The following is a 72,089-nucleotide window of genomic DNA, read 5'->3' as shown; positions in this document are numbered from 1 at the left end:
GCTTCCAATAGCATATTTAGGGTTTCTGGCAAGGTGTGGGTGCTCTCTCTCATGAAACCAAGAGTCATTATTTTCTGTAGTGAGTTGATTCACCAGGGTCCCATTTGAATCAATGAGCGAAGCCCCCACACAGCCTTCCTACTGCCCTGGGAGGGAGGAAAGTGAGAAAGGAAGAAAGGAGGAAGGCCATACTTTTAAGCAGTTTATTCAATTGCAAAGAGGGTTCCTTGCTTGAGGTCTTGTCTGGCTTTTTTTGTTGATTTGGTTTCTTGCTTTTCCTTCCTCTTTATCTCCCAGAGCCCTTTTTCTTTTCTTCTTTTCTCTTTTTTTATATTATGTGCTGCTGAGAGTTGCTATTCTAAGTTAGCAACCCCTGCTGTGGGCTGCTACTCTAAGTTAGCAACCCACGAGGACCGGACGGGCTTCCATGGCTCGGCGGTGAGCCCCTAGGCCAGCGCGTAGGCCTAGGTTCTCCAGGCGTGGGGGACGCGCGGTAAAAACCACGGAGACAGCCTGTGAGAATGAGCTAGTCTACTTTATTGTGGAAACACACTTGATTATATAAGGTCGGGTCAAGGGAGGGGTAGGGATTGGGGCGGGTAAACTACGGGGCGGTAGTGGATAGGCGGAACTGTGCAGGCAGCTATGAAGTAGGCGGTGATTAATAAAGGGGGCAGATTATGAGTTGGCTAAGTGGACAGGACTGGCGGGAAGGATAGCAACGGCTGGAAAAGGGAGATAACAAAGGCAAGGAGGAGGGGTGAAGGGAGGCAGCAACAATTGCTCCTTTTGTTTTATAAAAAAAAGGGTGTGAGAGAGTAGAGGGATGGGCTGTGGAGGGTGAGAGAAAAAGGGGGCAGGATTGACTGGTGATGGGCAAATGACATATCATTTGGCCAGAATGTATGCATAGCCCTTAGGGTTGGTGCGTGCCGGTGCTAGACGAAATATCTAACATGATGTTGCGCACGCTTTTTTGGGGTGGATAGCGCTGAGGCTAGCTTAACTGCGAAGAATTCTCAGACGTATAGCAATAAAGGGGGGCGGAGGGTGCACCCAAGCCCTTTACGCCGAGGGAAGCGAACCCGTACCGACGGCTAAAGTCAGAGAGCTTCACAGCAAGCAGCTTCACAGGCGGGATGTACAGTGGGAAGGGGGGTGAGGACGTGGTCGAGATTGAGGAGTGGAATTAGAAGTAGCAAGACGTTGGTAATGGATTTGCACGAAAGAGCTGAATACTGCATGGGATACAGTCTTGGCTTGATCTTTGGCAATGCTGAGCACTCTCTTGATGCCCCAGGGGCCTACAGTGAGAATTAAAATGACGACAATGAGCAGACCTAGAAATGGAAGGAGGTAGGGGAGGAGGGCATGAAAAAGATTAGAAGAATAGTTTGCGTTTTCTCGTTCTTTGCGGCGCTTTTCTAGTCCCTCTTCGACCTTTTTCAGATTGTCTTCGACTAGGCCGGTGGAGTTGGCGTATATGCAGCATTCTTCTCCAAGAGCAGCGCAAAGACCTCCTTCTTTGAGAAGGAGGAGGTCGAGGCCACGACGGTTTTGCAGGACTACTTCGGAGAGAGAGTTAAGAGAGTCTTTTAGATATTTGACAGCTTCGCAAAGATAGGTCATGTCTTCATCTACGGCCTGTCTGAGAGAGGAGAGGGCAGAAGACTGTGTGGTGAGGGCAGCGATGCCGGTGCCTGCCCCTGCGAGACCCAGAAGGGAAGCAACAGTTAGGGCTGCAGTGATTGGTTCTCTTTTTAGTAGGTGGAGAGAGGTTTGTTTGCGCAGCAAACGGCGGAAAAAGTCAGTGTCAGAGTGGTAGAGGACTCGAGGGGCGAGAAAGATAAGCACACAAGTTTCATTATTAGCATCGAGGGTGGCAACGTTGAGGCAGGGGGTTAGTCCAGTGGAGGTACAAAGCCATTGAGAGGTGTTATGAGGAATTAAGAATCTGGTAGTAGTGTCGGGAGAGGAGTAATTAGAGCAAACACTAAGGGAGGGGTGAGGGCCCCGACGAGAGTGAACACAGTGTCCTGTGGAGGAAACAGACTGAAAGTTTAGGGGGACAGAAGAGGCGTTCCAATTGCATCCGGCGGGATTATGTTCGGAGGATTTGCTGAAGGAGAGGTTGGTGGCGACAGGTTCATAGAGAGGAAGGGAGGGGGAGAGGCAGAGCCAACAGCTTCGAGTGAGGTTGGGGTAAGATGTGTTTAGGGAGGTGTATGAGGCATTGATTAGTTTGAAGAGGGGACTGGAGTACTGAGTAGGGGGCAAGTGAGGCTTAGGAGCATGGGAGCTGAGGGAGGCAGTGGTAAGGGGGGTACCAGGTGAGGGAGTGGGTGAGGTGGAGCAGAGTGGAGGTAGAGAAGGAGGAGGAGGCAGTGCCTTAGGAAGGTTGAGAACTCGATTTGGGCCTATAGCAGAGGGACGTGTTGCAGTGGTTGCATGGCGCTTTTGTATGGTGAAGAGGCTGCAGTGGTGGTAGCCGTGTGCATATAGGCGAGCTCCCCACGTGCGGCCAGTCAACCACTGGTCATCATTGGGATTTTTGATCGAAAACGTGATGCTGGCGGCCAGGTTGGTTCGCAGGGGGGTGGTGCTTAAGAGAGAGAGATGAGAGTCTCGATTAGGAGGATTTCGCCAGCCGTAGGCTATAGTTTCACAGCCCCAGGAGGGGCAGAAGAAATTTGTTGGGTTTTGGCAGCCAATGGCGGAAGCTGGGCAGATATAGAAACCAGTGGCGGATAAGACTATAGTCTCTTCGCGAGTGGGGCCACGTTTTTCACAGTTGACAAAGGAGTGCCGGTTTGCTTTTTGATACTTGGGCTGGAAGCCGGCGAGCTGACAAAAGGGCAGGGTAAAGGAGGGGGCACCTGCAGTTACGTTGAAGGAGATGAGTTTGTCAAACTGAGTGAGAGTCCAGTTGAAAGGTCGGTGATTCTGATTGGCAGCGGCCAAGAGGGCGAAGAAGGCCAGGGTGCAGGGAATAGCAAGTGGATTATAAAGGGGGAGGCTGGGGTAAAGACATAACCAGCAGGAGCTTTGGGCAGAAGAGGCTAGAGACAACATGAGAATGAGGAGATGAATGAGGTGGGGGAGGGTGGCGGGGCAGGAGGCAGGGGTATGAACAGAGCGGGCTTGTCGGAGGAGTTGGAGAACTTGGCGTTCGATGGGGTCATCATCTTCAAGAGAAAGACGGCTTAGGCGGCGTGCAAAGAAGCGTTGTCGACGTCGTTCGCGGCGAGAGAGAGCTGGTGTGGTCCCCATGGGCGACGGTGTTGGAGTAGCAGGCTCAGATGAATGTACTTGGGGGCGCATAGTGGTCATGGGAGGAGGACCACAAGGGAGGTGAAGATGCCAATTAGAAGCAGCCAGGCGACAGCGAGGAGAAGGCGTTGGCGAAGGTTCCAATCTGTCGGGGCTGTGGCTGCGAGACAGACAGCTGAAAAGATTGTTAAGAAAATGAAAATTACAAGAAAGAAGCAGAGTAAGAGTGGGTGCGAGGGGAGCTTGAGGAGCATCTGCACTGAGAGTTCTTTTTTGATGAACTTTAAGGCACGTTTTGGTGAAGGTCAGGCACTTGTCAACGGCGGGTTGCGGAGGCAGCAAAGGCTTTTCTTGTGGAGTATGCAGAGTTGGGTCCTTTGAGAGATCTGTAATGACAAAAGAAGGAGAAGAGAGCCCTCATAGAGGAGGGGCAATCAGCAAAGAGCACTTGCTTAGGTATAGGCACTTTAGGGAGAGGCTGGCTGGTGCTGAATTTGAGCGAATGGGGTGACATCTGGGCCTCTGCTGTCAATGTTGTCTCTCACGGAGGGTATAGGGTGCTTATTATTAGGGGGAACTTTAGGGTCAGTGGCAGGCCTAATATAGCGTCCAGGGACCCAGAGTGGTTGTGGCTCAGAGTCTGGGAAGATACAAGCAAAACCTCTCCCCTGTGCTAGCAAGGGAGCCGGGTCCTGCCAAAGATTTGTGGCAGGGTCTTTCCAGTGAACAAGAGGGACTTGCGAGGGTTGCCACATGGGTCCCCAATGTTTGTGGGTTGGGGAAAGTCCCTTGTCATCGAAGGTCAGGAGATTGTGATGAATAAGGCAGGCAGTGATGACGTCAGCAGGGGTTTTATGGGGGGAGGAAGCTCTTTCTTTTTGAATGAGTAGCTTGAGCTGTTGGTGAGTGCGCTCAACAATTCCTTGCCCCTGTGGGTTATAGGGGATGCCGAAATGGTGTGTGATGCGGTACATTTGTACGAAGCTGGCAAAGGTGGCACTGCGATAGGCTGGTCCATTGTCGGTTTTGAGATCCCAGGGAATTCCCATGAATAGAATGGCTTGTCGGAGTGCTTTGATGCAATGTTTAGCGCTCTCTCCTGTGAGGGGCACGGCGTAGCACAGGTGCGAGAAAGTATCAACTGCAACATGAAGATACTTAAGGCGTCCAAAGGCGCTAACGTGTGTGACGTCAAGTTGCCAGCGGGAGTTAGGCCGTAGGCCGCGGGGATTAGCTCCGCAAGGCTGCAAGGGTCCAAGAGGCAGCAAAGGTGCACATGTTTGGCAGGAGCGCACAAGATGTTTACATGTTTCAATGGGGAGGTCTGGGAAGAGCTTTTGAATGGATCGCGCTGAGAAGTGGAACTGAGAGTGTAGGAGCTTAGCTTGGTTGACAAAGTCTCCCAGTCTTGTTTTGTCAGTGAGGTTTTCTTGAATGGCAACTGGGCATACATGGCGGCCGGATGCTAAAGCGTCGGCGAGGGCATTTCCTTGAGCTAGCGGTCCTGGCAGGCCAGAGTGACTTCTGATATGAGCAATGAACCAGGGTTGTTGCCTTTCTTCAAGCAGTCGCTGTACAAAAGCGAGTGCTTGGTCAATAGTTAAGTCACTGGGTAGGAAAGTAGCAAGCGGGAGGCTGCGACACACTTGTAAAGTGTACAAGCTGTCTGTGAAGATGTTAAGAGGCTGGTCTGGGTAGAGATTGAGGACTGCGGCGACAGCTAAAAGTTCACCTGTTTGGACAGAAAAGTCATTAGCAAACACTAACTGTCGTGGCTTAGGTTCTCTTGGCGTATATATGACAGCAGCGAATGCCTTTTTTGAAGCATCGGTGAAAGCAGTGATGGCAAAAGGAATTGGCTTTTTTGCGGGCAGCGGATGGAACGGGTTGGAAAATGCTAATTGAGATACCCCTTGTAATAGTGGATGACGCGGATAGTGATTGTCAAAGGAGCCACGAAAGAATTCTATTAGGCTTTGCATTTGGGCATTATTCATGATGAGAGAGGTAACTTCTTTTGCATCAAAGGGCCAAACGATGGTGTGTGGCGGGACGCCGTACGTTTGTATGGAGAGAAGTACTAAGTCAGTGGCTAATGTGATCCAAGCCCTTGTAAAAGGGCAGATTTTTGGGAGTTTACTTTTTGACGTGTGTAGAAAAAGAAGAGGACCATCTTGCCATAGGAGACCCGTTGGGGTGACTGGTGTTGGCAAAACTAAGGCAAGGATTGGGAGATCGGGAGAGAATCGCTCTAGGCGGCATTGCTGGAGTGCAGCATTTACTTGTTGGATGGCTTCTTTGGCAGCTGGGGTGATGGTGATGGGACGAGCAACTGCAGCGGATGGGCTGCACTTGGTTTGCAGGAGCTCGAAGAGAGGCTGCATTTGCGCTGTTGTGATAGGGAGCGCTGATCGAAGCCAATTGATTTGTCCGCAAAGCCGTTGGAGCTCAGTCAGCGTCATGTGATCAGAAACATGGATTTGCGGGCTGGTGGGCCGAATATATTGATGAAAATGAAAGCCTAAGAACTGGAAAGGTGGCTGGGGGTTGACTTTGTCAGGTTGCACTATTAATCCAAGACTTGAGAGGTTCGTCGTAACTGCAGAGAGTAGATCATTGAGAAGTGTGTTAGAACTTGCTGCTAAAAGAAGGTCATCCATATAGTGGATGATGTATGTGTGCTCTGGATGGCACTTAGAGCGTAGCGGCTCAATGGCATGATTGACATAGAGCTGACATATAGTTGGACTGTTCCGCATGCCTTGTGGTAGTACTCGCCATTGGAATCGAAGCGCTGCGCCCTGATTGTTGGTGCGTGGGACTGTAAACGCAAATCGTGGACAGTCTTGCGGGTGAAGAGGGATAGAGAAAAAGCAGTCTTTGATATCGATGGTGGCTGCATGAAAATGCTGAGGGACTGCAGTGGGATGCGGGCAACCAGGCTGAGGTGATCCCATTGGCTTAATATGTTTGTTAATTTCTCGAAGGTCATGAAGGAGGCGGAACTTGCTCGTGTTCTTTTTATTGATGATGAAGACTGGCGAATTGTAGGGACTGGTAGACAGCTCAATATGCCCTGCTTGTAGCTGTTCTTCGACGAGGGCAGAGAGAGCTTGCAGTTTATGAGTTGGCAAGGGCCACTGCTCGACCCAGATGGGCTCCTCTGTGTCCCATTCCAGAGGGATAGGGTCAGGTCTTGAGATGGGAGCAGTGGCCCCTATAAGGGGGGGGGTGGCGCAGCTATGAAGGCTTCTGTGGTGATTCGAGCTTTTAGCTGGCTGAGTACATCTCTTCCCCACAGGATGGTTTGGACTGAAGAAAGGACGAGTGGACGAATCTGGCCTTCGTGACCTTCTCGGTCGCTCCAATGCAGAGGCTGGGAGGTTTTCCAGGAGGTAGCAGCTCCCGTGGCGCCGATGACTTGAGGGCCGGTTTCGAGGGGCCAATGATTGAAGGCGGCGATTTCAAAGGGAATACAAGAGATTTCAGCACCAGAGTCTAAGAGCCCTTCAAGCCATTGTCCGTTTATTTTAAGCTCTAAGGAAGGTTTCTGGTGACGTTTGATAAGCATTGTCCACATTAAGGTTTTGGAGCTCTCTGGAGGGCCTCTTGGGGGAGGGGCTGAGGCCTGCCCCACTGGAAGTTTAAAGGCTGGGAGATACGTTGCGATGAGCGGCAATCGCGGGCCCAGTGATACCCCTTGCCACAGCGCGGGCATGGTGTGGGGGGGCCTCTTGGTCTGTGCAGTGCTACGGCAGGGTGGGGAGCTGCCTGTTGGGCACTCGCGGGTGAAATGACCGGGCTGACTGCATCGAAAGCAGGCAGAAGTGGAGGCAGATGACACAGCCATGGCGGAAGTGAAGGCAGCAGTAAGTGCTTTAGTCTGTGGGTCAATATCTCGACAAGCCAATACCCATTCATGTATTGGCTTATCATGGATAGGAAGAATAACGGCCCGGAAGGGTGCAAGGCACCCATCGAGAATGAGTTATTTTGCTAACACAAACTGAGCATCTTCGTTAGTAATTTTCCGCTGGCATGCTTCTAAAACGCGTGCGACAAATGCTGGAAAGGTTTCTTGCGAGTCTTGAAGCATTTGCGTAAATTTGGTGGACTGCTTGGTAGAAACTAAAGAGAACGATCGCTGGACAAGAGCTTTTACTCAGTGCCAAAACCCTGGATCTATGTTTATATAAGAACGAGGGTCAGCATAGTTGTTAATTCCTGTGTAGGCATCAGCTGGATCTTGGATACCCGCCTGGACATTTTCTACCACTTGCTTATCAACAGCTACTTGATAGTAAGCACGCCATTCAAGGAACTGGCCTGGTGGAAGGATGGAACGGGCTAGAGAAATCCAGTCATAAGGAAGAGCAAGTTGAACCCCTAACTCTTCTATTAATTGTTGGACATATGGGCTACCTATGCCGTCTTCTTTAACAGCTTTGCGAAGAGTTTTAACTTCTTCGGCTGTGAAGGGAAGCCAAGTCTGAGGGCGTTGCTGCGTGGGCAGCGGGTTGAGCGGGTATAGCTGGGGGGCGGGAGAATGTGCTTCGCTAGAGGCAGGTGGGGAGCTGCTGCCATACGGTGGTGGCGAGGGATGAACGGTAGCGGGAAACAGATGAGAGAATGATGGCTTAGCAGCGTCAAGGCGGCAACAAACTGGCGGCGGGATATTTTTGGGCGCTGGACAAGATGGCGGAGCGGCGACGTCACTTCTAGGCGCTTGCCAAGATGGCGGTGTAGTTACGTCATTTTTGGGCGCCGGCCAAGATGGCGGCGAAGTCATGTCATTTCCGGGAGCCGGCCAAGATGGCGGCGAAGTCACGTCATTTCCGGGGGCCGGCCAAGATGGCGGCGAAGTCACGTCATTTCCGGGGGCCGGCCAAGATGGCGGCGAAGTCACGTCATTTCCGGGGGCCGGCCAAGATGGCGGCGAAGTCACGTCATTTCCGGGGGCTGGCCAAGATGGCGGCGAAGTCACATCATTTCCGGGGGCAGGGCCGGAAGATGACGAGACAGGGAGGGGCGGGTAAAGGTGAGAGGAAGCGCCTTTGTTCCCGCCGGCGGGCTCGGACATAGGTGAAGAAGAAGCCAGAAGTGCGCCATTTTGGGCAGAGGTGGAAGAAGAAGGAGAAAGTATGCTATTTTGAGGAGCTACTGAAGCGGCTTCTGCGGGCCGTGGGGAGTGCGGGCGGGGAGGTTCGCGCTCGAGAGCGGCGGCGAGCTGGTCAGACAGAGAATTTGGGTCGCCAGGATCATCGGGCTCATAGTCATTGGGTTGCTTGACCGATTTGTCTCGGATGGCTTCTGACGGTGCACCGAGGAGACAGGCGCGTATGGCTACTAGCGCAGGCAGCAGGCCGTGCGGAAAAGACCGCTTTTCATGCTCTATGGCAGAGGTGACTCGATCTATGAGTCAAGAGTATGTGTCTGGGCTCCAGAGCTGGCAGGTGGTGAGCCACGGATTAAAAGGGAGTAGCAGGTCCCAATATTTTTGGAGCTGTTTTAGGGAAACGCGGACTCCATTGGTATCAAGCAGGGTGGCTAAAAGCCAAACCTGAGGGGTATGGTGTGAGGAGAGAGAGGTGCCCATAGTGGGAGAAGAAAAGACGGCGATGGGGTCCCTACCTGGAGAGCTGAAATGGTCGCCAGTAGACAGCAGCAGCAGCAGCAGAAAGGGGCCGGAGGGTGGTGGAAGGAAAGGATCCCGGACGAGCCCCCTGCTGAGAGTTGCTATTCTAAGTTAGCAACCCCTGCTGTGGGCTGCTACTCTAAGTTAGCAACCCACGAGGACCGGGCGGGCTTCCACGGCTCGGCGGTGAGCCCCTAGGCCAGCGCGTAGGCCTAGGTTCTCCAGGCGTGGGGGACGCGCGGTAAAAACCACGGAGACAGCCTGTGAGAATGAGCTAGTCTAATTTATTGTGGAAATACACTGGATTATATAAGGTCGGGTCAAGGGAGGGGTAGGGATTGGGGCGGGTAAACTACGGGGCGGTAGTGGATAGGCGGAACTGTGCAGGCAGCTATGAAGTAGGCGGTGATTAATAAAGGGGGCAGATTATGAGTTGGCTAAGTGGACGGGACTGGCGGGAAGGATAGCAACGGCTGGAAAAGGGAGATAACAAAGGCAAGGAGGAGGGGTGAAGGGAGGCAGCAACAATGTGCTGCAGGCAATGCTTCTTATTTGCTGTGCTTCCTCTCCCTCATTACTCCTTTTCTGTTTGTAATGATTTTGCTATGAATGCTATCCATTTTTCTTTACATCTTCCTATCATCCATCATCTATTGTTTCTCTTACATTCCACCTCTCTTCTGAATTTTTATTTCTAACACCTCTATTCTCTTTTCTATCTTTTATTCACTTTTTATATTATTGTCCTTTCTTTTCTCTTTCCCTCTTTCCTGACCACACTAATTTTTAAATTCATATAATATTCTTCCCCATAATTAGTTTAGTATGTCATTGTAGGTACTCCACTTTTTTACTGTTATAATTCTACACAGCTTACATGAGTTTAATAACCATTCTCCTAGGTCTCACATGGTTCTTCTGCTAACATTTACTATCAATTCTACTATTACACTTTTTCTTTTCTTAACCCTTTTGCTTCCCCTGACCCTAATATTTTCCTTCAAGGGAACTCAGACATTAATAAGGAAATAGAACAAGAAAAACAAAGTGTCAAAGAGAAGACTTAATACACACAAAAAACAACACCAAAATAAACCCCAAGACTAGATTGAGAAGCCAATCAGCTGAATAAACCCATCAAGGTAAAATGATGACCTGACAGCAACAAAAAATTACAAACCATACCAATAATCAGGAAAACATGACCCAATCCAATGAACAAACTAAAAACCAAGAAGAGGAGCAGAACATCAAACAACTAATCAAAGCCCTCAAAACATATATCACAGACCAATTAAATGAAATGAAAGAAAAGATTAAGAATATTAAGAAAACACTTAGATAGCATAAAGAAGATATTGTAAAAATACACAAAAAGAAAGCAGATATGATGGTGATGAATTGTATAATCCAAGAAATCAAAAATACACTCTCAGCAAATGACAGCAGATTTGAAGAGGCAGAAGAAAGAATTAGTGATGTGGAAGACAGTATATCTGAAAATTAACAGATAGCAGAATTGATCTATAAAAAGATGGAAAAAATCCAGCAGGGAATTAGAGACCTGAACGACAATGCAAAATGCACAGACATATGCATTATATGCATCCCAGGAGGAGAAGAGAAGGGAAAGGGGACAGAAGGGATGTTGGAAGAAATAATGGCTGAAAACTTCCCAAATCTAATGAAAAAGATGGAAGTACATGTCCAGGAATCACAACATGCCCCAAATAGCATAAATCCCAACAGACCTACCCCAAGACATATACTTGTTAAAATGTCCAATGCTCAAGACAAAGAGAAAATAATAAAAGCAGCAAGAGAAAAGAGTACTAGCCCATACAAAGGTGGTTCCATAAGATTAAGTGCTGGTTTCTCATCTGAAACCATGGAGGCAAGAATGCAGTGGTATGACATAGTCAAGAAAGAAAGAAAAACATTTCCAACCAAGAATACTCTATCCAGCAAAGCTAGCATTCAAAAGTGATGGAGATTTCAAAATATTCACAGATAAAAAGAACCTAAGAGTGTATGCCAACAAGAAACCTGCCTTCAAGAAATACTAAAGGAAGATCTGCAGGAGGAAAGAAGAAATAGGAGAGACAGAGTTGGAGGGGAGTGGAAGAAAAGCAAAAAGACCCAAAAAATCAAACAACATATGAAAAACAAAAATCCAAAGAAAATATAGGTATTACAAGTAATTTCTTGAAAGTAATAACACAGAATGCCAATAAATTAAACTTACTGTTAAGAGACACAGATTGGAAGAATGGAAAAGGAAATATGACCCATCTACATGCTCTCTACAGGAAATACATCTTAGACCCAGGGATTCAAGAAGATTGAAAGTGAATGACTGGAAAACAATCTTACAGGCAAACAATAACCTAAAAAGGGCAGGAGTAGCTATATTAATATTGGACAAAATCAATTTTAAATGCAAAGCTATTGAGAGATCAAGATGGACTCTACATATTAGTGAAAGGGATAATCTTTCAAGAAGAAGGAACAATCATAAACATTTATGCCTCTAACAAGGGCACCTCCAAATATGTGAGACAAACACTGGAAAATCTGAGTGAATTATAGTGGGGGACTTTAATACACCACTATCACCATTGGACAGAACATCTCAACAGAGAGTCAATAAATAAAGACTTTGAACAATATATTAGAGGAGCTGGACTTAATAGATATATACAGATTATTACACCCAAATACAGCAATACATACATTCTTCTCAAGCACACATGGATCATTCTCCAAGATAGACCAAATGCTAGGTGACAGAGAAAAACTCAGTGATTTCAGAAAGATTAAAATCATACAAAATAATTTCTCTGAATGCAGTAGAATGCAGCTGGAAATCTGCAAAGGTCAGAGATCCAGATTTGGCACCAGGATATGAGAATTAAACAATATTCTCTTAGAAAAACAGTGGGTCAAGGAGGAAAACTAAAAAAATCAATAACTACTTTGAAACTAATGAAAATGATAACACAACATGTCAAAACTTATGAGATGCAGCAAAAGCTGTACTGAGAGGGAAATTCATAGTCATAAATTCATACATCAAAAAAGAAGAAAGAGCTAAAATTGAAGAACAAGCTGCACCCTTGGTGAGGTTAGTAAAAAACAAAACTAAACTAACTGCAAAGGAAGAAGAAAAAATAACCAAGATCAGACCAATACTAAATAATATAAAAAACAAGAAAGCACTCAAAAAATAAACAAAACAAAGAGCTGGTTCTTTGAGAAAATGAATAAAATTGACAAACCCTTAACCAGACTAACAAAGAAAAAAAGAAAAAAGATGCAAATACACAAAATAAGAAATGAAAGAGGGGATATCACCACTGATCCCACAGAAATAAACGCTATCATAAGAGGATACATTAAAAAATGTATTCCATCCAGAAGGACAATTAGAGGAAATGGACAAATCCTAGAAGTGTATAAGCAGCATACATTGATGAAAGAAGAAATTGACCATTTCAACAAACCAATCAGAAGTAAAGAGATGGACTCAGACATTAAAAACCTCCCAACTAAGAAGAGTCCTGGGCCAGATATCTTCAGAGTTGAATTCAACCAAAGACTCAGGAAAAAACTAACACCAATCTTGCTTAAACTCTTCCAAAAAATCAAAATACAGTGAACATTGCGTAACTCATTCTATGATGCCAAATACCCTAATATTGAAGCCAAACAAAACCACCACAAGAAAGGAAAATTACAGACCAATCTCTCTAATGAACTAGATGCAAAAATCCTCAACAAATTACTTGCTAATCATATTCAACAACATATTAAATGAATTATACATCACATATAGTTTCATTCCTGGTATGCAAGGATGGTTTAACATAAGAAAATTAATTAATGTAATGCACCACATAAACAGATTAAAGGGAGAAATCATATGATCATATCTATAGATGTAGTAAAAGCATTTGACAAAATACAGCACCCTTTCTTGAAAAAACACTGCAAAAGGGAAGGATATGTGGCTCAATCAGTTGAGCTCCCATCTACCATATGGAAGGCCCTGGATTCACATCCTGGGGCTCCTTGTGAAGGCAGGCTAGCCCACAAACTGTGGAGAGCCACTAACCCCAGTGCTGTGGAGTGCCACTGGCCTGCAAGTGCTGTGGAGTGCCACCAGTCCACAATTGCCATGGAGTGCCACTGGCCCACATGCTATGTCAAGTGCTGCCAGCCAGTGGGTGCCATGGAGAACTGACTCAGCAAGATGATGCAACAAAAAGGGACACAGAAGAGTGTGCAGTGAATGGACACAGAGACCAGACAACAAGCAAGCCACAAAGGGGGGAGGGGATGGAAATAAAAATAAATACAGACACAGAAGAACACACAGCAAATGGACACAGAGAGTAACAGCAAGCAAAAAAGCCACAAGGGGTGTAAAAAATCACTGCAAAAGGGATAGGAATAGAGGGAAACTTTCTGAAAATATTAAAGGGTATATATGAAAAACCCACAGCTAACATCATTTAAAATGGTGCAATCATAAAATCTTTCCCTCTAAGATCAGGAATAAGACAAGAATACCCACTATCACCCCTTCTGTTTGACATTGTGTTAGAAGAACTTCCTTGAGCACTGAGCAAGGACCAGATATATAAGTGATTCAAATTCAACAGAAAGTCAAAATTTCACTATTTGCAAGCAACATGATCCTATACATAGAAAGCCCTGAAAAGTCTACAAGAAAGGTTCTAGAACTTATAAATTAGTTTAGTAAAATCACAGGTTATAAGATAAATGTCCAAAAATCTGTAACACTTCTGTACACCAATAATGAACAATCTGAGGAGGAAATCAAGAAACAAATACCATTTACTATAGTAAATAAAAAATCAAATATCTAAGAATAAATTTAAGTAAAAATGTAAAAGATTTTTACATAGAAAACTAAACAACACTGTTCAAGGAAATCATAGAAGACCTAAATAACTGGAAGAATATTTCCTGTTCATAAATAGAAAGACATTATATTATTAAGATGTCTATCCTACCAAAACTGATCTACAGATTCAATGCAATCCCAATAAAAATCAGCACAGAACTTTTTAATGAACTAGAAAAACAACTATGAAATTTATTTGGAAAGTAAAGAAGCCCCAAAGCCAAACACATATTAAAAAATAAAAATGAAATTGGAGGAATCACACCACCTGTCTTCAAAACATTCTACAAAGCTACAGTAGTGAAAACAGCATGGTACTGACACAAGGATAGGCACACTGATCAATGGAGCTGAACTGAGAGTTCTGATAGAGTTCCTAATATATACAGTCATCTCATATTTGACAAGGCCACCAAGCCACCTCAACTCAGAGAGAATGGCCTCTTCAACAAATTGTGCCTGGAGAATTGGATATCTATTTGCAAAAGAATGAAATAGGATTACCATCTCATACCTTGTAGCAGTTTAATATTATTGATGAATTCCAAAAATAAATATTGAATTATGCTTGTAATCTGATCTGTACCTGGGCATGATAGTATTATGATTAGGGCATTGAGTCCCCACTGCTTGGTGGGTGGGGACTCACAGATAATAGGCATGCAAAGAACAGAGTTGAGGTTTTCTGATGTTGGAGTTTTGATGTTGGAGTTTGATGCTGAAGACTTAAATTTGATGCTGAAGAGCCCCGGGAAGTAAGCACACTGAGGAAAGAGAAGCCAGCCCAGGAAGAAAGGAACCTTGAACCCAGAGAAAAGCAAGCCCAGGAATGTAGAAACCCAGGATGCTTGAACCCTCACAGATGTGAGCAGTCATCTTGCTCCAAATAGACTTTGGTGAGGGAAGTAACTCATGCTTTAGCTTATGCTTAATGGTCTGGTATCTGTAAGCTCCTACCCCAAATAAATACCCTTTATAAAAACCAACCAATTTCTGCAATTTTGCATCAGGACCCCTTTGGCTAACTAACACATTATACAAAAATCAAAATGGATCAAAGACCTAAATATAAGAGCCAAGACCATAAAGACCTAGGAAAAGAATGTAGGGAAGCAACTACCAGATCTTGTAATAGTAAATGGCTCCATGAACTACTTCCCACACAAAGCACAAGCAGCAAAAGAACAAATAGGTAAATGGGACTTTCTCAAAATTAAAACATTTTGCACCTCAAAGGAGCTTGTCAAGAAAGTGAAAGGACAGCCTACCTAGTGGGAGAAAACATCTGGTAACCATATATCTGATAAGAGACTAATATTCTTTATATATAAAGAGCTCCTGTATCTTGAAAAGAAAAAGAAAAACAACTCATTTTAAAAATGGGCAAGAAATTTGAACAGATGTTTCCCCAGGGAAGAAATACAAATGGCTAAAAAGCACATGAAAAAAATGCTCAAAATCACTAGCTATTAGGGAAATGCAAATCAAAACTACAATTAGATACCATCTTGCACCCATTAGACTGGCAGCTATTAAAAAAACAAAAGACTACAAGTGTTGGAGATGATGTGGAGGAATGGGAACTCTCATCCACTGCTGGTGGGAATGAAGAAGGATCCAGCCATTTTGGAGGACATTTTGGCAGTTTCTCAAAAAACTAGCAATGGATTTGCTATTACCCAGTAACTATACTGCTGGGTACACACCCAAAAAACTGAAGACAAGGACACAAACAGATATATGCACACCAATGTTCATAGCAGCATTATTCACTGTTACCAAAAGTTGGAATCTACCCAAATGCCCATCAACAGATGAATGGGTAAATAAAATGTGGTATATATATACAATGGAATACTGCTCAGCTATAAGAAAGAATACAGTACAAGCACATGAGATAAGATGGATGAATCTTGAGGACCTTATGGTGAGTGAAGCAAGCTAGGCACTGAAGAACAAATACTATATGATCTCTCTGGTATGAAATAAGCATATGAAGCAGTCTCAGAGAGCTAGAGACAGGATGATATGCTTACAGGAAGTTGGGGGGAAAGGAAAGTTCTGAGCTGACGTCTACATGGATGAAATCTATAAGCTGGAGTTAAGTATTTGTACAAAAAAGGGAAAGATGGGGGCATAGTGATACCTTTGGGTGTGGCTTTGGAGGCTTGAGGGGTGCTAGGGTTGGGAGGATGGTTCAGATGGCCCAAGGAATTGGGGGAAAGGCTGGGGGGAACTGTTGAACTAGCAAGATTGTCAGGTATGTGATTGAAACTATAATGTTGAGAAAATTCTTTAGAAATTGTAAGAAAGGATCACCTGTTTAAGTTGCTTAATGGGGACCATCTGGCACAAGAGCTGTCTTCTAGGAGTGTGTGAGTGCTCATCTTGTCACAGTGTTTGTAACTGGGTAGAGACACATACAATGAGTGGTGAGGTGTACATGCATCCCAGGGAGACCTGATGATCTCAGAGGGAATTGTGTCTTTCAGGGGATTTGGTGGCTCCCAGTGGCAAAGGCAGGTTAGTATGTCAAGCCCTCAGCATTTTTGCAAGTATCTGTGAATCTGGTCCTTTAAGTAGTGAAGATTGATTTTCACTGTGGGCCTTGAGGGGAGGGAGAGAGAGAAATAGCATAGATGTAATCAGGATAACTGGGGGACAATGGACGTGTTCCAGAAGATCTTGCAATGTCAGATATAGGACATGTTAAATTACACCAAATTTGTATAAAAGTCTACAGGCTAAATGCTAAGCCATAATGTAAAACATAAGGTAATGAAAAATTTAGAAAATTGTACAGTTTAAAATATGAACCACAATATAAACCAAAATGGAACCATATTTGATAGCTATGTTTCAAAATCTGCACATCAGCTACAGCAAATATAATATGAACATGTAAAAAGACTATTGCTGGGTAAGGGTGAAAGGGTATGATGATAGATATATGGGAGTTCCCTTTATTTTATATGTGACTATACTGTGATCTAAAACTTTTTGAAGACAAAACTAAAAATTAAAAAAAATAAAGAATGGATGTAGACAATGAGGAAGAAATGAAAGAAATTGCCTAGCCATTGTACATACAGGGCAACACCTATACCAGTGATGAAAGGCAAAACATCAAAAACAAATTATATGCTTTTCATTTCTAATACCCCAATTTATTTGTAATTTATTTTAGTTTTGCCTCATTAGTATGTATTCTATTTCTAATTTTTAAACCTATCACTACTATTTCATTTTCCTATTAATTGAATTTGGCAATATATTAGGCTTCATTTCTGAAGAAGTTTTGGACCACAGAGGGTTTCAACTATGGTAGGGAAGGAATGCTTGTGTGGGGTGTTATTGATGGAGGCATGTATATAGGGTACATAAAAATTGCTCTAATATATGTTGGGTATTTTCATAGTAGTTAGAGTTACAAATGACAACTGAGGTAATGCTGAGTTACTAGCTAGGGGAGCATTGTCACATTCCCCAATGGAACAGGAACAATTTCCCAAGTGCAATGGCAAACACCAGTAAAGGATGGCTCAGTGATGAAACCTTGATACTGATGACTATGCTTACAAGCCTATGTGCCTGAAATTTGAACTAGGCCTAGAGCTGCAGGATGCCTAAGAGTTACCTCCTGAGAGCCTCCATTGCTCAAATGTGGCCACTCTCTAAGCCGAACTCAACATGTAAATGCATTACCTTCCCAGGGATGAGCCTCCTTGTTCCTGAGGGATTACTGCCAATCACTAACTGGTTATGTGACTAGAAAGAGACCTTGTATAAAAGGGGGAAATTGTAAAAATATGTGACTTTATATGGCTAAGAGTCTTCGAAAAGGAGTTAGGAGATCATCGGAGGAGTCACACTTATGCACACCTTAGCAGGATCCCAGAGACTGCCAAAGAAGATAAAATCCCAGGTACTGCTGCTCCTGATGGCTATGGAGTCACACAGGTTCTATGATCATGGTGGTTGGCTCTGGAGTTCAGTGCCTTGTCAATGGGCCCTTCCTGGGAATTTGTGTTCCTGAGTGTGATGGAGTTGGACTCAGATGTGACTTTTCTGCACATGCCTCTTTTATCACTTTTACTTAACCTGTAGCTGGTGCTGGGGTTGGTGTATACCCAGGAGATCTCAATTTTTGGACTGACCATGTGCCAGCTGGGCCATGAGCCTCAGCAGAGTTGCAGCTCCTACCGTCTGGCTTGTTGAACTTGCACAGGTCGGTAACAGGGAGGTGAATATGGTCAACCACCACACCAAGGAACTGAGAGAGCTTATAATTCCAAGCAGGAGAATCACATCCATCAATCATGGATCTAAGCCTCCTCTTGATATAGATGTGGAGCAAACATCACCAACCCAGATGGAGGAATAAAATATGGATTAGAGTGAACTTACTCATATTTTACTATAGAACAATTATGACTAGTAATGGAAGAAACTAGCATTGATCTGGTGAAAGTGGCCAAGGGCAGGGAGAGGAGTGTAGAGGTGAGATGTGGGGGCATTTTTTTTTTTTAATTTTTTTATTTTTTATTGACTTTGTAATAATATTACATTAAAAATATATATGTGAGGTCCCATTCAACCCCACCCCCCCACTCCCCCTCTCCCCCCCCCCCAACAACACTCGTTCCCATCATCATGACACATCCATTGGATTTGGTAAGTACATCTTTGGGCACCTCTGCACCTCATATACATTGGTTCACATCATGGCCCATACTCTCCTCTATTCCATCAAGTGGGCCCTGTGAGGATTTACAATGTCCGGTGATTACCTCTGAAGCACCATCCAGGGCAGCTCCATGTCCCGAAGACGCCTCCACCTCTCATCTCTTCCTGCCTTTCCCCATACCCTTTGTCCATTATGTCCACTTTTCCCAATCCAATGCCACCTCTTCTATGTGGACATTGGATTGGTTGTGTCCATTGCACCTCTATGTCAAGAGGAGGCTCAGATTAGATGTGGGGGCATTTTTGAGACTTGCAGTTGTCTTAAATGATATTGCAGGGACAGATTGTGGACATTATATATCCTACAATAACCCATTGAATGTACTAGGGGAAAGTGTAAACTACAATGTAAACTACAGAAATGCAGTTCAGCTCCAAAATGTATTCACCAAATGCAATAAATGTGCCACAATGATGAGGGAGGTTGTTGATGTGGGAGGAATGGGGGGAAGGGTGCGGTATGTGGGAACCTCTTATATTTTTTTAATGTAACATTTTTTTGTGATTTATATATACAATTTAATTAAAAATATATATAAATTTAAAAAATAAGTAAATATTTGGCAAAGAGTAAACCTGAAATCTTTAATGAGAATATTTTATTCAACTTTAAAGAATAAACAATACGTGGTCTCTTTCCTGCTCTTTAGGAACTTAGTTTGGAAGAGGAGTCAGGACTTATATACAGACAACTTACATGCAAGAAATTTTGTGTAGACACAAAATACAAAATGCTATCAAGTGCTATCATGGGTGGTGCAAGAAATGAGTGTATTGGAAACTCAGTTTTTGTCCTCTCATCTCATTTAACCCACCTCCTTCCTTGGGGTTTGTATATGTTTGTTTAACCAACATCTGAACTGCCATAAAATGTGAAATATTAGCTTTCCTTGACTGCTTAATAGAGAAGCTTCATTCATTTGGAAATTCTATACATGTTTTCAAAAAGTTTATTTTTCCTTATGAAACAACAACAAAAAGCCTGCAGAAACTCATGGACATACACACTCGTATTACTACATCTTCTGTACTAACCTTTTTTTTTTTTTTTTGCAAATTCTACTCAAATTATTCATTTTTTAAAAGATATTACATTCAAAAAATATGAGGTCCCCATTCACCCCCACCACCCCACCCCACCATTCCTACAGTAACACTCTCCTCCATCATCATGTCACATCCATTGCGTCTGGTGAGTACATCTCCGGGCATCGCTGCACCCCATGTTCCGTGTTCCACACCATAGCCCACACTCTCCCATGTTCCATCCAGTGGGCCATGGGAGGACATACAACATCCGGCAATTGTCCCTGGATCACCACCCAGGACAATTCCAAGTCCTGAGAATGCCTCCACATCTCATCTCTTCCTCCCATTCCCCGCACCCAGCAGCCACCATGGCCAATTTTTCCACACCAATGCCACATTTTCTCGATTATTAACCACAATAGTTCATAAATAGGATATCATTAAGTCCACTCTAATCCTTACTGTATTTCTCCTTCCTGTGGACCTTGGCTTGGTTGTGTCCATTCCACATCTATGTCAAGAGGGGGTTTAGATTCCACATGGATATTGGATGTAATCCTCCTGCTTTCAGTTATAGGCACTCTGGGCTCCATGGTGTGGTGGTTGACATTCTTCAACTCCATGTTAGCTGAGTAGGGTAAGTCCAATAAATCAGAATGTAGGAGCTGAAGTCTGTTAAGGCTCAGGGCCTGGTTATCATATTGTCAGTCCAGAGATTCAAAACCCCTAGATATACCTAAGCCCCAGCACCAACTACAATTCCAGTAAAGTAGCATGAAAGGCTTGTGAAAAGAGATCCCATCTGAGTCCAGCTCCACCATGCAGAAACACCAGCTCCAAAGAAGGGCCAACTGACATGGCAGGGAACCCCATCTGCTATGACCATAGAACCCGTGGGTCTCTTTAGCCCTCAAAGGAACCAATACCTGGGGTTGTATCTACTTTATCTGTCTCTGAGACTCTGCTCAGGTGTGCATAAGGGCAATCCTTCTGACAACCTCCAGACTCTTTTTTAGAGATTCATAGCCATATGAACTCATTTGTCCTTTCCATTTCCCCCTTACTTTAGGTCAAACAGCATTTTAAACTCTTGTTATTATATGTAGACAGGGATATTCTGCTGGTCCACATTGAACCTTTAATTCAAGGTCATTTTCTAATTGCATCATCAGCTGGTACTTGGTAGTGATCCCTCCGTGCAAGGGAGGCTCATCCCCGGGTGTCATGTCCCACGCTGGGGAAGGCATTGCATTTACATGCTGAGTTTGGCTTTGAGACTGGCGACATTTGAGTAACACAGAGGCTGTCAGGAGGGACTCTTAGGCACAGTGCTGCTCTAGGCCTTGTTCTTATTTCAGGTGTATAGGCTCACAAGCATAGTCATTAGTCTCAGGGAGTCACTGTTGGACCCTCATTCCTTCCTGGTCCTTACCGTTGCACCTGGGGAACTGCCACTGCTCCCCTAGGGACCACGACAGAGCCCCCCACCCAGCCAGTAACCCAGTAGCCCCCAGCTGTTGTTTTTAATTGTTTCCACTATGAGTATATCCAAACATTTTAATGCACCCTGGACACATGCCCTGTATAACTCCCTGTCAACCATATATCACCTGTCTATAACATCCCATATCAGTATACCTCCACTGCCATTGTTGAACCACTCTGTGATCCAAAAGTTTCTGAAAAGTGAAGCCCAATATAATGTCAGGTTCCCTTACCAGTAAAATGGAATATAGCGATGAGTTTAAAAGTTAGATCTAGAATACATATTGATTTGGAAAAATTCTACATCCTATCATTTTCTTTTCTTTTTCCCTTTTTTTTTTCAGTGATAAGGAATTTATTAAATAAACAAAAGCTCATCCACACAATGTACTACTCAGTAATTATACAAAGAGAAGAGGGTGTTTATACACTCCATCATGGTGTCTACCTTATGTTGGCTTTTTTTCTTAGCAAGGGGAGGGAGGGAGACAGCAAGGAAGAATGCTTTCATAAAAAGAAAAAGGTTTAAAGGTAAATTAATATATTACTTAGAGTGCAAGAGAGCACAGTTTAAAAGGGCATGTTTGAAAGACAGACTTTTTATGTTTTTTTTTTGTTTTGTTTTGGTTTTTTTATTCATTTTTAAAAAAATATTACATTCAAAAAATATGAAGTCCCATTCAACCCCACCGCCCCTACCCCCCACTTCCCCCACAGCAACACTCTCTCCCATCATCATGACACATCCATTGCAATCGGTAAGTACATCTCTGGGAATCGCTGCACCTCATGGTCAATGGTCCACATCATAGCCCATACTCTCCCACGTTCCATCCAGTGGGCCCTTGGGGGATCTACATTGTCCCATAATTGTCCATGAAGCACCACCCAGGACAACTCCAAGTCCCAAAAACGCCTCCACATCTCATCTTTTCCTCCCATTCCCCACACCCAGCAGCCACCATGGCCACTTTTCCCACACCAATGCCACATTTTCTCTGTGGACCTTGGATTGGTTGTGTCCATTGCACATCTATGTCAAGAGGGGGCTTAGATTCCACGTGGATACTGCATGCAATCCTCCTGCTTTCAGTTGTCGGCACTCTAGGCTCCATGGTGTGGTGGGTGGCCTTCTTCAACTTCATGTTAGCTGAGTGGGGTAAGTCCAATAAACCAGAGTGTAGGAGTTGAAGTCTGTTGAGGTTCAGGGCCTGGCTATCATATTGTAAGTCCAGAGATTTAAATCCCCTAGATATATCTTAAACCTCAGCACCTACTACAATTCCAGTAAAGTAGCATGAAAGGCTTGTGAAAAGAGATCCCATCTGAGTCCAGTTCCATCACACAGAAACACCAGTTCCAAAGAAGGGCCAACTGACATGACAGTGAGCCCCATCTGCCATGACCATAGAACCCGTGGGTCTCTTTAACCCTCAAAAGAACCAATACCTGGGGTTGTATCTACTTTATCTGTCTCTGAGACTCTGCTCAGATGTGCATAAGGGCAATCCTTCTGACAACCTCCAGACTCTTTTTTAGAGACTCATAGCCATATAAACTCATTTGTCCTTTCCATTATCCCCTTACTTAAGGTCAAACAACATTTTAAACTCCTGCTATTATATGTAGACAGGGATATTCTGCTGGTCCGTGTTGAAACTTTAATTCAAGGTCATTTACTAGTTGCATCATCAGCTGGTATTTGGTAGTGATCCCTCGGTGCCAGGGAAGCTCATCCCCGGGTGTCATGTCCCACACTGGGGGGAATGCAGTGCATCTACATGCTGAGTTTGGCTTCGAGACTGGCCACATTTGAGTAACATGAAGGCTGTCAGGAGGAAACTCCCAGGCACAGTGCTGCTCTAGGCCTTGTCCTTATATCAGGCGTATAGGCTCACTAGCATATTCATTAGTATCAGGGGCTCACTGTTGGACCCTCATTCCTTCCTGGTTCTTACCGTTGCATCTGGGGGACTGCCGCTGCTCCCCTAGGGACCACGACAGAGCACCCCCGCCAGGAACCCAGTACCCCTCCCCAGCTGTTGTTTTTAATTGTTTCCACTATGAGTATATCCAAACATTACCATGCACCCTGGACATATGCCCTGTATAACTCCCCGTCAACCATATATCGCCTGTCAATAACATCCCATACCAGTATTCCTCTGCCGCCATTGTTGAACCACTCTGTGATCCAAAACTTTCTGAAAAGTGAAGTCCAATATAATGTCAGGTTCCCTTACCAGTAAAATGGAATATAGCGATGAGTTTAAAGGTTAGATCTAGAATACGTATGGATTTGGAAAAATTCTACATCCTATCTTTTTTTCTTTTTTCCTAACATTTGAGGTTCTCTTCACAAGAGTCTTAGGTCACAGTAATTCATATATACAATATACAGTACTTCCACACATCCACCATTAAACCTTTTCCCTTCCACAGCGATAATCTTTTAACTTATTCATATCATATTTACTGAAACTGATGTACAGACTCCAAGACAATAGCTTTCAAACAAGGTGACATCTGTGCTTACATTCTGGTCCATACTTTAGGATATACAGTTTTCTAAATTTTTTAGTTATCCTATGTTTTATATTATGGTTTACATTATTAGTCTGTTGTCCCCTACATGTTTTTGGTGTAATATTACATGTTTTATATCCATCCTTGTGTACTCTCATGAAACACCTCTCTTGCCCCCACATTTACCTTGGTTCCATCCATTCAACATCCATTTCCCCCTCCCCTTGGGGCCCACAGTGACAGCCAATCTCCATTTTCTGAGGAGCCACTTCCAGAGATACTTGCAACAGTGTTGAGGGCCTGACGTGCTCAACTGCCCTAATGCCCTGGGAGCCACCTTTTCTCTCGAGAGATACAGTTCCCTCTATTAGATGGCATTAGTCCTCCCGAGGATGTGGGTCCACCCCCACTCTCACTACATGGGCCTCTACCCAATGGTACAACCCACCCTGGCAAAATGAGCATTCAGACATTCCCCAGAAGTCCGTCCCGAGTCAGACCATCCCCTCCGAGCATCCTAAACAGGTAAATCTCCTAATTATATATATATTTTTCCCAAATTCTACTCATTTTATTCATTTTTTAAAAAGATATTACATTTAAAAAAATGAGGTCCCCATTCGCCCCCACTGCCCCCAACCCACCATTCCCCACCCCCCAATGTTGGATGTGGGTTTTTCATATATAATCTTTATCATGTTCAAAAAATTTCCTTTCATTCTGATCTTTTGGAGTGTTTTTATCAAGAAAGGGTGCTATATTTTGTCAAGTGCTTTTTCCGGATCTATAGATATAATCATGTGATTTTTTTCCTTCAATCTGTTTATATGGTGTATTACATTGATTGATTTTCTTATGTTGAACCATCCTTGCATACCTGGAATGAATCCCACTTGATTATGGTGTATAATTCATTTAATGTGTTGTTGAATACAATTAGCAAGTATTTTGTTGAGTATTTTTACGTCTAGGTTCATTAGAGAAATTGGTCTGTAATTTTTCTTTCTTGTAGTGTCTTTGTTTGGCTTTGGTACTAGGGTAATGTTGGCATCATAGAAGGAGTTAGGCAATGTTCCTTCTGTTTTGATTTTTTGGAAGAGTTTCAGCAGGATTGGTGTTAGTTCTTTCCGGAATGTTCTTTAGAATTCATCTGTGAAGCCGGCTGGCCCTGGGCTCTTCTTAGTTGGGAGGTTTTTAATGACTGATTCTATCTCTTTACTTGTGATTGGTTTGTTGAGATCATCAATTTCTTCTTTCGTCAATATAGGCTGCTTATGTGTTTCTAGGAATTTGTCCATTTCCTCTGAATTGTCATTTTTGTTGGAATATAGTTTTTCAAAGTATCCTCTTATGATAGTCTTTATTTCTGTGGGGTCAGTGGTAATATCTCCTTTCTCATTTCTTATTTTGTGTATTTGAATCTTCTCTCTTTTTTTCTTTGTTAGTCTCGCTAAAGGTTTGTCAATTTTATTGATCTCAAAAAACCAGTTCTTGGTCTTGTTTATCTTTTCAAGTGCTTTCTTATTTTCTATTTTATTTAGTTCTGCTCTTATCTTTGTTATTTCCTTCCTTCTTCTTCCTGTGGGATTACTTTGTTGTTTTTTTTCTAATTCCTCCAAATGTGCAGTTAGTTCTTCAATTTTTGCTCTTTCTTCTTTTTTGATGTATGCATTTATGGCTATAAATTTCCCTCTCATTACTGCTTTTGCTGCATCCCATAAATTTTGGTATGTTGTGTTACCATTATCATTAGTTTCAAGGTAGTCATTGATTTCTTTTGAGATTTCCTCTTTGACCCACTGTTTTTCTAAGAGTGTGCTGTTTAATTTCCAAATCTTGGTGTGAAATCTGGGCCTCTGTCCCTTGCACATTTCCAGCTTCACTCCACTGTGGTCAGAGATATTATTTTGTATGATTTCCATCTTTCTGAATTCATTAAGCCTTTCTTTGTGGCCTAGCATATGGTCTATCTTAGAGAATGATCCATGTGCACTTGAGGAAAATGTATATACTGCTGTGTTTGGGTGTAATGATCTGTATATTTCTATTAGATCCAACTCCTCTAATATACTCTTCAAATATTTCATTTCTTTAGTGATTTTCTTTTGAGATGTTCTGTCCAGAGTTGATAGTGGTATATTAAAACCCCCCACTATAATTGTAGATGCATCTATTCTTTCACTTAGTTTTTCCAGCATTTGCCTCACGTATTTAGAGGCACCCTTGTTAGGAGCATATATATTTATGGTTGTTCATTTTTCTTGACAGATTGTCCCTTTACTAATATGCAGTATCCTTCTTTGTCTCTCACAATTGTTTTGCATTTAAAGTCTATTTTGCCTGATATTAATATAGCTACTCCTGCCTTTTTTTGGTTATTGTTTGCCTGTAAGATTGTTTTCCAACCATTCACTTTCAGCCTCCATGAATCTCTGGGTCTAAGATATGTCCCATTTAGACAGCATATAGATGGGTCATATTTCCTTACTGAATGTCCCAGTCTGAATCTTTTGATAGGTGAGTCTAATCCGTTGACATTCAGTGTTATTACTTTCAAGGAATTATGTATGTTAGCCATATTTTGATTGAACTTGTGTTTGTCATATTTTGTTTGTTTGTTTTTCCCTTCTCTTTTTGTCTTTTTTGTTGCTCTTACACTCTCCTCCAACTCTGCCTGTCCTGTTTTTTCCTTTTTTCCTGCAGAACTCCCTTTAGAATTTCTTGAAGGGGAGGTTTCTTGTTGGCATACTCTTTCAGTTTCTGTTTATCTGTGACTATTTTGAACTCTCCATCATTTTTGAATGCTAGTTTAGCTGGATAGAGTATTCTTGGTTGGAAATTTTTTTCTTTTAGTACCTTGACTATATCATACCACTGCCCTCTTGCCTCCATGGTTTCAGATGAGAAATCAGCACTAATCTTATAGAGCTTCCCTTGTATGTGATGGTTTTCTTTTCTCTTGCTGCTTTTAGAATTTTCTCTTTGTCTTGAGTGTTGGATAATTTGACAAGTATATGTCTTGGGGTGGGCCTGTTGGGGTTTATGACGATAGAGGTGCGCTGTGCTTCTTGGATATGTACATCTATCTCTTTCAGTAGATTTGGGAAGTTTCCAGCCATTATTTCCTGCAACACTCCTTCTGACCCCTTTCCCTTCTCTTCTCCTTCTGGGATTCCTATAATACATATGTTTGAGCATTTTGCATTGTCATTCAGGTCCCTAAGTCCTAGCTGGATTTTTTCTATCTTTTTATGGATCAATTCTACTATCTGTTTGATTTCCAATGTACTGTCTTCCACATCACTAATTCTCTGCTCTGCCTCTTCTAGTCTGCTGATATTTGCTGCAAGTGTATTTTTGATTTCTTGAACTGTAGTGTTCATTCCCATCATATCTGTTATCTTTTTGTGTATGTCTGCAATTTCCCCTCCAAGTGTTATCTTCATGTTGTTAACCTCTTCCTTTGCTTCATTAAATTTGTCGGTGATATATGTTCTGAGATCTTTAATTGCTTGTGCGAAGTTCTGCTCCCCTTCCTGATTTTTAGTTTGTTGATTGGATTCAGCCATGTTTTCCTGATTACTGGTTTGGTTTGTAGATATTTGTTGCTGTCTGGTCATCATTTTTTCTTGACAGGTTTAATCAGTTCCTTAGCTTCTTTGTCTAGTCTTTGAGATTAATTAGCTGTTGTTTTTGCATAAGTGTTATATCTTCTCTTTGTCACTTTGTTCTTTTTATTCTAATTTCTTATTGCTGGTTGAGTTCACTTTAAAGGAAAGTATTAGGGCCAGGGAAAGGCAATTGTGTAAGCAAGGAAAAAGTGTAAAGTAGTGTTGGTGATAAATGTTAACAGAGCAATAATATGAGATCTGGGAGGATGGATATTAGATTCATGTAAGTTGTGTAGAGTTATAGCAGTAGGTAGAGTACCTATAATGAGGTAGTCGACTGAATATGGGAGGAATATGGTATGAACTAAAAAGCTAGTGTTTTTGTGAGAGAGGGAAAGAGAAAAGAAAGGCAATAGTTTCAAGAGTGGATAAAACAAAACAAAACAAAGGTATTAGAAATTAAGAGTTAGACAATTTGGGGATCAAAGAAAGGGAGGTGGAATATAGGAGAGACAGTAGATGATGGAGGATATCAAGATGTAGGGGAAAGGGGATAGTGTAGGTAGCCAAAATCAATTCACACAGAAACGAGGCAAAGGAGTATGAGGAAACCCAGCAAATGTGATGTGTTCCCTGCAGCACCTATTGTATAATTAAGATAAAATAAAATAAGAAGATAATGAGGAACAAGAGAGAAAAAAATAAAATAAAAAAAGAGAAGAAAGAAAGAAAGAAACAAGTAGGGAAAAGATAAAAAGATATAGAACAACCACAACAGCAAAAACAAAAAAAACCCCTAAATAACTGAAAAAAAATACTTTGGGGGATACACTGGGAGAAAACACTAGGAGATAATGCAATGTTAGCAATCAGGACAATAAAAAATAAAAAAAATTAAAAAAAAAGAAACAAAACAAAACAAAAAAGAAAAAATGCAAACATTGAGGGCTAGGACATTCAAGGACCTCAGATGGACCTCAGGGTGTGATGGATTCAGGGATGGAAAGTCTGTGATATTGAAGACTGAAGAGGTGTGAGTCTCTAGGGTGTGGGCCACAAGGGTTTAGGGGACTCAGACCAGGCAACTTCAAATCTGGTTAACATAGATCCTGGGAGCACCGCAGTGTAACACAGCCTTCAGGGATCCCTGCAGCTGGGTGCCAGCCCTATGGGAGAGGTTATATCCGCAAACTCTAACCTATGTGTCTGAACCCTTCAATTCACTCACTCACTCGGGTCCCTTCTGTGGCTGTATCACCAATTTGACTTCAGGACACCTCCCACCCTGTAAGCCCCCAGAACGGCCACCTGGGGGTGCCTCTACACGGCAGCCAATTTAATGACGCAGATCAGTAGCCAGGCCCGGGGGTGGGGCTCCAGCCGGAAATGGCCAGTAACAGAGTCCCAAACCGAAATTCCCGCACTTCACAAAATAGACCCCTAATCGGCTTCCAGACGTTTCCCACCCTGCCAGTTCCTGAAACAGTCTCCTGGTGATGTCTCTTTATTGTGAACAATTTAAGGCTGCTGCAGATCGGCAGCCAGCCTTGGGGGGGCAGGGCTCTAGCTGGAAGCGCTATTATTTGTGTCCGCAATCAAAACTTCCCTGCCTCGCAATAAAACTCCCTTTTGTCTCCCCAAATCAGTCTGCGAAGGCCTCCTGTCCTATTAGCCCCCGAATAGCCTGCTCAGGGCTTATGAATTCCCCAGTACCACAGAGCCTCCAGGAATTGCCGCCGCAGTGCCGGTGCCGTGGCTCTGCCCAACCCAGGAGGGAGCATCCCGCACGCAGCTCCCACCTCCATGTAATAGAGCCTCAATTTTATCTTATACACGAATTTTCTCTGTTACCTTCCCACCAAATCAATGTCCAGACACCTCCTGCCCTGCAAAATCCTGAAACAACCTGGTCCCGAAGAATTTCCAACGCTGCCCAGCCGCTTCTTTGCAGGAGAAATTATCAGGTATGCTCACTCAGCCACCATCTTGCCCCACCCCTGTACTAACCCTTAATTTACATTATATTTTCATGGTGCTTTGAAGAAAATGTAATACAGTTTCAAGTTTTAATTGAAATTTCATAAGAATTTTTATGAATTTCAAGAAGGTTTATTTCTGAAGTTTAAGTTCTTAAGATGGAAATTTGTTTTTCATTCCATTTCTTTGCATGTGAGTTTTACAGCATTTGTGAAAATATGTAGCTCTTCTATACATTTTAATCCATTTTGCTTTTCCTAGAAATTCTAGATCTTGTCCAGATATTCTATGCTACCAGAAATTGGCATGCTCAAAACAGAGGTTATCTTCCCCTCAACCCCCCAATATGGTCTTCTTCCCACTAAACCTGGGGACCATCTCTGGATCTCTCCTTTCCCAGTCTGCATCTCATCAACCATAGAGTATTAACTACTCTATCTCTTGAGCATCACTTTAAACCCCTTTCTTTTCAGTCCTCATTGCCTGGACCAGGGTTCAGGACCAAGATCAGTGTAATCCTCACCCACTACCCCACCCACTCCAGCATCCAGCCTCTCCCCTTTCCAAGTCAAACTTTACCTCACCATGTGTCCCAGTTATCATTTCTCAGCTCCAAATACACCCCTCTCTGCTTTGCCTCAAGATACTGGAACCCATCCAATAAACATCTTTCTGTGAGCCCAGGCAATGTTGGGCCTTGCCAATAGAGGGCACAGGAGAGACACTAAAAGAGGAAAGGGCTTCTCTTCCAGGTTCCAGTGCTTTCAGGGGGAGAGTATAAACTGCAATGTAAACTGTAATCCATGCGGTGCAGAGGTGCTCCATGTGTTCATCAAATGCAATGAATGTGTCACACTGATGAAAGAGGTCGCTGATGTGGAAGGAATGGGGGGTGGGGAATGGGATATATGGGAACTTCTTATATTTTTTAATGTAAAATTTTGTGTGATCTATGTATCTTTTTTTTAAAAAAGACAATAAAAATTTTTCTAAAAAATAAAAAACCAAAGTGCTGTGTGGTTGTCATGCCAATAGGAAGCTTCCTTACCAGTGATGCACCCCCTCCAAGGAGTTTTGATGATACCCTAGCTGGTGGCTTCCTGCCTACTTGTCTCTATGCCCTCTCCACACCCACCTCCATTCCCACCCCCACATCACCTCAGGGAATTTATCTGCCACCCACTGGACCACAATGGGGTCTCTCTCTAAGGAGGTATGAATCTCAGTCTTGGTGGGTGGGGAGAGGATGCCTCTTTCAAATTTGTTCCTTGGATGCTTTGATTCAGCCTGAGCAGTAACAGACCCCTCCAACTATTCCTGTTTCTTTAAGAGTTCCCTTTATCCTTCTTAGTAGGTAATAACCCTTTAACTAATAATTTTTATGTAGTATTACATCTTCCATGATCAAGTTACTAGTATGGTTTCTGTCTGCTGACTAAACTCTGCCTAACTCAACACTTTTGTTGTTTCTAAATATAAATCAGGTCACATCAACTCTTGTTAAAAATCGACAGTGACTTCTCATCATATATAGAATTAAATCTAAATAACTGTGTCCAAAATAAAAATCTAGTTATGAAGTAGAATCACATAATTTGGCTCTCTCCTTGGATCAGATGAACAAAATAAGGATTAAACTGCTTTTCATTGTGCTTGGTAGACATGGCATTTGACCTCACAATCCCAAGGTTGACTCAGACATACTCTACCCACTGCTGTTTACTGGGGTCACCTTCAACTAGAGCTGTTTAATCCATGAGAGGGAGGAACCTGCTTCACTGCCCACAAACCTTCATGGTATGTTTTAGTTCACCAAAGGGCTGTCAATGCAAAGTACCAGAAATAGGTTGGCTTTTATAATGGGAAATTTATTAGGGTAAGTCTCACAATTCCAAGGCCATGAAATATCCAAACCAAGGCACCATCAGAGAACCTTTCTCACAAAAGTCAGCTACTGGCAACCCTGGTCTCCTGCCATGTGGCAAAGCAAGATGGCAGCTGGCCTCTGCAGAGGTCCCTGCCTTTCCTTTCAGAATCTACTGTCTCCTGGAGCTCAGCTGTAAGCAACTAGCTTTAGGACTTGTCAATTTATGGGCTTCCTTTCTCAGTCTCAGCCGCTCGGCTTTCTTCCCATATTCAGCTGTGGGCTATCAGGCTTCAGCCTGGGTTCATCTCCGTAGCCTTGAGCTGCTCTGTGGGCCCAGCCTCTTAGGGGCTTCATCCTTAAACCTTAGCTGCTAGTGATCCTCTAGTCCTCTCTCACATGGCAGGGTCAAAAATGGTGGCTTTCCTTCTTTGTATGTGTGTCTCTCTCTTTCCATTTATATCAGACCTAGAAAGATGGCAAAGACCCAACCTGTGTCTTACCTCACTGATGCAGTCCAATCAAAATTGATACAATCAGGTGTTCTAATCAAGGTCCCCTCATGGAATCTAATGCAAGCAAAAGGTCTCACATTCCAGCAATGGCTATTCACTCAAAACCTAATCTTTCTTTTGGATTCACCAAATTCAAACTGTTGCATCGTACCCAGAAGCAAAGCAGTCTGAGCCATTACAACACTCAGTTCCTCTCATCATGTCAGCTCTCTCCAAAGGTGTTCAATCCCTCTTTGAGATTCATGGCATGTTTGAAACAAGCTGTTTTCCTTGCCTAAGTTTTCTCAGAAATGGTTAACTCTACCTGTTTCACTTCAGAAGGCATGCAATAGCATGGCAATGAATGTAGTTCCCAGCCTGCTGTATCTCTCTCCCTTTTCTGCAGACATCACCAGGAGCCCAATTCATCAAATCCTTGACAGCATATCTCAGAATTTCTGTCAAGGCAAAGGATCCAGATTAAAAATGAAACAACCATTTCACTTGCTTGACAAAGGGAGAATCAGTCTGCCAAATTTCCATCGCTAACACTGGAGAATAGAACTTTCAGAAATAGATAATAATTGTTTTCTGATCTAGGTCCACTTAGCCTGGAATACTTAGGGGCTTCTTATTATAGGGCAACAATTATTCCAGTTAATAGGTTATGGGTTGTATATTAAGTTGCCTGGTGAAGCTTTCATTCTGTGGTTCAGCACTTATTGAGATGCAGGACAAAAATATCTAAGTATTAGTTCCCCTCTCTCTTACTCTTATCCCAGAGTGATACCATTTCCTGCCATCTTTTCTTACATAGTAGCAGTCCTTTTATATCTTTAAGGCAATTACAGGCAAAGACAAAAGTGCCTAATGCACAACATTTCCAGAATTTGTCATTTCAGCATCTCATCTTGCCAAGCCATGACCACATTCAGATGTTGCCCAACTGAAAGGTGTTAAATAGAATAAACCTCGAGACAAGAGTACTTCCATGTTTTATTTTGGGAACTTCCAAAATGTAATGTATTCTTTTTCTTTGAAATATCAGGACTTCAGTGGTTTAAGAAATAAAGTTCTAGTCTACATTTGGCATGATGCCTTAGTGTCTAATAGTACTAATAAATAGCAACAGTAATATTGTCTTTTTTCTTTATTTAGCAAAGACTTCTGAAGTGCTTAATACATTATTAACTTGTTTAATTCCCATCAGAGCCCTCTGAGATCAGTTGAAGTAAGTACTATATCATCCCCATCTTATGGATAAGGAAACTGCGGGGCTAAGAGGTTAAGTAACATCTCTTGCTCTCTCTTGGCACAACCATTACTCCAAATGTTTCTAGCTTGATTATGATCTCCTTCCAGGAAGTTTGCATGTAAAAGGAAGAGAACTAACTCTCAGGGAAGACTTGCCTTTGCCAGGTGTTTCTAGCATGATTATGATCTCCTTCCAGGAAGTTTGCATGTAAAAGGAAGGGAACTAACTCCCAGGGAAGACTTGCCTTTGCCAGGTGTTTCTAGCTTGATTACGATCTCCTTCCAGGAAGTTTGCATGTAAAAGGAAGGGAACTAACTTCCAGGGAAGACTTGCCTTTGCCAGGCATCAGGATAGGGATCCCAGTGCTCCATGAGGAAAGGGACCTGTGCTCATTCACAGAATTTGTCTGAAGATTAAAGAAAAACTCAAGTCCTAAAGTCACATTTTGGGCACATTACCTGGAAGACATTTGGGGATGGCAGGGTCTTCTCTAGTGCTGCAAAGGGGCTACCTGCTCTAGTCATTCATCAGCTCCTTACTGAGGGCCTGCCACACGTGTGGGAGAGGTACAAGGCACACAGAGATCAAGACAGCTCCATGTTCAGCACTTTTACTCTCTTCCAGATATGGGTCCTGCCATGGGCAGTGTGCTAGCCCAGAGGTCAGCACTGTGAGTTGAGGGGTGTAGAAAGGACACAGAGCCCAGCCTCAGGGCATCCAGGAGACTTCCTGAGGTCTAAGGAGCTAGAGACAAATAATGCACAATGTTTTAGTGCACATAGTATCACATAGTGTTCATATGTCTTAGTATGCACAATGTCACATAGTACACATATGTCTTAGTGAACAGTGTTACATAGTGCACATATATCTTAGTGCAAATACCACATAGTGCACATATGTCTTAGTGGACATAGTGTCACATAGTGCACATATGCCTTAGTGCACAGTGTCACATAGGATACATATGATTTCATGAGCACAGTGCCACATAGTGCACATATGTCTTAGGGCACTTAGTCAACAGTGCACACATGTCTTAGAGCACAGTGTCACACACTGCACATATGACTTCATGAGCACAATGTCACATAGTGCACATACATCTTAGTGCACATTGTCAACAGTGCATATATGTCTTAGGGCACAATGTCACATAGTGCACATATGAGTTTATGTGCAGTGTCACATAGTGAACATATGTCTTTGTGCACACAGTCACATAGTGCACATATTTCTTCATGTGCACAGTGTCACATAGTGCACATGTCTTTGTGTACACAGTGTCACAGAGTGCACGTCTTAGAGCACAGTGTCACATAGTGCACACGTGACTTCATGAGCACAGTGTCACACAGTGCACACATGTCTTCGTGCACTCAGTGTCACATAGTGCAAACACGTCTTCGTGCACTCAGTGTCACATAGTGCACTCTGAGCACTGGCCATCCCCTCACCACCCTGCATGTTTGCTGCCTTTGCCCTGGGGCCATGCTTTCTCTTAGGCTAGATGTCTTTGGATGAAGGATGGTGACTTTGGAAGTCTAGTGTAACAGTTTAGAGAAACGTACCCCAGAAAAGCATGTTCTTAAACATAATCCATTTCTGTGGATGTGAACTCTTGTAAATAGGATAGGGCAAATTATGAAACAAAATTGGCAAATTCTGTTAATTGTTCATGTGTGGTATGTTCCTTCTCTTAATCATCAGATCCCTCTCACAGAGAAATGAGACCTTGACTATTTGGAACTCAATTCTTTCTCTCACTTAAGGACACAGAGTGGAAGAGAGTGGAACTTGGGAATTAAAACATTCGAATGCCAGCTTGTACAGACCTGTCCAAAATGTCTTTAAGATTTATCTATCTAAAATAAAGTATAGTCAGCAACCCAAATCAACATATTCAGTACCACTTTTCCCTAATGCAGGCGATTATATCCAGATGGGTATATTTAAGAAATATATATTCCGAATGTCATATACAATTTTATTAATATTATGGGAAGCAACCAAAAGATCTGTTTATTTTAGCTCCTGGTGTATTTATAAATAATTATAATAGTATATACTAACAGCTAGGCTGGCAGAGCAGATTAAAGTTTATGGTCAGAAATCACCTTGTGAGATGAAAAGTTAGCCTAGTTACTAGGAAAAGCGTATCCAATTACTGTGAAATAGGAGGAACATGGGGTGGGGGTGAATTTTCATGAACAGTTGTGAAAGACTATGTCCGTTTCAAGGCTGAACAGGCACCACTGATGATTTACACGTCTCTGATCAGCAAGCTGCCTTCCAACTTCAAGAGGGCTGATGCTTGGCCTTAGTGAGCAGGAGGCCAAAGAGAAAAGAAAGCCTTTGGAATGGTTAACAGGACAGCTATGGAAAGCGAGACTGTGAACAGTTGAGCCCAACAAAAGAAAGAGCAAGACATCAGTGTGGTCAATGTCAAAAAAGGGAAGAAGAAGGAAACAGTTGTAAGAACTGCCATTTATTGAGCATGTACTATGGGCCAAGCATTTCCTGGACATTATCCTATCTTCACCTAGTGAGCCAGGTGCAACCACCTTTATTTAGCAGAGGAGGGAACTGAGAACCTTGTCACCCAGATGGCAAGTAGCTGACTCAGAATTTGTTTTTGATTCCAAACGCAGCCTTTTAACTATTAATCTTTGGAAAGTGGGCCTAAAACTTATTAAACTATGGACAATATGAGGAAATTATTTTTTAAAATATGCTCCATTACATTGCAACGACAGACATAGGCCATTACATATCTGGCCATAACTACAAGATTGTGTGGGAGAGAGTGTGAACCAAAATGTAAACTATATTGGCGGCAGACTTGGCCCAGTGGTTAGGGCATCCATCTACCACATGGGAGGTCCACAGTTCAAACCTTGACCTCCCTTGACCCATGTGGAGCTGGCCCATGCACAGTGCTGATGCGCGCAAGGAGTGCCCTGCCATGCAGAGGTGTCCCCAGGTAGGAGAGCCCCACACGCAAGGAGTGCACCCCATAAGGAGAGCCGCCCAGCGTGAAAGAAAGTGCAGCCTGCCCAGGAATGGTGCCGCACACACGGAGAGCTGACACAACAAGATGATGCAACAAAAAGAAATACAGATTCCTGGGCTGCTGCCAACAACAGAAGCAGATAAAGAAGACGCAGCAAATAGACACAGAGAGCAGACAACTGGGGTGGGGTGGGGGAAGGGGAGAGAAATAAATAAATACATCTTTAAAAAAATAAAATAAAATAAAAAGTAAACTATAATCCATGCTTAGTGGCAATGCTCCGAAATGTGTTCATCAATTATAACAAAAGTACCATGCTAGTGAAGAATGTTGTTGATGTGGGAAAACATGGGAGAAGTTGGGAACAGGGCATATGGGAATCCCCTCTATTTTTATAATAATAATAATAATAATAATGTATCTAAGTATCTTTTGAAAAAAATATATATTAAAAAAGAGCTAGAGAAAATAAGTGTAGGATACTTTTAATGGTGATTATGTCATGGCTAGTGGGATTATTATAGAGTCCTTTTTTTTACTTCTCTGTAATTTTTAGGTTTACCATCATGAACATGTATTGCTTTGCAGTAAGAAAAATAAATTAAGCTATGGTAACATTTTTTTAAGTGTGGAGGAGGCTTAGAATCCCCAGCTCTCTGCTTATGCTTCCAATAAATATCTGTCTTCAATGAAAATGCCAAGCACTTGGCCAAGCTGCCAGTATAGATTTCTTCAAAGACAGCAAGGCCTGAAAGGATGGAGTCAACATCTAGAAGGAATGTCAATCCAAGACTTGGGGCAAAAGAGCAGCATCCCCAGAAGCAGAAAAATGATCCCTCTCAGATCTGCTTGTCTATTATCTCCCTCCTATAATTTCTTCTCCTGTGAGTTATTCCAGTACTGTACATTTATTTTTTAAACACACAACAGAGGAGTTACTCTCCAAGTTTCTATCAACTGAAATATTAACAGCTTCCAGCTGAGAAAATATCTTTTTGCTTTGCTTAAGCCTAATCATTATTTTCTCCCTCCTGCAGGAGTTTCATTATCATACAAAGGATCACAATACAAAAGACTAGGAAGATGCTTTTTTAGAAAGTTGCTTGTAGACTGCCAGTGAATAATTTGAGTGCAAATCTATTTAAAGATGCCACTAGTTTGAATTTCTTTCTAGAAAGAAAACTTTGCCCCCTCTGTTCTTTGAAAGCCTAACTATAAAGCTTAAGAAGCAAAAAAAGAGTAAAATGGCTTTGTTTGGAATTTTCATTTTATTTCTTGAAGTCTGTCTTTGAAAAGGGAAATTACAGAGGGGTGGAACAGTGTTCACAAAACTTTAAGTTGTCTAAAATGTAAAACTTGCCTCCCAACCTCCGCAGACAAGTGTTCTCTCTCAGGCATGAACAGCCTTCTAAACAGAAATAGAGCAACCAATTCTTCCCACAGCCCAGAATTCCTATAACATGAATTCAGCTCTAAGACTGTTTTCTCACATCAGTTTCGTGTACCACTTACAAGTCAGTAAGTGGTCAACTTGTCAGGCTACAATTTCAGATGAGTCAAGAACCCATTCCCTTTATAAGCCAATCTCTTTTACTTCAAAGCACAAAACTAAGCTGGGTGCACCAGCCCACATGGCTGTCATTACTCAGTGTTTTTCTCTTCTTGGGGCACCCATTTTTGTTCCTCCTAGGGACCCCACAGTCTTTTTCTCTCCTTGCCTTGTTTTACTTTTTTTTTTCCACTAAAAATGGTTCTAAGAAAATAATATGAAATTTAGCCTTTCAGAGTATAAATGATTAATATCCCAAATAGTGTTACACTCCCGGCACTGACTGTTGTGTGTTTGATCATTTCCCCACAAAGGCGACGTGAGCAGTCCCAACCTGGGCCCTGAGGGTGTGGACTCATTTGTACACAGGATATTCAAAGATCCTGTTTGGATGAGGCCAGATTGAATCACTACCTATAGGCCATTATCCACTGATTCTCTGTATAAGCTAGAGTAACCAGAGAAGCAGACAGCAGGAGAGAGATCACCATCTGATGTGGCAGAATTGGGAGAAAACAAGGCCTGCTTATGCCTTGATTTTGTACTTTGAGGCTCCCAAATGGGGAGACAGTGAATTCCTGTTGTTTAAGCCTCCCCTTTGGTGGTATTGTGTTATAGCAGTCCTAGCAAATGAAGACATCCCCTGCCCCCCCCTCCCCAGGAGGATCCGGCATACTAAATACTCAGTAAAAAGCTGTCATCTGAAAAAGAATGATATCATGGACTGGAGGTTTTCAGGAATCAGAAGGAAGATGACATAGGTTTAAGAGGGATTTTGTTCAAAAAAGAGAATTCTGAAGGCCAAAAGAGAGAAGCAGCATGTCACATGCAAAGGATCCTCAGTAAGATTAAGTGTCAATTTCTCATCAGAAAGCATGGAAGCAAGAAGGCAGGGGGAAAGACATATTCAGAGACGGAAGAAAAAAAATGGTAGTAATGGGAGCATAACATTGTAAATGTATTAAAAACATCGAATTATATATTTGAATGCTGTGGAAAGGGGAAAATTTAGGTTATATGTATGTTACCAGAATAAATTTTTTAAAAACATAGGACTACACAACACAAACAGTGAACCCTAAAATAAACCATGGACTGCAGTCAACCAATACAATTATAAAAATATCCTTTCATCACTTGTAACAATTGTAACACACTAAAGCAAGTTGGGAATAATAGGGTGTTACATGGGAACTCTGTATTTTATGCATGATTTTTCTGTAAACCTACAACTTCTCTACTAAAAAAAGAAAAACATCATCAACCAAGAAGGATTTCAAACTCCTGACCACAGCAAATAAGTGACTACCACAGGTCAATGCCACCGTCTTCCTAATGGAAGAGCAAGAAACCATTTAAGGTCCATGGTGGGAACCTGTAAAATGGTATAATAATATGGAGCTCATTTTGTTGCCATGAGAATTAAATGAGATAATGAATGGCAAGCCCCTGGCACAGAGTAAATAAACAATAAATGTCAGCCTTTTAGCCCCCTTCTTGCCCTTGCCTCATTCACCCATTCAATTAATATTCAATGAACTAGCTTTTTCCCAGATTTGAATCACTTCCCAGTGATGATACAATTCAGACCTTTAAGATATGCCTGGTCTCCTTCAAGCTGGTAGGATACAATTTAGCACCCCTTGGCATAATGTATTAATTGGTCCCTTAGTGACCTGGAAGTGTTAATGCTCTATTGTGTTTAATCTATCACTTCCTGACAAAATGAGTTTTACCACTTTTGACAGTAAGTTCCTTTGAATTGTAAATACACAAATCTCTCTCTCTCTCTCTTTCTCTCTTTCTCTCATACACACCCACACCCACACTGCAACTTCCCAAGTATAGTAAAATAACTTAGATACTAAGATTAAAATAGCTTATTAAGAGTTAACTGAGGGAAGCGGGTATGGCTCACACGTTTGGGCTCCTGTCTATATATAAGAGGCCCAGTGTTCAATTCCCAGGGCCTCCTAGTGAAGGTGAGGTGGCCCATGCAGGGAGCTGGCCCACATGGAGTGCTGGCCCGAGCAGGAGTGCTAGCCCATGTAGAGAGCTGGTGCAGCAAGATGACACAACAAAAAGAGACACAGAGGAGAGACAATACGAGACACAGCAGACCAAGGAACTGAGGTGGCACATGAGATTGAGCACCTCCCTTTCACTCCAGAAGGTCCCAGGATGAGTTCCTGGTGTCACCTAAAGAGAAGACAAGCAGGCACAGAAGAACATACAGTGAATGGACACTGAGAGCAGACAGTGAGTGCAAAAACAATGGGGGGTGGGGGAGAAATAAATAAATCTTTTTTAAAAAGTGTTCACTGAGTGTATTTTTTAACCACTAAAGCAACACATTGTCGAACACTTGAGAAGCACATAAATATAAATAAGATGCAGATTTTTCATAATCTGCAACCCCTGCAAAAATAGGTCTCAGAAAACAACTAACATTTTATTCTATTTCCTCCCAAACTTTTTGATTCATATATATTCTATATACTACCATATATAATTTATGTACCATGTTTTGCTTTTATAATCAATACTGTATCATGAGCATTTTCCAAGCCATTGAAATTCATTAAAATATTTTAGTGGCAACTTAATATTCCATTATATTGATGGACAATGTTTTCTGTAGCTGCTAATCTATTATAAGACATTTAGGTAATTTCCTTTTTGTTTCTATTATAAATGACATTGACATTGAGATATATCTCTTCATACATACATTTTTACTGTATTTAGTTATTTCCTTAAGACTAGACTTCTACATGTGGCATTTTCAAATAAAAAAGTACAAATGTGTTAAAAGCTCTTTTCCGTGATTGTCAAATTGCTTTTCATAGATCAGCAGTATTAGATAATTTTCTTTTCACCACATTCTGGTCAGTCCTGGGTTTTTATACTACACAAGCAAACTGTGTTAATCTGATAGATAAAACATCACATTTTATTTTGTTTTAATCTGCATCTGTACAATCACTAATAAGGTTAACCATGTATTTTTGCTTACTGTTCTTTTGTTCTATTTGTTGTATGAATTGTAGGTTTATGTTTTTGCCCATATTATTGAAAATATAGAGATTTTATTTTCAGTTATGCAAACTCAAGACATATTAACATTTCCCCAGCATTTAATTTTTAATTTCTGAAATATTTATTCCATAGAAAAGGGCCACAGACCTTTAGGAAGACTAAGATATTTTTCTTATGAAAAATATATTCCATCAAAATATCAATAATGTATAATCTCTCTGTTTGCTGTCACATATCTATAATGCTTTTGACACAGTTTTTAATTTTAAATACTAAAATCAATATTTTCCATTGCTGTTCAGTCCTTTGCTTATATGCTTAGATAACAATTTTCCATTTGTGATGAAGTAAATATTTACCTAAAGTTTCTTCCAGTTTTTTAAGGGATCTCATTTTTCATGGTTCACTCTCTAGTTCATCAATAATTACTCTGGTATATAGGCAGGAAAGTAAATGGATCTCTTTAGAAAACATATTTTTCAACACCTTTTATGAAAAAATATCCTTTCTTTTTGAATATTAATTTCCCATAAATTAGGATCGATTTCTGGATCTATACCTATTCATTTGCCTATATATTAGTTCATCTTGCTGTTTAAGTCCAGCAGGGCAGGACTTTCCACTCTTCCTCAAAAGTCTTATTTTTCAAAACTTTTGTACCTATTATCAACTTTATTCTTTCAGATAAACTCAAATTATCAAAAATTCCATTATATGCCAATTTGTACATTAGTTGCCTTCCCAATATTCCTTTCTTCCTGCTGGGAGAACCCCTGTTTTGTTTAGGGGAAAGAATGGGCTGACCCCCCAGTGATAAATTCATTTCTCACACTCCACTGCAACTGGACAGAACAAGTGATTCAGTTTTGGCCAGCGAGGCAGTGGTGATTTAAAATATGTCCATGAATTCTCTGATACTCCTCCTTCAAAAGGTAGAAGTGATGGTGTTAGTCTTGCAAGTCTAGTTCATTCAGTAGTGGTACTTCTGCCTCACTCTCTTGAATCACTTGCTGCTGGAATCAGTGGGCATGTTGTGAAGACACTCCAGCAGCCTGTGGAGAGGGCCATGTGGTTAGTTACGGAGACCATCTCTCAATGCTCATCTTGGCAGTTAGCTGTGTTGGATGTGACTCCTCCAATACCATTCAACCTTCAAATGTCTGCAGCCCCTGCTGAGAGTCTAGCCTCCACTTCCTGAGAGACCCTGAGCCACACTCACCTACTAAGCTTCTCTGGAACTCCTGATCAATATAAATTATGAAACAACAAATGTTTGTAGTAGGGGTGGTGGTGGTTGTTTTTTAATGTTTTATCTCATGCAGTTTTCTTGTTATTGTTTTAAGGCACTGATGGGAGAATAATTTGTTCTACAGCAATATATAACTAATACAGAAGCAGAAGACTTCTAAAGGCTCTTTCTTTTCCTGATAAATGGGAAAGATATTGCTCACCTCCTCTTCTCCTCTTTTGCTCCTTGAATGCAGATGTGATGCCTGAAGTACAGCAGCCATCTTGCAACCATGAGGCAACAGGCATGAGTACGAAAGCCAGTGCAGTAACAGTGATAGAACAGAATGATTGAAAGTCTGGATGCCGAAGACATTGCTAAGCAGTCAAAACAACACCTGCAACTGCTTAAATTTATATTGTATTTTCTATTGAAAATACTTTGTTTTAGTTACTCTTTGTCAGTGAATTTGTTATTGCCATTGAATGCACTCCTAACTGCCAGTTGGGAGCGGATTTTGCTACATGGTCAGCACAGAGCTAGACGCTTTGTATGTTCAATATGATTTCACAGTACTGAATTGCAAATTTTAACAGCTTTAATGTAATAAAAAGCACATGTAGCTTCCCTTCCAAAACTGAGTTTGTTGAAATAATGGAAGGTGAATTAATGAATGACAGCAGAATTTAGATTACCTCAGGGAAAAATGCTTCAGACTACTTAGCATATGAACAGACTCCCTTTTGCAGCACTTTTTTTGTGCTGATGTAGATTAAGCACTGCTCAAATTGCTGCAACCAGGTATTGATTACAGTTCTTCGAAATGCCCATGAAACACAAATCAGTGTGAAAAATGTTTTATTGTTATTCAAATTCTAATATCCCTTATTTTAAAGCTACTCTGCACATTTTTAAAAGAATAGTAAAGACTAGTTAGCCTTAAAACATTGTTCTTAGGTACATCACTGCTTCCCACTATTTCCCAGTGACACTGTCCATGTTTGTCTTTCTCAGGACATCACTTAATCTTCAAAACATTTAAATATATGTTCTTTATTTTTCATGTAACTTTTTATTCCTTTTTAAATCAGTTTCATTGAGATATATTCACAAACCATAAAATCCATCCAAAGTGTAAAATCAATGATTTTTTAAATTTCAGGGTTGTGATTATAATCACCATGATCAATCTTAGAACATTTTCATTACTCCAAAAAGAAAAACCTTCTACACTTTAGCAGTCAACTCTCAATCCCTCTATCCTTCCCCAGCCCTATATAACCACTAGAATAAGTCCATCTTTATAAATTTATTTATATTCACATTTTATATAAATGGAATCATACAATATATTTTTTCATCTAACTTTTAATGTAATGTTTTAAATTACAAAAGACTGCAATGTGATGTGATTATTTTAGGAGGTACTGGGGCTTGAACCCAGGACCTCACACATGGGAAGCAGGTGCTCAACCACTGAGCTATACCCACTTCTCTGTAATGTCATTTTAATGTACTGTTCCACGGTGTTTATTTTCAATAATAGGGGCTGGGAAGCAGATGTGGCTCAACCACTTGGGTGCCCACCCACCACATGGGAGGTCCCAAGTTTGGGTCCCAGTGCTTCCTAAAAGAAGACAATCTAGATGCCACCTCCCACCACAATGAGTTAGATGCTACCTCCCACTGCAAAGAGCTAGACTCCACTCCCTCCACAACGAGTAGAGGCCACAAGCAAACAGATACTGCCAGCCCATGGGGAGTGGATGTGGCTCAGACCATTAGGCAACCCCTTCTCATGTGAGAGGTCCTGGGTTTAGTTCCCTGCACCACGTGGAGAAGGAGAACTGACAATGAGCAAACAATGAGCAGACAATGAGAAGACAATGAGCAGACAGACAAGCAAAACATCTGGGGGAAGGAGCTGAGAAATAAAGAGAAATAAAGTAAATAAAACAAATCTTTAAAAAAATGGTTGCCATTGCCAAAGCTACCAGAATAGCTAAAATGTTTTAAAAAGACAGACATTCTCAAGTGATGGCAAGAATGTAAAGCAACCTCAACCCAAAGTGTCCATTGCCACCACCACCTTGCAAAGCTGTTTAGTTTTTACTGACACTGGACTTATACATACTCTTCACTATATCAGTTCCACTTCTAGGTATATGAAAATGAGTGTATAATGTCCACCACAAGATATGGACAAAAATATGCATAGCACAATTATTCATAATTGGCAAAAACTGTAAACAGTCCAAATGTTCACCCACAATTGAAAGGATAAGTGAAGTGTGGTTCATTCACCCAATGAAACATTAGAGCAATGGGGATGAATGAACCAATGTTGCAGCAACATTGTGACTATCACAACCATAATGTGGAAAACAGAACCAGACACAAAAGAATGCATACTGCATCATTCATTTATTTAAAGTAAATGTTTAAAAGTTGTTCTTTAGTGATAAAAGTCCAAGTTAGTGGTTCTCCATGTTGGGATAGGAATTGGATGGTGGCACAGGGTAAATTTCTATTCCAGTAATTCCAGTAATTTTCTATTTCTTGACCTGACTGAGGTTTGTGCAGGAATATCACATTTGCGAAAATTAAAAATTGTGCCACTTCTTCCCATGTGCTCCTGCAGTACAATTTTTTCAAGGATAGCATATTTGATCTTAATATGAAGCAGGGCTTGTGACTCAGCAATTTCTGCTTCAACAAAGGCAGAAAAAAAATTGGTAACTACAGTTATAAACCAATTTAAAAAATAAAGTGGTTGTGTCAGTTGGTCCACACAAGATGAAAGGCAGGGTATTATGTTTTTGAGTGGAGGTAAAGAGAGATTGTCAGCAGTCTCCCTTTGCTTACCCACCTTGGGCAGAACTGGACCTCAATGTGAGGGTGATAAACAAGAAAAGAAGACAGAGCAGTTGGCGGTAGTGTCACCTATTTGTGCCACCCTCCTCATTCTTTTGGAAGGTGAAGTTGAGAAAGGGGTAGTATGGCATGCTGGCAGATAGCCGAATTTGGGCTTTCTGCCAACCTTAATTCAAATAAAGTTGGTTTGGTTGCCCTGCTTCCCAATATTACTGCCCCTACATGTCACCACTTGAGGTGGTAGTGACTGCGTGAACATCAAGGTCAGCAGAGGTTTGGGATACCATCAAAATCCAAAAAGTCCTCTTCGTGCCCAGGAATCTCTCAGCTAAAAAGATGGAAGCTTCTATCCAGCTCTGCTCTGCCTCTCATATTAGCCTGTAGGCATAGTTTCCTTAAGACAGTACGAAGAATGTATTTTAAAGATGACTTCTCCCACCCTTGGACTTTTCCGTAGGACTGACCTGGAGGTAGGAGGTCTATGATGGTGAGGTTTGTATCTTAGAGGTTTAACCTGAAGACCAAATGACTCCCCAGAGTCCAGGAGTTCTGCCTCACACTGGCTTATTTTTTTCCTATAAAAGGGTACCCAGAATGTGATCACACACACAAAAATATTTTTACAATAAAAAATAATATTGAAGTCTAGAGAAATACACATAGACTGTGGTGGGCAAATGTTATGTGTTTAAAACAATTTTCACAATCTACATAGACGCACCATGTACCTTTATTTCTTTGTGTGCCCTGAATTTGGAGGCTTAAAATAGTTCTTTGTAGCACCGCCTTGGAATTTTGACAGATGCTTTAGGCTATTGGTAAACTTTAAAAGGATTTAACAAGAAACTGCATTGCACCATTTTCTTTTAATCTGTGTATATAGTTGTCTAGTTATGGCTCACTTTAAGCTATCCAAAAACTTGGAAGCATTTTAAATCTTATTTGTTCCTTGAGTAGAGTACTCACTAATGAGCTTATTTAGTCGATTGCTTCTGAAGTTAAATCTCATTTCCACATCTACTTTTTCTAATGACATATATATATATATATATATATATATATATTTTTTTTTTTTTTTTTGCTTGGATTTGTTGGGCAAAATATTGTATATCAGCTGTTGTACCTTGCCTAGGCTGTGATGTTTGCTTAAAAACCTGTTTTAGATGTCCAAGGCTCAAAACACCCTTAATTTGACTCTTTTTTATGGTTGTTTTTCCTCCAAGATACTGTCAAGGGCTAACAGCACACACCTCACCATCAGCTCTTCTCACCACCACAAGCTCCTGCCCAGGAAGAAGAAACTTATTCTTCTCACAAAAGGCTCAAGACTTGGAGCACATATTCATTAGGCCAGTCCTCGCCTTTTTCTGATTTGCCTCCCCTGAGAGGACATGCTTGAGACCCCTGAGCACTATGGATTCAAGGGACGGGGCCCACGCTGCTGCCTCTGGCAGGGAAGGGCCGTTGTCACACTCTCCCAGGAGCTCTCAGCTAAACCAGAGGAGCCCAAGTCACCTCCCCCTCTACCTGGCTCTCTTTCTCAGTTCTGCTTTCTGGTTACTCTTCTGAGCTACCTCCCAGAGTAATCCTACCTTCGTGTCTACTGAGAGATGAGGAGGGTTTGTTCATAGAGCAAGTAAGCCTCCTCAACAGCCCATTTCTCTCTTGGTCCTAAACACACAAACAACAGGAATAATATCCATACAGTCATAGCCTACTGGGAGTAGAATGGGGGAAGGGCAGCTGTACATTCATTTACAGTAGCATAACTCCACATTCATTTATTTATTCACCCTCCTGAGTGGTTTCAGAAATGATTTAAGGGGGCTGCATAAACCCCAACTCTCAGGACCAGTTAATATTTTTAGGGCATAATGATTTGGGAACAGGGGTAATTGGACCATCAAAATGCTCTCTCCTTGCAATGACCTTCATCTAAAGTGAAAATTTAAATTATTCAGGCTTTGAAGGGAGGTTTTGTGTGTGTGTGGATTTTAAAGTATGCTTGTCAGGTATGTGCCCATCACTAGTAACATCTTCAGAATATACTTGTCTCCCTGACATCAGTAAATCCATTCATTCCCAGCTGTAATTTATCTCTTGATAAATCATGCAATCAATTTGAAGTGTGAAAGTAATACCCTAAGGACATAAAATACCACTGAATCTGCTGTTCAGCTAATTTATTACTATTATTAGGGAACTGACAAGATGACTTTAAAAATCAAGTGCCCAGAGGTGCCAGATTTTGTTTGGGTCTCCGAAGCTGTAGTGGTATTCAGTCATGCCTGCTGACCCTGATACATTCCCCAGCCTCCTGCAGCTGCCAGTCCCTTTGAGGAATTCTAGCCAGAATGGAAGGGGTACCCACACCTGGCACAGACTCCTCCACAATGTTCAGACAGATAGGTAGCTCTGACAATCAAGCCTTGGGGTTTCTTCTCAAGGAAGTTGTTTGCCTTCTTAAAAGGACTGTCTCTCTTTGCAGTACTGACAGCCTTGCATTACAGATGCCAAGGCCCAGCCTAAAGAATGACATGGCCCAGTGACAAGAGCCCCAAACCAGGCAGCAGCCATGACTTGAAATCCTAACTCCTGTCTGTTGCTTCCTCTTCATAGAATATTTTCAAAGGCAAATTTATAGAGATGTAGCAGTGATCTTAACTTTTAAACCATGCTTGGTCATCCATTTCTCAGCTGTACTCAGATTTGTTTTCATTCTGGCCCTAAAAGAAATTTGGGATTCAGCCAAGTACTGGGCACAGAGATGGATGGTCAATAAAGATACCTTTGTAGGACTTTTCACACCTTAAAACCTAAGGTGTGAACAAATCCCATAACCAACCTCAACCTTGCAAAAATGAAAGGGAAGAAAGAGGGCATAAGAAAGAGAATCTAAGCTACAGCCAATGGCACAGTTACTAGTTTCAAGCAGTATGAAACACTGTTGACATTCTAGAATGAGCTTTGTTGTAAGGGGAAATCCCCAGTAAAAATTACCCATGAAGCTCATTTAGACACCTGTTGGTGGCACTTCAGGAATCCATGTGAGCCCCTGTTGTTACTTTTCCTTCTCTCTTTCCAGCCCCTTCTTCTCATTGCTTTTCAACAAGCCACTTCTTGGACCTCATCAGGACATTTGCACTTGTCATTCTCAGACTGGGATATTTGGCCCTGATCTTGACTCACCTCCCTTCCCCACTTCACACAGATCTGACGTCAAACATCAGACCCCAAGAGGGGCCTTCTCTGACCACCCTCTGTAATAACAGTTCTGTAATAGAGTTCCCACACCCCATGCCCATCCTTACTCTGCTTTTCCTCACAGCACTTAACACTGCTGACATCATTGGTTTGTCTTCCACTAGAATGTAAACTCCATGAGCACAACAGATCCTGGTCAACCTGGGTCACCATAATACCCAAGGTGTAAAACTGTTCCTGGCATATAGTGGGAGGAAAGAAAGCTGATGCATAACGAAGTCTTCTCCCATCACATGGGGACAACGTGTCTCCCTGCCACCCAGAGCATATGCGCCAGCTCTGGGAAACCACCCACCCAGCCTCACTGAGGCCCTCATCATCTCCCACTGGTCTTCTACAGTAGCCTCCTAAATGGTCTCCCTGCCTTGAGTCTATATTCTAATTTTTAAAAAAAATCTAACCCACATACTGCTTTTTTGTTTGTTTTTGTTTGCTTGGGTTTTTTTCTTTAGAGCTTTATTGAGATATAACTGACATACAATAATCTGCCCAGATTTCAAATGAACAATTTGAAGGGCTTCAGCATATGCACATACCCATGAAACCATCACAGCAATCAAGATAACAAATACTTACATTGCCCCCAAAAGTTTCCTTGTGCCCCTTTGTAGTCTCTTCCTTCCCTCTCTACCCTACTTCCTCCCAACTCCCTGACACCAGATGAGTTTGCATTTTCTAGAATTTTCTGTAAATGGAATCTTAGAATAAGTGCTTTTCTTTGGCCTGGAGTCTTTCACTCAGCATTTCGATGTTTTGCAAGTATCAGTGGTTCTCTCCTTTTTATTTACAAATGGCATTACATTGAATGGAGAGATCACTATTTGTTTATCCATTCAGCTGTTAATGGACATCTGGGTGTCTCCAGTTGTGGGCAATTATGAATAAAGTGCTGAGAGTATGCCTGTTCACATCTTTGGATAGACATGCTTTCATTTTTCCTGGGTAAATTCCTAAGAAAGGAATATTGGATGGTATGGTAAGTATATGTTTAACTTCTTAAGGAACTGTCAAACTCTTTTCCAAAGTGTTTGTCCCACTTTACACTCCCACCAGCTGGGTATGAGAATTCCAGGTGCTCCACATTCTATACATATAGAATGATATGGAAAAATATTTTTCAAGAGGCTGTGGGGGTAGGATTTTCAGATGATTTTTCTTTATCCTGTATACATTCTAGAATTGTTCAAAATTTTAGAGTAGTATCAGTTTCCTAGGGTGGCAGTAACAAAGTACCACTGATGTGGGCTATGGGTGGCAGGCTCTTTGTCTCTTCAGAGATAATCTAAACTATCTGTGACTTGTGGGTGTGGGATGATGAAAGGCTGCAGTCCTGCCCTTGGGGAGCAGGAAACAGTTTAACAATGCAAGGTCTATAAACTTTAAGTATTCAGGGGAAATGCAAACCAAATATGCTAAAGGCTTATCTAGAATGTCTGGAGTCCATGCTAAAAGCTTACCTAAGATGTGGAAGATATATATGCTAATTGAAGCCTATTGAGAACTAAAACAAAGCGACCATTTGGCCTTTCCTCGCGGTATAAAAGACATTTGAAAATCTTGTTCAGGGCTCAGGATTCAAACTGAAAGCTCCCGAGTCTGGCCGGCCGTCAATAAACCATTTTTCCTTCTCAAAATCATTCCTGAGTCCTGGCCTCTCTATACTCAAATAATTGAACTTCTCTCAAATTCTACAACATTTTTGGCGACCCAGATGGGACAACAAATGAAGGCCAGAGACGGTAGCATTTTGCTGCCCTTTCCAAATCCCCGAGGAAGCCGGGACGACTCAGGTGAACCCCAAGTCTGGGCGCCCCTGGATTAAATTTAATCCAGAAAAGATGTGGGCTCCACCAGAATCTTCCCGACAAAAATGGAGGGCAATGGAAGGTCTGAAGAGAAAGATTCTGGGAACGAAAAAGAACTCCGAACATGGAAGAAGGCAGTCTCAGCCAGTCTCAGTCAACTTCTATATTCTGCTGTACTCTGCTGTGTAGCAAAAGTGAGGCTTGCTTGCTGATGGTGAGTCACCTATTGAACAAGTCAAAATTGCTAGAAATTGTACAATGAAAACCAAGGTGTAAAAATCTTTATTCTGTAGTTCTGATCACTCCCACAGGTGAAAACTAAGAGTATTTCCAAATTAGTGTTCTAATCCTGAGTGAAGCCAGTTGCCCAAGGAGTGCCAGTTCACCAGGAGCATCTGACAGAGTGAATGAGTGTCAATCATTGAACAGCTTGGAATGTGTCTTCAGACAAAGCTAAGTGTCTGTTACAATTTCTCTCTAAAGATGGATAACTTAAAATAGAATATATATGCTGTTCCCACCAGCTTTTAAGGAGTGCCATCTTTATAGGCACCTAACCTTGTCTACCTCTGTAATCCACTGTGTCCTCTTTTAAAAATGGGTATTCCAAATTTTTAATTAAGTTTGTTTCTTTCAGAATGAACATCTTATTAACCATATGAAGACTTCATCCAACTTCGTACAGAATGCCAGATCCATCTTCCTCCAGTTAGAATAAATTAAGAGTTTTACACCTTATTAGGCAATGACTACAGCCCATGGCCAGCAGGAAGCAGTTGCAGAAAAGAGATCCATCTCCCTTCAGCACCCCTTTTAAATTAAAGGTGTAAACTCTTCAAGGGTAAAATAAAATTAATAGATGGATCTGGAACCTGACTGGAAATCCATGTGAGCGCCGGTGGCCGCAGGATAACTGCAGGAGGCTCCCGCCCCAGGATTCTGCTGTCCAGAATGAAATCTTCTAAACTCTTAAAAACAGTCCTGGATGCTACACTAAAGATTGATAAATGATCAATCAAAACAACAAACAGCCATCCACCTCATAGCTCCAACAATAATTATGCCAAAGCTTAGCAAGTTAAACTTTGGCAAAGGGGGGAAATGATGTGGGCTATGGGTGGCAGGCTCTTTGTCTCTTCAGAGATAATCTAAACTATCTGTGACTTGTGAGTGTGGGATGATGAAAGGCTGCAGTCCTGCCCTTGGGGAGCAGGAAACAGTTTAACAATGCAAGGTCTATAAACTTTAAGTATTCAGGGGAAATGCAAACCAAATATGCTAAAGGCTTATCTAGAATGTCTGGAGTCCATGCTAAAAGCTTACCTAAGATGTGGAAGATATATATGCTAATTGAAGCCTATTGAGAACTGAAACAAAGCGACCATTTGGCCTTTCCTCGCGGTATAAAAGACATTTGAAAATCTTGTTCAGGGCTCGGGATTCAAACTGAAAGCTCCCGAGTCCAGCCGGCCATTAATAAACCATTTTTCCTTCTCAAAATCATTCCTGAGTCCTGGCCTCTCTATACTCAAATAATTGAACTTCTCTCAAATTCTACAACACCACAAAGTGTGTGGCTTAAAACAATAGAAATTTATTGTCTCATGGTTCTAGAGGTTGGAAGTTAAAACCAAGGTGTTGGGATAGCTGTATTCCTTCTGATGTCTCAGGGAAGAATTTGTCCCATGCTCTTCTAGTGGTTTCCTACGGTCCTAGCACCCTTTAACCTTCCTGGGCTCATGGCAATATCACTCCAGTCTCTGCCTGCACATTCACACAGCCTTCCCTTGCATCCATATGTCTGGGTCCAAATTTCTCTTCCTATAAGAATACCAGTCATATAAGATTAAGGCCCATCCCACTGTAGTATGGCTCCATCCAAAACTAATTCAATTTGCAATAACCCTATTTTGAAATATGGTCACGTTCACATGTATCAGGGATTCGAACTTCAACATGTTTTTTGGGGGGGAACACAATTCAACCCATAACACCATGTTTTCATTTTATAGCTACCATAAAATAGAAAAGTTTTTAATTTTGAAAAAAAAAATTATAAATAATAAAGAAAAGTAGGTGGGCTCCCCTGCTCTGCTTATTCAGCCCCTGCACCTGAGCTTGGCAAGAGGCAAGTCTTCTCACCTTACTGATGAGGCCACTGGAAAGCAGGGCAGCCCTGAGCCAGCCCCACAGATAAGTACCCTGTCCAGGTGTCCTCCCAAAATGAGTTCTGCAGTCAGGCTTCTTAGAGGCCTACATTTCTCACTATTTGTGATTCCTTTTGATGTTTCAATTAAGCAGCTGTTAAAATGCACAGGTTAAAAATAATAAATAAGAGGCTGTTATTGGTGAAGGACTTTGTAACTCTAGTTAATTCCCCTGCAAAAGGCTGGAGTGTTAAATAATGATACGGAAAGAGAAAACAGGAAAAGGGGGCAGGAATGGGTAGTGAAGGAGAGGGGTGGGGAATCCAGCATGAAAAAAAAACAAACAACTCAGTCTTTGGGCAGAAAGTAGAGAAAGGGCAGGAAACAGACAGAGTGGCAGGGGAGACAAACATCACCTATTTTGTGTGCTAAGGCAGTCCTACAGTGGGACACAAAAAGCTGGGAAGTGCTTCTCACCCTAACAACAAAATAAAACAAGGAAGCAAACACACACACAAAGAGCTTGGTTCTCTGTCAATGTACAATGTGACAGTTTGAAGTTCTTTTACGAATCCCAAAAAGAGAAAGATTATGTTTTTGAACTAATCCATTCCTGTGGGTGTGAGACCCTTTTGGTTGGATTACCTCAGCAGGTGTGACTTGGGCTGAGACTCTGTCCTTTTACTGGGGCTGACATAAATAGATACACATAAGGAAAGGGAGCCGCCCTATTATATTGATACTGCCATGGGAGAGAGAGGACTGCAGGAAAACAGAAGCCCCAAGAGGCTCAAGAAGCTTGAGCTGTATACCTGCTAGCTCATAGCTGAAATAAGGAAGAAAGCAGAGCAGCTGAGTCTGATAGAGGAGACCCAGAAAGAGACAAGCCCTATGCCTGGTTGCCCAGAGCTGAGCTCTGGGAGACTCTGGAGGGAAGGCAGCAATCAGCGGCAATCTTTGCCACTTGGCAGGATGCTAGGATCACCAGCAGGTGGCTTTGGTGAGAAAGCATCTCTAACAGTGCCTTGATTTGGACATATCATTGCCTTGGAGCTCTAAACTTTTACTTCATTAAAATCCTCTTTATAAAAGTCTTTAGAAAACTAAGACACACAGTTTACTTCTTTTTGGCCACATCTGAATACATCAATGATGACTGCCAGCTGCAATTCCTCACATGTCAAAAAAATGCTTTCATCCTCTACACTTCCTGCTGATGCAGACTATATTTTCCAAAAAGGCCTCACTAAATACATTCCATTCCACATGCTAACAAGCTGTCATGGACAAGCCTCCAACCAGAGATGGGGCCTGTGTTCTGCTCTTGAGCACCGGTGGACTTTGAGACTCCCCTGACTGATAGAATTGGAGAAAGGACATTAACCTATTAGGTACCAAGGCTTGGAATAAAGGTCAAAAGAGCTTTTGCCTGTCTCTCTCTCTCTGGATGCGTGCTCTGGGAATCTGGCTGCTATGATATGAGGAGGCCCAGGACATGTGTGAAGGCCATGTGTGAGTCTTCCAGCTGACTGCCCCAGCAAAGTCCACCACTCCCACCTCCACCAGGCCACAGCAACCTCCAGATACTGCATTTATAGATGTTAGGATCGGTCCGACTCCCAGTCTTTGATCATTGTCTAATGCCCCGAGAAGGTGAAGAAGAGGCGAGGTTGTCCTCACAGTGCGCTATCTGAATTCCTGAATAAGAGATAATTAATGAGAATCATTGCTTTGAACAAAAACTAACAGGTGCATCACCTTATCCCATACTACTAATCTTTGGTTAGGTTGTTAAAAGGGAAAATGTCAATTAATTTTTGTTTAAAGTAATTTTTCAAGAATCATTTTTATGACAATGGCTTGAAGGAACTGTTTTCAGAGTCTAAAAATTCTAGCATTGGCTATCAAAACACAAGCTTCTGGAGAACTCAGAGGCATAATATTTATGACTTGAATAAGGATTTGGAATAAGGGAGGATGTAAAAGTGAGTTTTTCCTTCAAAGATAAGATAAAGCCCATTGTTTCTCTCAAAAGAAGAGTCTGAGGAATGAATTGAAAGTGGCTGGAAACCTGGACAAGGGTTTTCATTACAGGAACTGCAGTGCAGACCAGAAGGCTAAATGCTTATTTCAGCAGATGCCAATGAGGTCTATGATAGGGGTTAAGGACAGGGAAAGTCAGACATCTCTGCAGATAATGCTGGCACCTACAGGTGATAATCTAAAATGAGATGGGTCTCTTTGATTATCACAATCCATGATTCCCAACCCCACTGCTCAGGTGTAACTTTATATCAACCCTAGGGGAGAAGGAACAGTGCTAAGACCCTGTGTTGTGGATTGAAATCTGTCCCCAGAAAATATATGTTCAAGTCATAATCTTTAGTCCTGTGAATGAGAATTTATTTGTAAATAGGATCTTCAAAGAGGTTTTCTGCTAAAATAAGTCAAACTGGATTAGAGTGGGCTCTAATCAGCATGACTGGTATCTTTATAAGGAGGGGAAATTTGAATACAGAGGGAGAGAATGAGGGAGGAGAGAGAAAGGGGGAGAGAGAGAGAGATACAGAGCAAGGAAGGGAGGAAAGGAAGGAGGGAGGGAAAGAGAGAGAGAGCCATGTAATAGAGGCAGAGGTTGAGTTACACCACCAAAACCAAAGAATGACATGGCTTGGCAGCCATCCCCCAGAAGCCAAGGGAGAGGCACAGAACAGATTTTCCCATTTAAGGAGGACACTGCCAACACTTTGATCTGGACTTCTAGTCTCCAGAATTGTGAGCCAATAAATTGCTACTGTTTAAGCCAACTGGTCTATGGTACTTTGCAACAGCATCTCAGGCAATCTAACACAGCTTTCTGTACTGGAGAGAAGGATGCTGCTATAACAAATACCTAAAAATATGGAGGTATCTTGGGAATTGAGTAATAGGTACAGTCTGGAAGAATTTTGAGGAGATTAATAATAAGTCAAGTTTGCCTTGAAGAGACTATTAATAATAAGTCTAGTTTACTTTGAAGAGACTTTTAGTAGAAATAGGGGCATTGAATCGTGTGCCTCTGATGAGGCCTTAGAGAAAAATGATGAATGTCTTATTGGAAATTGAAAGAAAGGCTTCCTTGCTATAAAGTGGCAGGGAACTTAGCAGAATTGTATTCAGATATCAGATGGGAGGCAGAATTGTTAAACAATGAAATTGGATATTTAGCTGAGGAGATTTCCAAGCAAAGTATGGAAGGCACAGTTTCTTTTTGATGCTTACAGTGTAATGTAAAGTGAAAGAGATAAATTGCAGTCTGAATTATTAAGTTAAAAGGAACCAGTACTTGATGGTTTGGAAAATTCTCAGCCTATATGGATAACATGCTCTGAAACAGGGGCAAGGGTGTAGTTGGTCTTTTCCAAAGACTTGGTGCATATGACCCATAGAACCAATAAACCATCTGCAGCAGTTTGATATAGTTATGAATTCCCAAAAGAGCTATTAGATTATGTTTTTAAACTGGTCTGTACCTGGATATGATTAAATTATGATTAGGACTTTGATTGGGCCACATCAATAGGAATTTGAGTCCCCACCACTTTGTGAATGGGTACTTACAGATAAAAGGCATGGCAAAGGACAGAGTTGGAGTTTTCATGCTGGAGTCTTGAGCTGGAGCCACAAGAAATAAGCACACAGAGGAGCTTGGTTGTGAAGAAAGAGAAGCAAGCCCTGGGAAGAGAGGAACCCTGAGCCTGGAACAAAAAAAGCCCCAGTAAAAGAGGAACTCAAGAAGCCTGAACTCCTAGCAGGTGTTGGCAGCCATCTTACTCCAACACGTGGAAAAAGACTTTCATGAGGGAAGTAACGTATGCTTTATGGCCTGGTAACTGTTAGCTTCTACCCCCAACAAATACCCTCTATAAAAGCAAACAGGTTTCTGATATTTTGCATCAGCACCCCTTTGGCTGACTAATAGAGAATTTGGTACCAAGGAGTGGGGAAGTGCTTTTGCAATTACCAAAATACTGGAATGGATTTATAAATGGGTAAGGGGTATTTTTTTTTTTTGGAGGAATTGTGAAATGCTTGATGGAAAAGACCTAGACTGCTTTGAAGAGACTGTTGATAGCAATATGGGTGATGAAGAGGCTTTTTAAAAACTTTTTTCTATTGAAATGTATCATTCATACATAAACATACATAAACAATAAATGTATAATAGTTGTGAATTTAAAAAACAAACATATAACATCAAACAAACATATATAACATCTCACCCTACCACCAATAACTTGCATTATTTTTAAACCTTGTTAACTAATGATTGAGGACATTTTCAAAATATTACTACTAAACAAAGTATTTTTCCCCTAACCAATCCAATTATTATTATCTTTATATCATTTATATAAAAACATATGTAAACAATTAAGTGTATAGTAAAAGTTGTGAACTTACAAAGCAAACATGCATTAACATCATACAAGGATCCCATACATCAATCCTCCACCAACACCTTGTATTGTCACGAGATGTTTGTTGCAAACTATGAAAGAACACTGTCAAAATCTTACTACTAATCATAGTTCTTCTCTTACATTTGGTCTGTTTTTCCCCCAACCCACCCTATTATCAATTTTTTAATATATTTTTTATGACAGAAGTTGTAAACTTATAAAATAATCATACACATATGCAGAATTCCCAAACAACACCCCTCCATCAACACACCACAATGTGATGTTTCATTTGCTACAGATAAAATAATATCATCTGATTATTGCCATGTCCATAGCATACATTTGGCTCACTTTTTCCATATTGTCTCAATATCAAAATAGTACATCTTTTGCATAGATGCAAGAATATTATATTATTACTACTAACCACAGTCCATAGGTCACTCCAGCTGTATATTTCCCATGCTTCTCCACATTCCCAACACCCTGCAGTAGTGATATACGTTTGTTGTAGCTCATAAAGGACACTCTTGCAACCTTTTGGTTTACTCTGCTATCCAGTTCCTAGATTATTCTTAACCATTCTGTCAATTGGCATTTATATAAGTAGACTACCATTTTCAGTCACATGCCCATTTATAAACTAGCTGTTACTCACTGTGTGTTACCATCCACTCTATACATTTCCACAATTTAACAGTAAAGCCAATTAAAACTTATACATACATTAAACATCAGTAGTCCACTCAGTCCTCTTATCTCCTTTAAGAATCCACCACCTACCACCAGGTCTTGAAGATATTTTCCTACAATTTCTTCTAGAAGTTTTATGGTTCTTGTTTTTGTTTTCAGTTTTTTGATCAATTTTGAGTTAATTTTTGGATAAGGTGTGAGATAGAGGTCCTCTTTCCTTCTTTCGGCTATGGATGTCCAATTCTTTCAGCACCATTTGTTGAATAGATTGTTCTACCCGAGCTATGTGAGTTTGACAGGCTAGTCAAAAATCACTTGACCATACCTGTGAGGGTCTGTTTCTGAACTATAAATTTGGTTCCATTGGTCTATTGTGTCTGTCTTTAGGCCAGTACCATGCTGTTTTTACCACTATATGTAGGTATTATGATTTAAAGTCTGGAGATAAGGGTTCACTTTTCCTTTTTATGATGTTTCTGGCTATTCAGGACTCCTTACCCTTCCAAATAAATTTAATGATTGTGTTTTCAATTTTTTCTTTAATGCTGGTGGAATTTTTATTGGGATTGCATTAAATCCATACATCAATATGAGTAGAACAGACATCTTAATGATATTTAGTCTTCTAATCCATGAGCATGGAATGTTCTTTAAGTTATTTAGGGCTTTTTAAATTTGTTTTAACACTGAGTTTCAGTTTTCTGAATACAAGTGCTTTACACCGTTGGTTAAGTTTATTCCTATTTGAGTTTTATCTGTCATATTTTATTTTCACCACTCTTTTGACACATTTTGTTACTTTTATTGATATAATCTTTATTTCAAGACTCTCTTCAAGGCCTCTCTCTCTTGCCTTTTCTTTTCAGGCTCTAGCACACCCTTTAGTATTTCCTGAAATTCTGGTCTCTTGCTTAGAAATTCTCTCAGTTTCTGCTTATCTGTGAATATTCTAATTTCGCCCTCATTTTTGAAAGACAGTCTTGCTGGATATAAGATTCTTGGCTGGAAGTTTTTCTTTTGTGGTATCTTAAATATATCAGACCACGGTCTTCTTGTCTCCATGGTTTTTGGTGAGAAATCAGCACTTAATCTTATTGGATAGCCCTTATATGTTATGTATTGCTTTTCTCTTGCTGCTGTCAGAATTCTCTCTTTGTCTTTGGCCTTTGACATTCCGATGAGTATGTATGTTGGGGTTGGTCTATTTGGATTTTTTCGGTTGGTAGTACATTGTGCTTCTTGGACAGGGATATCTATGTCCTTCAATAGGGTTGGGAAATTTTCTACCATTATTTCTTTAAATAGTCCTTCTGCCCCTTTTCCCTTCTCGTCTCATTCTGGGACACCCATGACACATGTTTGCATGCCTCCTGCTGTCATTTAGTTCCCTGAGACCTTGTTCCATTTTTTCCATTCTTTTCTTCATTTCTTCTTTTGTATGTTCACTTTCAGAGGTCATTTCTTCAAGCTCACCAATCCTTTCTTCTGCCTCCTCAAATCTGCTATTATATGATTCTAATGTTTTTTTTAAATTTCATTGATTGCACCTTTCATTCCCAAAAGATCTGCTATTTTTCTATGAATGCTTCGAAATTCTTCTTTGTGCTCATCCAATGTCTTCTCAATATCCTTAATCTCTTTAGCCATATCATTGAATTTATTAAGGAAATTTGTTTGAACATCTATAATTAGTTGTCTCAACTCCTTTATGTCATCTAGAGGCTTATCTTATTCCTTTAACTGAGCCATAGCTTCCTGTTTCTTGGTGTGGATTGTAATTTTTTGTTGGTGTCTTCACATCTGGCTTACTAGAGTATTTATTCTGGGTGCAGTTTTTCTCTTTAGTTTAGGGCTTCCTATCTTTTCTCCCTTGCTGGTTGCACAGAAGGAGCTATGCATGTAGTTGGTGCTGTAAGGTTTGGAGGCTCAAGCTGCCCTCATTGCACTAGGGACCAATGATGTTTCTTCCAACTTTCTCCTTTGCCAGGGGTTGGGACAAAGTCACAGCTATGTGGAATAATCCACATGCAGGCCTAGACTGTAGTTGTCCACCCAGAGAGACAGATGAAGCTCCACATCCCTTTCTCCCCTGCGTGGGGTGAGGATGGAGCTGCACGTGTGGACAGCAATCTATGCAGTGTGGGTCCAAGATGACTGCAGTTGCCCTGGTAGACTTCTGATTTTCAGTCAATACCAGCCAGAGTTCTCTGCAGTTATCTCTATAGGCTGGTGCAGGGCTACTCACCCTCCTCCCTACCAGAGGCAGGGTGAAGCCTAGGCTAGGGCTGCAAGCTGATTTGCATGAAAGAAACTGGTTCCCGCAGACACTGAGAGTTTCAGTCAGCCTGGCTTCCCCTCAGGCTGGGGGCGGAGTCAGAGTCGTGGCTACTGGCCTCTTTCTGACTCCGGCTGGCTCTCACCCCAGCTGTTTCCAGGGATATCTCTTAGCCTGCCAAGTCTCCCAATCTGTAGCCAAAATCGGCAGCCAACCGTCTCCTCCTCCCCTGTTCCTGGGAAATGGATCTTCCAGTTCCCATCACAGAACAGCTCCTGGGGCAGCCCGTACAGGTAATTTCCTGGAGAGGTTGGCACGGGTCCCTGCAGCTTCCTCCCTGCTGGGGCCTAGGCCAGACCTGCAATCTGATCTGGATGGGAAGAAGCCAGTTCCCACCAGCCCTGGGATTTTCAGTCTGCCCTGCTTCTCCTCATGCCAGGTGCGGAGTTAAGATGGCAGCTCCCAGCCTCTTTCTAACCTGGACAGGCTCAAACCTTAACTGTTCTCAGGATCATATTGTAGCCCACTGAATTTCCTCATCATAGTTGAAATTGGTGCCCAACTGTCTCTTCCTCCCCTGTTTTGGGGAAGTGGAGCTTTCAATTCCAGCCACAGAACATCTCCCGAGGCAGCTTGTACCTCCAGTGGAGGATGGGCACCAGCCTCTGGGGTGTGGAGCCCTCTGCTTACAAGTCTTCTCTGCAGATGGGTATCTCCTCCTTCCACTCCTTCAAGTATGTTGCATGATGCTCTTCTGGCCTCCCAGAGCTCCCAGACAGGTGCTTCAGTTAGCTCCAGAGAGCTCTGGGTGTTTGCTAACTGCTTGTAGCAGGAGTTGACTCTAGGTGCTCCTTACTCTGCCACCATCTTGCTGGTCCTGATAGACTTTTTATGATGCCTTAGAGGTAAATGATGAAACTATTATTGGAAACTGGAGGAAAGGTGATTTGTGTTTTAAAGTTGAAGAGAACTTAGCAAGATTAGCTCCTGGTGTTTCACGGAAGAAAGATTTTGAAATGGTGAGCCTAGGCATTTAGCTGAAGAAATTTCCAAATTAAACCTGGAGAATATAGCTTGGCTTCTCCTTGCAGATTATAGCAAAATGCTAATGAGAGAAATACACTGAGGACTGAATTGTAGGGCACAAAAGAAACAGAAACTGATCCTGAAATTCCAAGTTCCCAAATGATAGTATCTCATTTGAGGGCTTATCTAAACTTGGAACTTGTAAATCAGAATTGAAGATGCAGTTATCTTGGAAAGACTTAACGAAAGTCTTACTGACTAATGACTTGGACACCTGCTTCCTGCATGCTAAAACAAGGTTTTTGAGAGAGGTATATGAGCAAAACCACTGTCAGCTTTGGCTTAAAGGGACATGGAAAGGAGAGATTGAAGGAGAAACAGCTTTAAGAGGAAATCCATGGAAGTCGAGATCTGGAATTAAGACATCACCTTGGGTCAAGAGAGGAACCCCACCCATGTCTACAGAGAGGGTGAGTTTGCACCAGCAGTTGAAGAAGGTGGATGTTCCCACCCAATGTTCAGGGAGAGTTTTGCCACCCCAGGGTACAGAGAGGATGGAGCACATTCCTCAAGGATTAGGGTGGTTAAGGTCAGGACCCCATAAATCTGAGAGGGGTGTGCTTGTCTGCCATGGATTAGGGAATGCCAAATGGTCAACTTGTTCCTCTGAGAGAGTTAAGCCTGTATGTCAAAGGTTAGGGAGGATGTTACCTTCACCTCACTGTACTAGGGGAGTTAAGTCTCTAAACAAAAGATTGGGTAAAGTGTGGCAATCAACCCAATGCTCTTCGAGGGTGAGGTCTAAAGTTGGGTAGAAAAGGTGGGTTCCCATAAAGCCCCAAAGAGAAGAAAACATCATCTTAAGAATGACTCTCAGATTTTGAAATCAAGTGGAGGATTCCCTGCTGGTTTACTGAATTGTTCTAGACCCATGACTCAAGTTTCCCTCCTTATTGTAATGAAAATGTTAATCCTTTATCTGTCCATTTGTGTATTGGAAGCAGATGAATTGTTTTGTAAGTTTCAGAGGTCTATAGCAGATGGGACTTTGCCCCAAGACAAACTGTATTTTTTTAATTGAATTGATTGTGATATGATTTAGTACTTGCACTATTACTGATTTAAGGGTTTTTTAAAATATTGTAATATCTTTTTGGAATTCATAGAGTGGAGTGTAGCAGTTTGAAACAGTTATGAATTCTAAAGAATTATTGGATTATATTTGTAAACTGATCTATACCTGGGCATGATTAAATTATGATTAATGGTTTGATTGGGCCATGTCAGTACGGTGTTGAGTCCCCAATTCTTGGTGGGTGGGGACGCACATATAAAAGGCATGGCAAAGGACAGAGTTGGAGTTTTGATGCTGGGGTTTTGACCTGGAGCCATGGGGAGTAAGTTCACAGAAAAGGGTTGTGAGGAAGGAGAAGCAAGCCCTGGAAAGAAAGGAAACTTGAGCCTGGAATGAAGCAAGCCCCAGAAAGAGAGGAACCCAGGAAGCCTGAACTCTTGGCATATGTCACCAGCCATCTCGCCCCAACACATGGCAATAGTTTTTGATGAAGAAGGAACTTGTGCTTTATGGCCTGTTAACTATAAGCTTTTATCCCAAATAAATACCCTTGATAAAAGCCAGCAGATTTCCGGTATTTTGCATCAGCACCCCTTTGGCTGACTAATATATCATCTCAGAAGAAGCCAGCAGTAGAGATGTACTTATCCAGGAAAGAATCTGTGCAGGGCCCTCTTGTCTGGTGGCTTTGGCCTCTATAAATTGTACATAAGATCAGCAAGGTTTTTTTCTTTTTTAACATTTTATATCAGCAGAACAGTACCAGCCTGAGCTGTAAGAGACAGAGATGGGATGAAATGAAGGAAGAAGGCCTCCAAGGGTGAACCAGGGATGCAGGGGTCTGGGCTGAAGGGAAATCCTTGGGCCAAGAGGACAGGTGCACCCTGGTGTTTGATGGGTGGGGCTGCTGCTCTAGCAGGCCCAGAGGACAAAATATTAACCCATAGATTATTTTAAAATCTTGAAATCTAACGGAATTTTCCCTGCTGGGTTTCAAACTTGCTTGGAACCTGTGATACGTTTTTTCCTTCCAATTTCCCCTTTCTGGAATGAGAATATATACCTTATGCCTGTCCCACCTTTGTATTTTGGAAGCAGATCCATGGATAGAGAGGAATTTTGTCCTGAATGACTGTACCCATAACTGATTTAGATCAGATTTTGGACTTAGAGTTGTTACTGAGATGGCCTAAGACTTTTGGGATGTTAGGATGCAGTACAGGTGTTATGTATGTGGGAAGGGCCTGGCTTTTGGGGTTCAGAGGGTACATTATAATGGGTTGAATTATGCCCCCCAAAAAGATACATTCAAGTCCTAGTCCCTGGTCCTGTGAATGTGAATTTATAATAGGACCATTGAAGATTTCTTAGTTAAGATGAGGCCAAACTGGACTAGGGTGAGCATAAGTCAATATGACTGGCATCCTTATAAGGAGAGGACATTTGAGCACAGACAGTGAGTTGAAAAAGAGAGCCAGCCATGTGACAGAGGCAGAGCATGGGTTTAGCCTACTGCAAGCCAAGGAGCACCATGTGTTGCCAGCTACCAGCAGAAACCAGGAGAGGCATGGAATGGATTCTCCCCTTTACGTGGAAGCATGGCCCTGCCAATGTGTAACTTGCATACTTCTAGCCCTGAGAATTGTGAGACAATAAATTTCTGTTGGTGAAGCCAACTAGTTTGTGGTACTTTGTTACAGGAGACATAGCACACCAGATACACTGTACGAACACAGTTTACCCAGAAACAATCATATTAGATGATCCACCATCAGAAGGGAGGTGTGTGAAATATTGTTTACATTTACTTGTAAAAGAGGCAATCTACATTATTTATGTACCTGAGTTATGGCTTAAGGAATTTGTACTTTCTTCACCACTTTGACATTAGCCTCCCCTGCTAAAATTTTACCTCCCGGAAGGGAGGTGAATGTCCCAGAGCAAGCACTCAATGAGTATTTGTTGAATGAGAAAATAAATGAAGGAAGGATGAATTCTCCAGAGCTTTGTTCTGAAAAATTAGAAGACATGAATTGTCCCAACTCTACTTCCAACAAACCAGCTCACCTTTAACAAGTCCCAAATCCTCTCTGGACCTAGAGACCTTATCTGTAAAAAGAGATGATCTTTATTTATTTAATATTTTATTCATTATTTTAAAAAATATTACATTAAAAAAATATGAAGTCCCATTCAACTCCACCGCCCCCACCCTCCACTCCTCCCATAGCAAAACTCTCTCCCATCATCATGACACATCCATTGCATTTGGTAAGTACATCTCTGGGCATCGCTGCACTTCATAGTTAATGGTCCATATCATAGCCCACACTCTCCCATGTTCCATCCAGTGGGCCCTGGGGGTATCTACAATGTCCTGTAATTGTCCGCGAAGCACCACCCAGGACAACTCCAAGTCCCGAAAACACCTCCCCATCTCATCTCTTCCTCCCATTCCCGCACCCAGCAGCCACCATGGCCACCCTTTCCACACCAATGTCACATTTTCTCTGTGGACATTGGATTGGTTGTGTCCATTGCACATCTATGTCAAGAGGGTGTTTAGATTCCACATGGATACTGGATGCAATCCTCCTGCTTTCAGTTGTAGGCACTCTAGGCTCCATGGTGTGGTGGTTGACATTCTTCAACTCCATGTTAGCTGAGTGGGGGAAGTCCAATAAATCAGAGTGTAGGAGTTGAAGTCTGTTGTGGTTCAGGGCCTGGCTATCATATTGTCAGTCCAGAGATTCAAATCCCCTAGATATATCTTAAACCCCAGCACCAACTACAATTCCAGTAAAGTAGCAGGAAAGGCTTGTGAAAGAGATCCCATCTGAGTCCACTTCCATCACGCAGAAACACCAGCTCCAAAGAAGGGCCAACTGACATGGCAGTGAACCCCATCTGCCATGACCATAGAACCTGTGGGTCTCTTTAGCCCTCAAAAGAACCAATACCTGGGGTTGTATCTACTTTATCTGTCTCTGAGACTCTGCTCAGGTGTGCATAAGGACAATCCTTCTGACAACCTCCAGACTCTTTTTTAGAGACTCAGAGCTGTATAAACTCATTTGTCCTTTCCATTTCCCCCTTACATTAGGTCAAACAGCATTTTAAACTCCTATTATTATATGTAGACAGGGATATTCTGCTGGTCCGCGTTGAACCTTTAATTCAAGGTCATTTTCTAGTTGCATCATCAGCTGGTAGTTGATAGTGATCCCTTGGTGCCAGGGAGGCTCATCCCCGGGTGTCATGTCCCATGCTGGGGGCAATGCACTGCATCTACATGCTGAGTTTGGCTTCGAGACTGGCCACATTTGAGTAACATGAAGGCTGTCAGGAGGAAACTCCCAGGCACAGTGCTGCTCTAGGGCTTGTTCTTATTGCAGGTGCATAGGCTCACAAGCATAGTCATTAGTATCAGGAGCCCACTGTTGGACACTTATTCCTTCCTGGTTCTTACCGTTGCACCTGGGGGACTGCTGCTGCTCCCCTAGGGACCATGACAGAGCACCCCCAGCCAGGAACCCAGTACCCCCCCCAGCTGTTGTTTTTAATTGTTGCCACTATGAGTATATCCAAACATTACCATGCACCCTGGACATATGCCCTGTATAACTCCCTGTCAACCATATATAGCCTGTCAATAACATCCCATACCAGTATTCCTCCGCCGCCATTGTTGAACCACTCTGTGATCCAAAACTTCCTGAAAAGTGAAGCCCAATATAATGTCAGGTTCCCTTACTAGTAAAATGGAATATAGCGATGAGTTTAAAGGTTTGATCTAGAATACGTATTGATTTGGAAAAATTCTACATCCTATCTTTTTCGTTTCTTTTTTCCTAATTATTGAGCTTCTCTTCACAAGAGCCTTAGATCACAGTAATTCATATATACAATATACAGTACTCCCACACATCCATCATAAAACCCTTTCCCTTCCACAGCAATAATCTTTTAACTTATTCATATCATATTTACTGAAACTGATATACAGACTCCGAGACAATAGCTTTCAAACAAGGTGACATCTGTGCTTACATTGTGGCCCAAACTTTAGGATATACAGTTTTCTAAATTTTTTAGTTATCCTATGTTTTTCATTATGGTTTACATTATTAGTCTGTCATCCCCTATATGTTTTGCTGTAATATTACATGTTTTATATTCATCCTCGTGTACTCTCGTGAAACTCCTCTCTTGCCCCCACATTTACCTTGGTTCCATCCTTTCAACATTCATTTTCCCCTCCCCTTGGGGCCCACAGCAACAGCCAATCTCTATTTCCTGAGGAGCCACGTCCAGAGATACTTTGCAACAGTGTTCAGGGCCTGACTTGCTCAACTGCCCTAATGCCCTGGGAGCCACCCTTTCTCTCGAGAGATACAGTTCTCTCTATTTGATGGCATTAGTCCTCCCCAGGATGTGGGTCCACCCCAACTCTCACTTCTTGGGTCTCTACCCAATGGTACAACCCACCCTGGCAAAATGAGCATTCAGACATTCCCCAGGAGTCCGTCCCGCATCAGACCATCCCCTCCGAGCATCCTAAACAGGTAACCCTCCTAATTATATTTTGATAACAATTTTCTCAGCATTTTACTCTCAACCAACACCTGACACTCTCCTATGTTTGTATGTTGCCCCTCCCTCCCCCCAATTTTGTGGGCAATATTACCCATCCGCCCATCCCCAGCCCCCCTCAAACCCGCAAAGCCCCACCCAAAGGCAACCCCTTGCCCCCATTTTATCTCTTCTTTGTGCTCATACTTACCACCAGCTCATCATAGATTCCACCCCTGCAGACGTCAGCCCACATCCTTCCTCCACCCCCCGATTTCCTGTAAGCCTATCTTCCAGTCTTTAGCTCTCTGAGGCAGCTTGCTTATTTCTTATCATTGAGGTCATGTAGTATTTGTCCTTCAATTCCTGGGTTGCTTCACTCAACATAAGGTTCTCAAGATTCATCCATGTTATCACGTGTTTGTTCTTACAGCCGAGTAGTATTCCATTGTATGTATATACCACATTTTATTGATCCACTCATCTGTTGATGGGCATTTGGGTTGATTCCAACTTTTGGTGATAGTGAACAATGCTGCTATGAATATTGGTGTACATATATCAGTTTGTGTCCTTGTTTTCAGTTCTGCTGGGTATATACCCAGCAGTGATATTGCTGGGTCATATGGCAAATCTATGGTTAGTTTTTTGAGAAACCACCAAACTGTCCTCCAGAATGGTTGGATCCTTCTGCATTCCCACCAGCAGTGGATGAGTGTTCCCCTTTCTTCACGTCCTCTCCAGCATTTGTATTCTTCTGTTTTTTTCATAGCTGCCAATCTTATGGGAGTAAGATGGTATCTCATTGTAGTTTTGATTTGCTAGCTAGAGACTTGGAGCATTTTTTCATGTGCTTTTTAGCCATTTGTATTTCTTCTTTGGAGAAGTTTCTGTTTAAATTTTTTCCCATTTTTTAAATGGGTTGTTCATCTTTTTATTTTCAAGATATAGGAGTTCTTTATATATGCAAGTTATAAGTCTCATCAGATATATGGCTGCCAAATATTTTCTCCCATTGTGTGGGTTCCCTTTTTACTTTCTTGACAAACTCCCTTGAGGTGCAGAAGGCTTTAATTTTGAGGAAGTCCCATTTATCTATTTGTTCTTTTGCTGCTCGTGCTTTTGGTGTGATATTCATGAAGCCATTTCCTATTACAAGGTCCTGTAGATGTTTCCCTACACTGCTTTCCAAGGTCTTTATTGTCTTGGCTCTTCTATTTAGGTCTTTGATCCATCTTGAGTTGATCTTTGTATAAGGTGTGAGATGGTAATCCTCTTTCATTCTTCTACATATGGATATCCAGTTCTCCAGGCACCATTTGTTGAATAGGCCATTCTCTCCCAGTTGAGAGGGTTTGGTGGCTTTATCGAATATTATATGGCTATATATATGAGGTTCTATATCAGAACTTTCAATTCAATTCCATTGGCCTGTGTGTCTCTCCTTATGCCAATACAATGCTGTTTTCACTACTGTAGCTTTGTAGTATATTTTGAAGACAGGTAGTATGATTTCTCTAATTTCGTTTTTCTTTTTCAATATGTCTTTGGCTATTTGGGGCCTCTTTCCTTTCCAAATAAATTTCATAGTTAGTTTTTCTAGTTCCTTAAAGAAGGCTGTGTTGATTTTTATTGGGATTGCATTGAATGTGTAGATCAGTTTTGGTAGGATAGACATCTTAATAATATTCAGTCTTCCTATCCATGAACAAGGATATTCTTCCATTTATTTAGGTCTTCTTTGATTTCCTTGAACAGTCTTGTATAGTTCTCAGTGTATAAGTTTTTTACATCTTTAGTTAAATTTATTCCTAAGTATTTGATTTTTTTATTTACTATTGTGAATGGTATTTGTTTCTTGATTTCCTCCTGATCTTGCTCATTATTAATGTACAGAAATGCTACTGATTTTTGCACATTGATCTTATAACCTGCAACTTTACTAAACTCATTTATGAGTTCTAGAATCTTTGTTGTAGATCTCTTAGGGTTTTCTATGTATAGGATCATGTCATCTGCAAATAATGAAATTTTGACTTCTTCCTTTCCAATTTGAATGCCTTTTATATCTGGTTCTTGCCTCAGTGCTCGAGCAAGTACTTCTAAGACAATGTTAAATAGAAGGGGAGACAATGGGCATCCCTGTCTTGTTCCTGAGTTTAGAGGGAAGGATTTTAGGATTTCTCCATTGTAAACAATGTTGGTTGTAGGTTTTTCATATATACTTTTTATCATGTTCAAAAAATTTCCTTGTATTCTGCTCTTTTGGAGTGGTTTTATCAAGAAAGTGTGCTGTATATTGTCAAATGCTTTTTCTGCATCTATAGATATAATCATGCGATTTTTTTCCTTCAATCTGTTTATATGGTGTATTACATTGATTGATTTTCTTATGCTGAACCATCCTTGCATACCTGGAATAAATCCCACTTGGTCGTGGTGTATAATTCGTTGAATGTGTTGTTGAATACGATCAGCAAGAATTTTGTTAAGTATTTTTGTGTCTAGGTTCATTAGAGAAATTGGTTTGTAATTTTCCTTTCTTGTGGTGTCTTTGTTTGGCTTTGGTACTAGGATAATGTTGGCATCATAGAAGGAGTTAGGCAATGTTCCTTCTGTTTCAATTTTTTGGAAGAGTTTCAGCAGGATTGGTGTTAGTTCTTTCTGGAATGTTTTGTAGAAGTCACCTGTGAAGCCGTCTGGCCCTGGGCTCTTCTTAGTTAGGAGGTTTTTAATGACTGATTCTCTTTACTTGTGATTGGTTTGTTGAGATCATCAATTTCTTCTTTCATTAATGTGGGCTGCTTATGTGTTTCTAAGAATTTGTTCATTTCCTCTGAATTGTCATTTTTGTTGGAATATAGTTTTTCAAAGTATCCTTTTATGATCGTGTTTATTTCTGTGGGGTCAGTGGTGATATCGCCTTTCTCATTTCTTATTTTGTGTATTTGCATCTTCTCTCTTTTTTTCTTTGTTAGTCTCACTAAAGGTTTGTCAATTTTGTTGATCTTTTCAGAAAACCAGCTCTTGGTCTTGTTTATCTTTTCAAGTGCTTTCTTACTTTCTATTTCATTTAGTTCTGCTCTTATCTTTGTTATTTCCTTCCTTCTTCTTCCTGTTGGATTACTTTGTTGTTTTTTTTCTAATTCCTTGAAATGAGAAGTTAGTTCTTCAATTTTTGCTCTTTCTTCTTTTTTGATATATGAATTTATGGCTATAAATTTCCCTCTCAGTACTGCTTTTGCTGCATCCCATAAATTTTGGTATGTTGTGTTATCATTATCATTTGTTTCAAGGTACTCATTGATTTCTTTTGAGATTTCCTCTTTGACCCACTGTTTTTCTAAGAGTGTGCTGTTTAATTTCCATATCTTGGTGTGAAATCTGGGCCTCTGGCCCTTGCAGGTGTCCAGCTTCACTCCACTGTGGTCAGAGATATTATTTTGTATGATTTCAATCTTTCTGAATTCATTGTGACTTTCTTTGTGGCCTAGCATATGGTCTATCTTGGAGAATGATCCATGTGCGCTTGAGAAAAATGTATATCCTGCAGTGTTTGGGTGTAATGGTCTATATATGTCTATTAGATCCAGCTCCTCTAATATACTGTTCAAATGTTTTGTTTCTTTAGTGATTCTCTTTTGAGATGTTCTGTCAAGAGTTGATAGTGGTGTATTAAATTCCCCCACTATAATTGTAGAGGTATCTATTCTTTCACTTAGTTTTTCCTGCATTTGCCTCATGTATTTAGAGGCGCTCTTGTTAGGAGCATAAATATTTATGATTGTTCGATCTTCTTGACAGATTGTCCCTTTCACTAAAATGTAGTATCCTTCTTTGTCTCTCACAATTGTTTTGCATTTAAAGTCTATTTTGTCTGATATTAATATAGCTATTCCTGCCTTTTTTTGGTTATTGTTTGCTTGTATGACTGTTTTCCAGCCATTCACTTTCAACCTCCATGAGTCTCTGGGTCTAAGATGTGTCTCTTGTAGACAGCATATAGATGGGTCATATTTCCTTATCCAATGTCCCAGTCTGAATCTTTTGATAGGTGAGTTTAATCCGTTGACATTCAGTGTTATTACTTTCAAGGAATTATTTGTGTTAGCCATATTTTGATTGGAATTGTGTTTTTCATATTTTGTTGGCTTTTTTTTTCCTTGTCTTTTTGTCTTTTTTGTTGCTCTTACACTCTCCTCCAACTCTGCCTGTCCTGTTTTTTCCTTTCTTCCTCCAGAACTCCCTTTAGAATTTCTTGAAGGGGAGGTTTCTTGTTCGCATATTCTTTCAGTTTCTGTTTATCTGCGAATATTTTGAACTCTCCATCATTTTGGAATGCTGGTTTAGCTGAATAGAGTATTCTTGGTTGGAAATTTTTTTCCTTTAGTACCTTGACTATACCATACCACTGCCTTCTTGGCTCCATGGTTTCAGTTGAGAAATCAGCACTGAATCTTATGGAGCTTCCCTTGTATGTGATGGTTTTCTTTTCTCTTGCTGCTTTTAGAATTTTCTCTTTGTCTTGAGTGTTGGATAATTTGAGAAGTATATGTCTTGGGGTGGACCTGTTGGGGTTTATGATGAGTGGGGTGTGCTGTGCTTCTTGGATATGCACATCTGTCTCTTACAGTAGATTTGGGAAGTTTTCAGCCATTATTTCCTGCAACACTCCTTCTGACCCCTTTCCCTTCTCTTCTCCTTCTGAAATGCCTATAATACGTATGTTTGAGCGTTTTGCATTATCATTCAGGTCCCTAAGTCCTAGCTGGATTTTTTCTATCTTTTTATTGACCAATTCTACTATCTGTTTGATTTCCAAATGTACTGTCTTCCACATCAATAATTCTCTGCTCTGCCTCTTCTAGTCTCCTGATAGTTGCTGCAAGTGTATTTTTGATTTCTTGAACTGTGGTGTTCATTCCCACCATATCTGTTATCTTTTTGCATATGTCTGCAATTTGCTCTCCAAGTGTTTTCTTCATGTTGTTAAACTCTTCCTTTACTTCATTAAGTTGGTCTCTACTCTATGTTCTGAGATCTTTAATTGCTTGTGCAAAGTTCTGCTCCCCTTCCTGGTTTTTAGTTTGTTCATTGGATTCAACCATGTTTTCCTGATATTGGTTGTTTTGTAGTATTTTGTTGCTGTCTGGTCATCATTTTATCTTGACGGGTTTAATCAGTTCCTTAGCTTCTTTGTCTAGTCTTGGGGATTAATTAGCTGCTGTTCTTGCATAAGTGTTATATCTTCTCTTTGTCACTTTGTTCTTCTTATTCTAATTTCTTGTTGCTGGCTGAGTTCACTTTGAAGGATAATATTAGGGCCAGGGATAGGCAATTGTGTAAGAAAGGAAAATGTATAAAGTTGTATTGGTAATAAATGTTAACAGAGCAACAATATGAGATCTAGGAGAATGGATTTTAGATTCATGTAAATTGTGTAGAGTTATTGCAGTAAGTAGAGTACCTGTAATGAGACAGCCAATATGGGGAGGAATACAGTATGAATTAAAAAGCCAGTGTTTTCATGAGAGAGGGAAAGAGAAAAGAAAGACAATAGTATCAAGAGTGGATAAAAGACAGAAAATAAAACAAAGGTATTATAAATTAAAAGTTAGACAATTTGGAGACCAAAGAGAGGTGGAATGTAGGAGAGACAGTAGATAATGGAGGATATCAAGATGTGGGGGAAAGGGGATAGTGTAGGTGGCCAAAATCATTTCACACAGAAACAAGGAAATGGAGGATGAGGAAACCCAGCAAATGTGAGGTGTTCCCTGCAGCACCTATTGTATAATTAAGATAAAATAAAATAAGAAGAAAAAGAGAGAAAAGATAAAAAGGGAAGAAAAATGGGGGAGTGGGCAAAGAAAAGGAAGGGAAACAAGCAAGAAAAAGAAAAGAAGGAAGAAAAAAAAACCTAAGTAAACAAAAAAGGACCTTTGGGGATACAATGGGAGAAAAGACTGGGAGACAATTCAATATTAGGAACCAAGACAATTTAAAAAAAGAGAGAAAAGGAAAGAAAAAAAAAACAAACCACAAACACTGAGAACTAGGACAATCAAGGACCTCAGATGGGCCTAGGGCGTGGTGGATGGGACGTCTGTGATATTGCAGACTCAAGAGGTGTGAGTCTCTGGGGTGTGGCCCACCAGGGTTCAGGGGACACAGACCTGGGAACCACGAATCCAGTTAACAGGGAGCCTGGGAGCACTGCAGTGCAACACAGCCTTCAGGGATCCCTGAAGCTGGGCGTCAG

The sequence above is a fragment of the Dasypus novemcinctus genome, chromosome 6 (assembly GCF_030445035.2).
Source record: "Dasypus novemcinctus isolate mDasNov1 chromosome 6, mDasNov1.1.hap2, whole genome shotgun sequence".
In the NCBI taxonomy this organism is placed as follows: Eukaryota; Metazoa; Chordata; class Mammalia; order Cingulata; family Dasypodidae; genus Dasypus; species Dasypus novemcinctus.
The sequence above is the reverse complement of the archived record's forward strand: the minus strand, read 5'-3'. Positions refer to the sequence as shown.